A 71237-nucleotide genomic window follows, 5' to 3' on the forward strand; every position below is an offset into this window, starting at 1 on the left:
GGGTACTTCATACCCAGTAGAGAACATCTAATTAGCTGTGTACGAAATGCTAAAGTGTTCTCAAAATTTGATTGTAAGTCTGAATTTTACCAGATTCGAATGAAAGAAGACAGTAAGAAATTCACAGTCTTCTCTACACCACAAGAACATTATATCTGGGAAGTTATGCCTATGGGATTGGCTAATGCACCCCAAATATTTCAAAGAAAAATGGATAATATTTTTAAAGATTATTTCAACTTCGTGTTTGTTTATATTGATGATATTCTTATAGCATCAAAAAACATAGATGAACATGTTAAACATTTAGAGATTTTCTATAAAATTTGTAAACAATAAGGACTGGTTTTATCTGAAAAGAAAGCAGTCATAGCAACAAGAAAAATTGAATTCATTGGAATTTAAATTGATGAAACTGGAATAATTCTACAACCCCATATTTTGGAAAAGGTAAAGAATTTTCCAGATAAACTTAAAGATGTAAAACAACTCCAAAGTTTTCTAGGAGTAGTTAATTTTGCAGGGATGTTCATAAATTATCTGGCAATGTATGGAAAGGTGTTCAGCCCTTTGTTAAAAAAGGATGCAAGGTTTATATGGACCGATGACCATACTAAAGGAGTGAACCAATTAAAGGAAATATATAAGAATCTCCCAAAAATGGCTATACCCGTGGATGAAGATGATATGGTGTTATTTACGGATGCTAGTGACGAATGGTGGACACCAGTGCTTACTAAGATCACTTCGGATGGAGAAATACCATGCAGATACTGTAGCGGTCTTTTTTCAAAATATGAAGCTATCAGATGGAATGTCAACGAGAAGGAATTTAATGCAGTTAAAAGGGCTTTTGAAAAATGGTCATTATTTTTACTTGCTAAAAAATTCACTTTGAAGGTTGATAACACTCAGGTAAAAGCTTTCCTAAGGAATAAGATTGAATCTAAACCTGAGAAAGCTAGGTTATTAAAATGGCAAGCTTTATGTCAAAATTATATTTTTGATATTATTATTATTAAATCTCATGAAAATATTCTTGCAGATTTCTTAACAAGAGATGGAAGGAAGTGACGTAGATTCCATCATGAAAATGCAGAGGTATCTCAGGGAACACCTTAGGCTGCTTCAAACCGAGTTCAACCAGCTTGTCATAAGTGCCGATATGGCGGGCAGGTTAAAACAAACTGATTGGATCAAAGTATCCAATCGAATCACAGGATGTATGCAAGCTCAAACTCAACTATGGGCTGCTATTCAAGGGCCAATTATGCGTGCCACAGAAAAACCACTGGTTTCTCAAAAACAAGAAATGTTAAAACCATTGGTTTTACAAGAACAAGAAATACAGCCACCGGTTGTAAAATAATATGTTGAGGATTCTAATACTCAAGAAACAAGGGTTAATCTATCATCAGCTTTTGATGATCTAGATAAAGCAACAATTTATGATGATAACTCATCAAGTCAACCCTCCGCCTCTGGGGTAAAAGAGAAAGAGATCAATCTTAGGCCCCACACTGACAAGGGCAAATCTAAGATCGATACTAACCCAGCTATCATTTCTCCATTTCATGTTTATCAACAAAGATGGGAGAAATTAAGCACAAAAAGTGAAATCAACCCGATCACTTGCAGGGTTGATGTTGCAGGAATATATCCAAGGGTTTGGCTAAAAAACAATGTCAATCCTAAGGATGTAAAGCTATGGTATGAATTTGGGGCTCTAGCCTCGGTTTATACAACTTCACCAGGCTTTCAGGAAATATCACAACTACCAAAATGGATTCAGGAAGCAGTCCAAGAAAATGGGCAAATAATTTGTCCAGAGGAGATGTGCTCGAGTTATACTTCTTTAGTGCAGCTCCAGAACCAACAGAGAAAGGATCACACGAGCCCTTTAATTTCATCAAGCTAAGGAGACCTGACATGAATAATCAAAGATTTATCAAGGATCCTATATCTGAAGAAATACCATTGGTGTCCACTTTTGGAGAAAATAAAATTTCAACCAGAAGGGCATGGAGTATTTGGGTCAGTCTCACCGAGATGGATAAAGTCAAGTTTTCGTTCAAATTTTATCAAAATTCTGTGAACGGATCATTCCTGTTAAACACAATGACAGGAAAAACTATGGCTTTTGCGGAAGAACTCTTCAAAAAGAAGAGGATTTTTTTGTGGAACAACAAGTTATCGAGAAGTAAAGAAACTCGCCGAAAATTTTGTAACATAACTCATATCGGAAGATGGTCAGAGAATATTTACCCAGAATGTCCAAACCAGAAGGAGCCAGAATTCGGAAAAACCTTCAAACCCCGAACGGATCGAAAAGATTTTTTCGAGACAAGCAAAGGTGGACAGGGACCACCAAAACCGCGTTTTCCCAGGGGCCCACTGCAAAAGCAAAAGATGCCCCGACAACAATAAAGAAGGCATGTGAGGAGAATAAATTCAAAAGAAAAAGTCAAGCATGTGACTCCTCCACTAGTAAAAGATGTCATCGGGCATGTGACTCTCCTACTAGCAAAAGATGACATCAATAATGGCATAAAGAATTCAAGACAACTGTAAGATTTCCTGAAGTTTTTCAGTGAAACGAGTGGAACTTTAGCCATAAATACAGGATTTTGAGGAAGCTGAAGACATCGATCATTTCCTTCAGTTTTCTTACGAAATAAAAATTATTGTAATATTTCTCTTTCTGAGTTTGTGTTAAATTTCTGTTTTATGTATTTCAAGAACAAGGCTACTATGAGTAGCAAAACTAGTTATCTCCTCCTCTTCAAAGGAGGTTGATTTATGTAATAATATGTTGTCTGAATAAATTTCCTAAGTCTCTTGTTCATCCATGCTTATATTTTATAATTAATTTTATATATCATACGCCTTAAGGTAGAAAACAAATTAAGGTTGTGCTGGGTATCGTTGAAGGAGCTTGTGCAAAAACCATCTGTTGCGACTGCATGGTTGAGTGTGAGGAGCACTTCGTAAAACTCGGCAGGTATGACCCGACGACACTATGGTGTCGTCGGGTCAAAGAGGTATTTAATTTTAATTAATCTTACGGAAGCATGATGGGCTTATGCATAATTTTAATAAAATTGGGAAATAAAGGGCAGAATAGGTATTATTTAGTTTCAAGGACATGTTCGAGACACTTTTTAATTGATAAGAGATATTTTCAGGATACAAAAAACAAAAGGGATATAATTGGCTCGATAACGAAACTAGAGTGATATATTTAGGAATTATCCCGCTATTTATCCACTAGGGGTTTTCGAGTTGGAGTAGATAAATGCTTGACCAATATTCAGGAATCCAACCTATCAACATTTTTTCGAACGAATCTGTCATACATAATTTACCAAATATTAATTAATCATGAAATTTACACAATATGAACCTCATAAAAAAATTTAAACTATTTGAATATATATACTAGGTAAAGAGAATGTGTTTCGCACGTAACAACAAATTTCATGCGGTCAATTATCTATTCAATTTTATTTAAGATGTATTCATATTAAGATAGTGTTTGAGATTGATTCTATTAAGCATTTTTTAGGTTTTTCTTTACAATTTCAAAAGTGCTTACTAAGAAGAAATTTCAAACATTACCTAACTAACGAAACTTTTCTAAAAAAAAAAAACGAAACTTTACTAAAACAATACCAACGATATGATTTTAATAATTGATATTAAATATAGTATTATATGAAATGAGTACTTTTCATGATAAATAAATAAATAATAATTGAAAATGCTAAAACCGTTAATTTTTTAATCATATTTATTATTTCATATTTTATTTGAGATTTTCGAACTCTTTAATGATGTATATTATAATATTCTTGTAAATATTTGTTAACCATTAATACGATTCATTTGTAAATATTATTGTTTTGTTCGGATAATTACTTATAAAACGTTTTTATAAAAATATTTTATAACAAAAAAAATTATAAGACCGAGCACTTGTCTTGACCTAAAGTTATAACTTTTGGTAACCGTGCAACTCAAATTTTTTAAACTGTACAGTAGTCCAAGAGTCATGGTTCGATCGCTCTACTAGCAAGGACAATTATTGAATCTCAACAATTTAAAAAGTTGTTTTATTTCAACAAATATTTTATAAAAACGTTTTAACAATTAAAAAATGTTATATTTTTGTTTTTCATCATTGCTTTCAATTATAAACACATTAAAAAATAAATCTCAAATTTTTTTTTCTAAAAACTATACTTGAAATATACTTTTTAAAAAATATTTTCAAATTTTTTTTTACAAAAAAACTTGTCCAAAAATTTCACTTATAAAACACTAAAAATATTTTTAAAGTACTTGTCCTAACGAACCCTACAATTTTAAAAACCTTTCATAGAAATTAATGAAATCATTAATAACATAATATGATCTAAAACTTATTAATATTTTATTCATCACTTTATTTTTTTTAATAATTAGTCAGAGTAGTTAAACAATATTTAATATAATGATTATTAATTTACCACTCTATTCATCTGAACCAAAAATCTTCATAATAAGAAAATTAAATTTTCATATAAACGTAATATTTTAATATATTAAACAACATTTAAAAAGTAAGTACAAGTAATTAATCCACTATAGCACTCATGTAATATATATGTAAAACAAAAAATGTTCTTCAACAAAAAGTTTTCATGATAATATAATGAAATAATAACAAAAATTACTAAACTCACTAACTTTATTGTAATGAATAATTGATTGCACATAAATATGTTGTCATTAGATGTTGGCAACATCTTCAATAACATGCAGCGAAATTTAAGAAAATCGTTATTAAAATAAACAATCAACCAAATAAACAGACTAGCAAGAGTATAAAATTCTCTTGCAACGTCTCAGAGTAAAACTTTCAGTAAAAAACAAATCAAAGAGTTTACAAAACCTAAAACTATTGAATTATTATAAAAATCAATTTTCTCAAAACATATTAGAAAATAAAAAACAAAATAAACCAACTCCTAAAAGTCTACTGAAGGTAGACAAGAAAATCAAGAGAATAGAGTTGGTCCTTAGATGCCAAAATACAAGAGCAACATCATTCAGTCTTCAATACTCTCAACCTCTTCACGACATCTACGGAAAACAACGACCATCAGCTTATGCGAATCCTTCAACTTTTTTATTGTTCTTGAATCTCTCTATGTGTATGCTAAAGTCTCCTTTCGATCTCTCTTGGTCGCCTCTCTGTTTTTTTCGGTCTGCTCCATACACCCTCCTTCATCAAAATATATAGAAAAGAATCATTCCCTTCTTTGTTTCCTACGTGTAAATCTTTAACAAAATAAATATTGATTTTTATTTCCTTCATTCAAACGTGAATTTGCAAAGATAAGGAATACATCATTTAGATATATAATGATAAGTTCACAAAATCTCAAATTTAATAAATAAAAAAATAAATCAATTTAAACATCAAGTCCAACAAAAGCAAAAGACTTAAATAAATCTATTTAAACTTAACGAATTTTTAATATATATATATGACGAACTTGACAAAGATTAACTTGATTTATTAACGTATCATTAAACACAACCTGACAATTAATTAGGGGTTTACATGATTAACTGTTCGGAATTGAAAGAGTTGATTAATATTATTTATTGGCAGGTCCTCTTTTAATGTGAACCACAAAGAAAAAAACATATATCCCATATTGTGACGTATCCAGGCTTGCAAAATCTAATTCAGGTTGGATGATTAAAGTTTGAATTTTTAATCCATGAGGACTGGACAAACAATATGCTCATATATATAAATATAATTAAAAATCTTTAATATCCAATAATATTAACATATGAATTCTTAAAAATTTTCATTACACCCTATTTTAATTAACTGTTGATACCACACTTTCCAACCAAAAAATTAATGAACATATAATATAATATATAATTAGTTGGACATGACAAACAAAAAAAATTATTAACGCAAGATATGGTTAGAGTCGTTTCTAATAATAATTAATGATTATTATTTTGTGTATGAAATACTATATTATAAATTATATCACGTATGCCTTCCCTACGCATGCGTGGAACGCTACTCGAGTTGCTCATTCCCCTTCAAGTAGCTTCACACCTCCCTGAAGAGTTGCCCTTGCCGATTTTTATTTTTTTATTTTCTCATTGAAAAATCGGACCTTAATTCCATCATATTAATAAGGATCATAAATTAAATCAATGATCAATCAGCTATCGGAAGAAAGAAAAAAAAAAGAAAAAAAGAAAAAAGAGAGAGAGAGCGAGAGAGAGAGAGAGAGAAGGTAGCTAGCTAGCTAGCTAGGGAGATGAGAGAGAATAATATTGGCGGTGGTTTGAAGGCGGTGGTGGTGGTGCCGTTGGCCGCCATGGTATTGGTGGAGGGTTGCATTATCGTGTTAACAATCATGGCTAGCAGTGGCATGGCTAGAGGGATGAGCCCTTTTGTGTTTGTTGTGTACACCAATGCTCTGGGATCAATTTTACTTTTTCCCTATTCATACTTTTATGATAGGAGGGATCAAGATCACCATTATAATAGGTACGTACGTAACATATATTTATATATATATTTTTTTTGGAATTACATAAAATTAATTAATTAATTGTTACAGATCCGAAGATCAGCCAATATTCTTCTCTTTACATTTTCTACTGCGAGTCTTCTTACTTGGTTTGCTCGGGTTAGTACTCCGATCCGATCCGATCACTCTATCTAATTTAATTTGAAACTGAACATCGATCAGTATTAATTAATTAATTTGATGAGATTATAATTAATATTAATTATATATATTGGTGCTAGCTGCAGGGTGACGATTGCTCAGAATCTCGCATTTGTTGGTCTAAGTTACAGCTCCCCTATCGTGGCTTGTGGCATGGCTAACCAGATTCCTGCTCTCTCTTTCATTTTAGCAATATTTCTCAGGTTGTTAGTTATAATATTACTATTATTACATTTTCATTAATCCAGCATTTTATAATTAATCACTATATATAATCTTTAACTTTATATATACTCATGATTTGGAGATCAGAAGGAATATTAATAATCATCCCCCTCTTTAATGTAATTATTTCGCTAATTAATTATTAATTGATAGAAATATATATATATCAATTATTACTAGATGGACAAATATGTGGTGGTTGTACGCCATCATGGCAGAACCACATTTCAGGAGCAAATGAATATATGTGTGTGTGGACCCTATGTATATATATATATATATATATTCAATGGTATATATATCGAGGAATCTTGAATACATATAAATTAATAAATATATTATATTGTTTTGTGTTATGTTAACACGCAGATCAAACAACCAGCTAATTATCACATCTCATAAAAAAATCCTTAAAAATCGTGAGCGATAATTGTCAAGGTTGATGTTTAATCCGTTATTCACATATTACACCCTAGCTAGCTACATCTCAACAAAAAATTGGAGTTATAATGGGCATCCAAAGATAAACAAATGCAATATTAATTTATTGAATCCAAAGAAATTACAAAAGTGGTACTATATATATATATATATATATATATATATATATATATATATATGTGTGTGTGTGTGTGTGTGTGTGTGTGTTTGATATAATTGTGATTTTAGTCCTAGATAGCTCTAACTAATTATAATTAATTAGTCTTACTTACTTAAATATTTTGTTTTTTTATTTATTTGGCCAAGAAGTGTTGATATGATATATACCGTATATCGATGAATAACCAAAATGATGATTGAATGGATTATATTTATATATTTGAAACATGCATGCAGGAAAACAAAATTTGATTGGAAAAAGGGTAGTAGCCAAGCGAGACTAATCGGCACCTTAATATCTTTGACGGGTGCGATTTCACTCACTCTCTACAAAGGCCCATCAATCAAGAACCACACAGCCTTAGGGAGTACTACTACTGCGCGCCTCCTCCTCACCTTTTCTTCAACGCATGAAAACTGGCTTCTTGGATGCCTTTTATTTGCATCTGCTTCATTTGTTCTTTGCATATGGAACATTGTACAGGTACGTACACATCGATCTACGTACGTACGTACCTGCAGGTTAATTATATATATATTCTTCTTCTTCTTCTTTTTTTTTTAATCCTACGTACGTACGTACATGCATTTTAAATATTTGATTGATTCATTTGCGGTTCAGGTTGGAACTCTCAAAATGTGCCCAAAAGTGATGAAAATAATCTCTTTTTATACCTTATTTGGGACCATCCAGTCGGCTGTGCTTGCTTTATTTATGGAAAGAGATCTCGATGCATGGAGATTGGGGCTTAATTTTGAATTATTGATTATCATTTTAACAGTAAGATTATTAAGGGAAAATTGCAAATTTAGTCCTGTATGTTTGTCACTTTGCGATTTTGGTCCTTTATGTTTTCACATTTCAGTTTTAGTCCTGTATGTTTCGATTTTTGGCAATTTCGGTCCTTTTTCTTCGAAAATGCTGACGTGGCACTGTACACGTCAGCTCCACATCAGCATTGAATTGGTGCCACGTCAGCGCCACATCGAAAAAAGGACTAAAATTGCCAAAAAAATAAAGATAGCGGACTAAAACTGCAATCTGAAAATATAAAGGACCAAAATCGCAAAGTGACAAATATACAGGACCAAAAAAGCAATTTTCCCGATTATTAATTACAAAGTTTTCACTCCATTTCCGATCCTCATCGTTATAGTACATAATTATAAGATATATATATATGTGCATATGTGATTCTGCTTTCGTTTCTCGGCATTAACTAAATAATGTTTTTTTCTTTTGGAAAAAAAAAAAAAAAACTTAATTACAGGCAATTTTTAGCAGTGTGATTCGTAGTAGCGTTCAAATATGGTGCACACGCATGAGGGGGCCGTATTTTGTCCCCATTTTCAAGCCATTTGGGATTCCATACGCAAGCACTTTCGGTTGTTTACTCTTTGCTGATACTTTCCATTATGGCAGGTAAACACTTTGCATTTTTTTTATATATAGAAAAATGTATGCAATTAATTATATATATATATATGTGCATAAATAAGACTTTAGACAGTTGGAAATTAAACTCTCGAAACTGTGAATTTCAAAGCTATATATATATAATTACGAAAGTAACTATATAAAGTATTATTCTGATCTTGATCATCATCCAAATCTAGCTAATTTGTCTTTAAATGAACACACTCGACGGTCATGACTTTTCGATATTTTAATTTCCTAATTATTTGATGAGATATTTCTCTATTTGCTGAGTCGTCCGGTCCCTTCACTGTACGTACGTGTGACACTAGCTAGTTAATGTCTTTGATGTTCAAAGCATGATGGGAGCATTTATATGTGGAGTTGGCTACTACACTGTGTTATGGGGACAAATTAAAGAGGAAGAGCTACAAAAACTTGAAAGTGGCAAGATTTCTTCAACGGATGAGAAGGTCCCTCTTCTTCAAGATCAACACTCTCAAGTATGAACATATATTAATTGACGATTTTGAAGGACAGAAATTGTGCCTTCTTATTATTTGAGATTTTACCTTTTAAGTGAATGCACCGTTCACAACAAGAGTTTTCTTGTGTATATATGTAGGGAATTGGTTTTTTGGCCCTCCAACTCTTACAAGTTGAACGTAATGATTATTTTCCATGTAAACATATGTACATACTCATATATATGTATGCCAATTAAAGTCGGGATACTGGAGATCTATTGTAACGATGCTTCATATATAAAATGAATTTTAATTTTTTTTTAATAATTAATTATAATGATTGAAAGCCAAAACTTTGATTAAAGTGTTTTAACTAGTATATTTTATAATTTGTTGAAACTTTAGTGTCACATTTTATCAGAATATTTAATTTTTTATCATGTAACTTGCATATTTTTCGTTGCTAATCTTGTATTGGTTAATTTACGGTCTAAGTCCAATAGTTTTTGTATTTTTTCGATTTAAATCTTCTGTCATTGTTACCGTACGTGCTAATTTTGTTACTGGAAATTGATAGCGTGATGAGCATCATTAATTGCTAATGTGTCTATAATGATCTTAATTATATATACCCGGATCTACTACTAATAACTTCTTCTTCTGTTAGAGTACAAATACAATATAGCTTGCTTCACTCGAGAAATTAAATAACTTATTTAAGTATGCAATAATAAATATGATCAGAGAGATCGAGGAAAACGATAAAATGGTAAACCAACTATAAATCCATGCACAGCGAAATAGAATCGGTAACCAAACATGCAAAAATCCAAATAGTTATACATGAAATCGAAATCAGTATCTTAAATCATATATAAAACAAAAATAATAAATAGACCTCCTCCAATCAACACCTATTCCTCGCGCTAAGCTCGACCAAATCCACATGTCTCATGATCTAATTAACTTGAGATCTGTCTCGTGCCTGATGGGAATGGGGGTGCCTAAGATGAAACCAAGGGCGTGGACAATAAATCACCTAGTAAGCAAATATGAGTATACATATCTATATGCACAAGCAATGAACGTGCACTCGAGTCGGGGGTCAAAGTAGGCATCATGCTCGGTCTAGACGCCATGAATGAGTAGAAAAACTACTGTCCCGGCCTTTGTATAGCTCATGTGTATCAAGATCATGGACATAGAATGTCATGGTTGTTAGGGAAAAATCCCTATAAACTTAAACCCAGAATCATCATTGAAACGCCTACTACAAATAAAATGCGGAAAAACTTTTTTTTTTTTTTTACTATATACATATATGTCCATACATATATGTACAACCATAAAAGAGATTTAAAATTTAATAAATAATTATGCAACATAAAAATAGTTACTAAAACGTCTGAATCATGAAATACTTAAAATAATTCAAAACAATTTAATCAACAGTGCATACACTAAAAAGTTGCGTGAAAATAATACTTAAATCTCAACACTGGAATAAAATTTTCAAATAAAATAGTGTTTAAAATATTCATGCATAGAACGCTAGCACGATGCAGACTACGGTCACGGGGCCACTGCAGCTCCGCTCATACGTCCTCACCACCGGTAGGGGTAACCTGCTCCTCTACGTACTCACCTGCACCATATCAGTGTAGTGAGCCTAGAGGCCCAACATGCATACTAACAAGGGTTTAAAATAATTTAATACACTTTCATACATAATACTTAACCTATAAATGCATGTGCATGCCTCAAAAATAATAACATAAATGTTGCTTAAAGAAATCACTGAATTATACGTAACATACATAATATCATACATACTAGAGTTGTTGAGCACTTATTTTCTTAACATCGAATGGTCCTATCCGTAAGTGTGACCCATACTTATAGTGCGACTGATCAGTCTAAGAAACCATCGTACGAGGCTGGTGGCGAACCACCCATACATAAATGGCAGAAACTGCCCATACATAAATGGCAGAAACTGCCCATACATAAATGGCCACACTACTTCAATTTCCACCTAAAATATTTTATTTGCTCAACCATAGAACTTCAATCATAGCATAAAAATTGATTTCATGAATGCATGTACTTAAATAAATTGTGTGTCCTTCATTTATATTTAATTTATTTTCTAATATCATATAAATATTCAAATAACTTTTCATGCATAAAATAATTAAATATAAACTCGGGACACATGCAATTTCTCATGGTTTGATTCAACTGCTGGCCCTAGACATGCAAGCTCATTAACTTAAGACTTGGTCCATTAGTGTACTTAAGCCCATTAACAACTTTTCTAGGCCCAATAAATCAACCAAAGCCCATTAAGACTAAATTAGGCCCAATAACACTGTCCCTGGCCCAATGGGCCCAAAAGCCCAATAACAGGCCCAATAACTTTCATGGCTCCCAAGCCCATAAAAATTTCTGGCCAACTTAAAAATTTAAATAAAAATTAATAAAAGCCCAAAAATAATTAAATTAACCCAAAATAATTTAATGGAGCCCAAATAAATTAAATGGTACTAATTAATTTTTTTGGGAATTTAATTAGTCCATTTAACTCCTAATTAACTTAAAAACTTAAAAAAATAAAATACCCGAGCCCAATTAAAATAACCCGGACCCGGACCCAACTAACTTAACCCATATTATTTTAGACCCGACCCGGACCACATGACCCGACCCGGATCCACCAAAAACCCAAAACCCGAAACCCTAATACTCCCTCTTCCCCCTTGCCGCGGCCGCACGAGCAGCAGGCCCTCACGGCCTGCTGCAGCCCAGCTCCGACCACCGTGGCCGGAGCCCCGCCGGCAGGACCTCCCCAGGGTCCTGCCGGTTCGAACCATGCCCTGGCCCGAACCCCATGCTACCTCCTTCCCCAACACCGAACCCTCTTCCAAGACAACCCTAACCTGCGCGCCCATGGCTTCCCTTCTGAAACTCGATCGGCCGTGACTCCCAGCCCCAACCCAGCCAAAGCCGACCCATCTAGACACTCTAGGGACCCCGTAGGACCTAGCCAGCAGCCCCCTTCAAGCCACGGATAGTAAAAACGTGAGCATGAACATCACAAACCAAAACCGAGTGCATAAGAGAAAGAGTTTGGAAACTTGCTGTCAAAAATGATAGGTCTCGATACTACCCACCCACACACATACATACACTGATATAGGGTTGAAAAGAGAAGAAAATCATGCCTTAACACCGATTTGATAGAGCTAAAACGTGCACGACGGGCTTCGGGACGACGGGGCGACGACGGGATGACTTCGAGCTAGAAAACCCACGGCTAAGGCTCTTGGATGGTGATGGCCGATGGTGAAGAGGCTGAGAAGTAAGGGTGGCGGCTGTGTGTGTGATTTACGTGAGGAAGAGTGTAGAATAGGTTTAGGAATTGATATAATATGATATATATTTAATTAGGGAATAAAAAGGGAATTTAAAGTAAGTAAAATATAACTTAAAAACTCTTATAAACATGATAAAACTGATGGTAAAATTTAAATCTCGAAATTAGTAAAAATAGGAATTTTAAAGGTATTAAAAAGTCCATATTTTGGCTTAAATAGGGTAAAAACAGACTCCTAAAATTATATAAAATTAAATACTTAAAATTTTGAGATAATAAAACTCAAAATAATACTTTAAGGCTCTAAAAAGGCTCATAAAATTATTTGGGTGGAAAGTCGTCATCTCGTCCGTCCACGGTCCCGTCTACGCGATCAAATAATTAAAACACAAGGAATCATAAAAATCACTAATTATGGGTTAAATGCTTAAAAATAAATTAAATCATGCATAAATAATTCACATAATTATTTAACCCATAAATCATAAATTTAAATAATTAAATATCCTAGTTATGCAGGCGGATTACGTAATTAAAAATACCGGGTGTTACAATCATGTTAAATCATTAAGATTAAATACTGTAAACTTAAGCGGAAGCGTACCTTAATTCTTAATAATTGACTGATGTAGATCTGCATGGTTTGGCCTTCCAGATCAACACGATTTGCCTTGAGAGTTCCTTCAGTTCTCTCACGCTCTCTATCTATCGATGAAAATAGAATAGAATGACTGTGTCGATGTAGACGTCGTGTGATCTGGGGACCATAACCCTTTATTTATATTTAGGGCTTCTATTTAAGCCCATCAATCAAATAGAAAAGCCCACTAGTATCTACACATTAAATGCCACACCCTATTAGATACATTAAAGCCCAAATAAACCGAAACTTTATTTAGATCACTTTTATGGGCTAACTTTATTGACAGTCTACAATACATAATTATTTACATATAAGTCCAACGTTGGATTTATGATCCAACAATCTCCCACTGGACTATATGTGAAACTTTATAATTATGTTTTGCAAAATAACCAAATGAGCTCAACTTCGCTGTCATTACCGAAATGTATCTACTGCTAATCCGGTCCATCAATCATACTAACATAGGATCAAAGAGGCTTTTGTCACATTCATCGTAACTCGACCCATCAATGGTCACATATGCCAGAAAACTGAACGACATGGATTATGATGTGGATGTGTAGCATGGAAATTTCATGTAATGTGATCTTAACATGCCTATTTCCAATTGGTCCACCCTTAAACCTTAGTGAGATCAACCAAAACAGAGTCAGAGTGTGAATAAACCAAAATCTTTATTTCTGCAGAAATAACTTTTTCCTTATGTATCCATAAACCAAAAACTGAATCACTGAAATATGTCTATAAAAGCATTTAAAATTACAAACTCTCACTGAAACTGAATATCCTTAATTGACAAAACACCCATATAAATAATGTGCACACAAAACCTTTTGGGTGATAGTCCCTTGGCAAATGGATCCACAAACATGGAGTTTGTACTGAAGTGCTATATAGACAACTATTCACTCTGGACTCTTTCTTCAATAATCATAAACTTGATTGGATGCTTTATAACACACTATAAAATCTACTGTCATTACAAAAGATACTATAACAAGTGACTTTTTAGTACTCTTTTGTGAGATAACACCTTTTGACAGTAGTTTAAATAGTCCAACATAGTTTTCATACTATCTAGACATCCCTTAAATCAGAGTCAGTATACCAAATGATCTCAAACCCATCTGACCTTTGATATGTGAGCATAAAATTCCTTATTTTCTGTAAATTCCATAATACATAATTGATTATTTTTCAATAGTCTATTCCTGAATTATTTAAATATTTGTCCAACATCTCAGTCACGCATAGAAAGACTTTACGTGTATATATCTTAGCAATACATTAGATTCTTCACTGCTAAGTCATAAAGAATCGTTTGTATTTTTTTTCTTTAAATCATTGTTAGGCACTGGTTGAGACTAAATTGTCTCCCTCAATTTAGGGTACCAACTTGTTTACAATCTTGCATCCCATATCGCTTTAAAACTTTCTCGATATAGCTTTTTTGTGATAATCCAAGAATACATCAAGAGTGATCCCAATGTATCTGGATACCCAGTACAAAAGATGCATCACCAAGATCATTCATCTCAAAATTCTTAGCTAGAAATCTCTTGGTGTCATGAAACATATCTATATCGTCACAAGCGAGCAGGCTATCATTACATAGAAAACCAGAAAAATATTTACTCCCACAGACCTTATGATATATACAATCATCGACCAAATTCATCTCAAACCGAACGAGATGATCACATGATGAAATGTAAAAATATCATTTATTAATTAAAATTCAGTACTATGTCAATATATTCCTGAAGAGTCTTTCAAATAAACCAAAGAGAAAAACCTTTACAATTATATCATCTTACTGTGTAAAACCTCATTGATGACAAGACGAGCCTTATATCTTTCCACACTACCTTTTGAGTACTCATGGTTTTAAATATCCATTTAGAACCAATGAATTTCACACTTTAGGCAATGTGTCAAGATATCAAATGTCATTGACTTTCATAGATTTTATCTCTTTATATTGACATCAATCCATTTCGAGATTTAGAATTTTTATAACTTGATAGAAATTGATAAATCATTTTCGATCATGTCATTGTTGACCTTATTCTCTTAGAGAAATACAATCAAATTACCTAAGAATGTATTTCTTCTCTCTCGAGTGGAACTCCATAATGACAAGGTTATTGAGATGTAAGAGTTTGTTCTTTCATAATATTTCTTGAATGAGAGATTTTCCTAAATTGTCTTACCGTATTATGTTTTTGAACAAAGTCAAAAATATAATTTTGATCAATGTCAATAACACCTGTAAGAATATTAAAATATTATTCCTTAAAGACAATTTTCAAACTTTATCACTCCCACAAACTCGACATCCTCAAAAACCAAGCATTTTCCTAACTGAGAATCAAATTAATTGTGGGACCATAAAACTTTTACCCCTTAGATCTTTAAGAATCACTTTATTCAACTTTGTTAAGGATATATGCTGCAGTCATTAGTATTTGTCCATAAATGAGATATAAAAGTCATATCTAAAATAATTATCTATGAACGTTATAAATTATTGTTGGTCATTCCAAAAAGCCATATGGAAGACCCACTAATATCCATATTTATAAGTTCATAGACATCCAAATTCTTGTTGACTTCATATCTTCTTTAATTTGTTTGTTTTTCCTTTATACATTTAACACAAATATCAAAATATGTTAAATTTAAAGGATTGAGAATTTCGTCATACATAAGTTTCTTTATTCTCCATCTGAAGATATAATATAATATCTCATGTTACGATGTAACTGAATTCTCATTTACTGGAATTTTATCTTTGAGACTTTTAAATTTAATTGCAGGGACTCATTAAATGAAACAATTGTATCAACCGAAGAAAGATTATTATAACGAGATGAAAAACCAGAGCCAACCAATTTTGAATCATGAAACAACCTAAATTTCCATTTCCAAATGAGCAAGAGAAACCGAATTTTCCCAAAATAGAAATAAAAATTATTTCGCCTGAAAGTCGGTACAATAAATGTTTCATTCAGATTCAAATAAAACTCAGGTTTTAACAATAATCTAAAATTTTCAATTATTTCAACTTTAACTGTTTTGCCATTGTACACCGATGAATCTTTTATCATCATTTGAACTTTAGCAATAATAATAATAACCCCGCATAGACACACTGATGATAGCACCAAAATCTATACATCATATGTGACATCAAAGATAAATTAACCTTAAAACAAACCAAATTTAGAAACTTTATTTTCTTGAGCCTTTTAACTCTACAGAAGAAACAACTATTATTTTCCGATTAATTCGGTTTTTTTTGTTGTTTTTTTTTTTGAAGTGCTATATCTGCAGCTTACTTTATCCTTAATCATTTATCTTTATACCTCATTGAAAGTGAAGTTGTCAAGAACTTACAAAATTCACAATTTCATTCTTGACAACCATCAATTTCAATATTCTTAAGGTGATTCTTAACTGTAGATATATCTTTTCGACATATTGCCCTAATGATTACTAAATGACTACCGTAATGATCATCAAACATGCAATTTAATTTATCATACCTTTCTATCTCCCTCCTTTCAAAAGAGGTACTCGAGTTCATAAAGGTATACTCGAATCAATCTTTATTGCAATATCTTTGATCATTATTCTAAAAACTATCAAGATGTTTACTTTTCCATAACTTGAAGTAACAAGCATCTTTGAAAGTAAGAATAAATTTGATGTGGACAGTAAAACTAACAGAAATATTCAAATAATAACTGAACAGAAAATTATCAATAAAGTAAATATGCTCACAAAAAATGCCCAAATAAGTAATATTAAATTCAAATAAAGGCAATCCCCATCTCAAGATACCGGACACTCCATTAATATTCCATCTTTGGACAAAATATTAACTTGTAAATGGTATCTTGGTGTAGTAATCAAATACTGATCATAATAACATATCAAATAATAAATCTTTCTTTGGGCCGATTTATTATTCATATGTAAAACCAAATAATAATCACATATTTATTACCACAACTGCAAATGTAATTTTGTTATATAATAACCTTTCTTTGGGCCGATTAATTATTCACATAAGTTACATGTACAAAACTTCTTATATTCCAAAAACAAATTAATTTCCACAATAGAGGTCATTTTGGCGACATGTTGCTTCAATCAATTTATTTCAAAATATATATACCTTAACTATTCCTTTATTCAAATTTAATATCAAAGAAAATTTACCCTTTTCTTAAAAAAAAATAAATTTTAAGTATTTTGGTCAAAATCAATTATTTAACCATTGATCGTAAGATCAATGCCGACTGGCGGGCAAATCAGGCAATTTACTGGTCATGGGTGATCTTTTCGGGTTGAATTCCCGTATATTCAAAAATTAACTGATCCATGTATATTGACCCGATAAACTTAATCCATATAAAATAATTAATTAATTCAAATAATGCAAACCTCATCAGGGATACCGAAAATTGATAGTAAATAACATGTCAAATAATAATCTTTCTTTGGGCCGATTATTATTCACATGAAAACCGAATAACTATCACAATTTTGCCCTTATATAAACACATTTGTAATCATATTAAATATTAATCTTCCTTTGTACCGATTAATACTCATAAAATTACATATACAAAACTTTTTATATTTCAAAATAAATTGATTTTAATCAACTCATTTTAAAATATATAAAATAACCTTATCATTATTTGAATAATTGAAAATTTAAACCTTTAAACCCAAAATAAAGATATTGGGTTTATAACCAAATTAAACTTTATCCAAAAATATGTGATGGGTTAGAAAAAATTTACCAAAAATTTGAATATTTTCGTTTCCTTAATTTAATTTTTTTTTTTTTTTTTTGGGAAATTTCGAAAAATCGAAAATTGCCCAAAATAAAACAAACCCTAACCCATCTCCACGTCGCCACCGTCGCCGCCCATTCCCAACAAAATTCCGACCGGAAACTGGTAGAGCGCAAGGCGGCGACCACGACTGCACCTTCGTCGGTCCTAATCGTAGCTTGATCGGCCGGAATTCGCTCTGAAATTTCGAAGCTCGCGACATTGACTGTCGAAGCTTTGGCTTCGAAATCCGGCGATTATGCGATGGAAACTGGCGAATTAATGGTTCTAAGTGAGGCGCCTGTATGTCTCCTACAAAACGCCTCATCCCCCGCCGCCCGAAAATGGCTGTTGGTTGGCCGTTTTCAGGCGGCTCCAGTAACCCTAATCGGGAAATTTGAATTTTTTTCTTTTTTAAATAAATCCAAAAATTAAAAAAAATATTTTGGACTGAAAAAATTCGAATTTCATTCAAAATCTATAATATTCTGTTTTCGATTAGACCAAATCGAATATAAATCGTATCTCAGTGATTTAAACATGAGTGTCTCTGATACCACTTGTTAGGGAAAAATCCCTATAAACTTAAACCCAGATTCATCATGCTAAATCATTAAGATTAAATACTGTAAATTTAAGCGAAAGCGTACCTTAATTCTTAATAATTGACTGATGTAGATCTGCATGGTTTGGCCTTCCAGATCAACACGATTTGCCTTGAGAGTTCCTTCAGTTCTCTCACGCTCTCTATCTATCGATGGAAATAGAATAGAATGACTGTGTCGATGTAGACGTCGTGTGATCTGGGGACCATAACCCTTTATTTATATTTAGGGCTTCTATTTAAGCCCATCAATCAAATAGAAAAGCCCACTAGTATCTACACATTAAAGGCCACACCCTATTAGATACATTAAAGCCCAAATAAACCGAAACCTTATTTAGATCACTTTTATGGGCTAACTTTATTGACAGTCCACAATACATAATTATTTACATATAAGTCCAACGTTGGATTTATGATCCAACAATGGTCACTGCCATCCTGTTGTACAGTGGCTCCTGATGCCCGATTGTATAATAAATATAGGACCGAACGATCCTACTAGGATGACCATCTCAAATGAGATACATACTCAACAGGATATATGTGTACATAAAACATATACAGTAAGCAAACATGAACATCATGACAAGTAAAATGCAACACCTAAAAATGCAACTCGTTGGATATCTCAATCTTTGTTTACGTACCTTTAAATACTGGTTTAGGGGTCGGTCCTGAGCTAGCTCCAGTCATATATGCAACATTATTAAAATAATGGTATCACTAAATTATATATTGTGCTTCTATCTATCCCCATCTATTACGTACTATGACGTACGGATATACATGCATATGTTGATAGCCTTTTGGAAAGATCACTTCACCAATCGATCTAATATTGTTGCCACTCCAAGTGGCACTTTGAAATTGAACTGATCACCTCAAGTCGTGACTTAGGAATAACCAAAATATGGATTGGAAATGAGAGAATTGTACTAAGAAAATTCTTGCAAAATTATGAAATACGGACCGCATGGTTAATTTATCGGATGATCCAAACGGTGCATGTACTACGTGTCATGCTTGATTTGCCACCTATCTGGACACTTGGCTTCGAAACGTTCGATCTTGGATTTAGAAGATATGTATTTTGTAAATATGTATTTTTAATTCTAACTTTTTATATTAATACCGTAAGTTTTAGTTTTTGATTTTGTTATTTTCAAGATTTATTTATATTTGATTAATTGAAACTCAATTAAAGCCATAAACTAAAATTTATCTTTTACTTTAATATTCTTATAATTTTTTTAATATCAAGGGTTTCATTTATACTCATACATTAATATTTATGAATATTAATATTTACATATAATATAATAGAAATATTTAGTGTAAATAAAAGGACAACATTGTTTACAATGGTAAAACTTTACCCTTTAATTCACACTTTTGGATAGGTAATAGATTTAATTTATACTCCTACATTAATTTCGTAAATATATATTTTTAAATCTAAATTTTAATATTATTACACTAAATTTTTTGTTTTAGTTTTGTTCTTATCAAGATTTATATTTTTATATTTTTTTAATTCTAAAATTTTATATTAATACTGTAAGTTTTAGTTTTTTCTTTTGTTCTTTCAAGATTTATTTATGTATTTGATTAACTAAAACTCAATTAATTATCACAAACTAAAATTTAGCTTATTCTTATATATTTTTATATTTTCTAACATTACATAAAGTATAAAATAAATAAAAACAAATTGTCAAAAATGAAAAAATGGTACTTTTAAAAAAATAATAATTATTAAAAATAAATTGTGTAATGGTGTTAAGGGATGCATTCGTTTCAATTCAATGAATGTCATAAATGTATAATGTATTTATGAATATTATTAATATTTACATATAATAGATAACTTTTAATATTATTAAACTAATTTTTTTTGTTCTTTTCAAGATTTATATTCTTAATTTTTTAATTATAAATTTTTATATTAATACTGTAAATAAAAAAAATTTGTAAAAAATGAAAAAAATGGTTCTTTTCAAAAAATAATAAAAAATAAATAAATTGTGTAATGGTGTTAAGAAATGCATTAGTTGCAATTCAATGAATGTCATAAATGTATAATGTATTTATTAATATTATTACTATTTATATATAATAGATAAATTTTAATATTATTACACTAAATTTTTTGTTTTAGTTTTGTTCTTTTCAAGATTTGTATTCTTAAATTTTTTTAATTCTAAATTTTTATATTAATACAGTAAGTTTTAGTTTTTTTTTTTTGTTCTTTTCAAGATTTATTTATATATTTGATTAACTATAACTCAATTAAGCCACAAACTATAATTTAGCTTATTCTTATATATATTTATATTGCCTAACGTTAACATAAAGTGTAAACTAAATAAAAACAATTTGTGATAAAATAAAAAAATGGTTCGTTTCAAAAAATAATAATTAAAAAATAAATTATGTAATGGTGTTAAGAGATGCATTAGCTGTAATTCAATGAATGTCATAAATGTATAATGTATTTATGAATATTACTATTTACATATAATATAAAAAAAATATTTATTTACCTTTATACCCTAACTAAAATATTCCTTGTACTTTTATATCCTTATATGTTATTATATGACCTTACTTATAGTGTAAATAAAAGGGTAAAGTTGCTATTTCACAATTGTAAAAATTTATCCTTTTATTCACACTTTTAGATAGGTAATGGTATAAAAAAGGGTAAAGTTGATATTTCACAATTGTAAAACTTTACCCTTTTATTCATATTTTTAAATTGGTAATAGATAATAGATAAGATAGATAATATATTTAGGGAGTGTTTGGTAGAGCTTCGACAAAGTGCTTCTTAGTTTCTAGCTGCATAGAAGTGTTTTTGTGAATGTTAAATTATGTTTTAGCTTCTACAACTTTTACCCAAAAGCAAAAAGCTAAAATTTGATATTTTTTTAGCTTTTGCTTTTTGTTTAAGGTAAAAATTATAAGTTGACATATATACTCTTAATAAACTTATCATATTACATATGTTTTTATTATTTTTTTAAAATATTTTTTTAATTTTACATTATTATTGTTTTAAATATTTTTTTTCAAGTATTCATTTTATAAAAAATAAATATTTTTGATATAAAATTCATAATGTAAAATAATATATAAACTCATTTTTTATATTGTGAGTATAAAAAATTAAATAATCAAATAAGAATATGGTTATCATTTAGTTAAAAAATTAAGCTTGATTTATTCTCTAAAAATTAAACTTTAGTTTGTATTAGCTTTCAACTTTTATTTCCCACACTTAACACTTCCTACTTTAGCTTCTCATTAACTTTAAAATAATATGTACTAGAATGACTTTTAAATATGTAAAAGCTCTCCAAAACACTCTCTTATAATGTTTAGGCATAAGTAGTTAACGCATTGAGGTTGCTGTGATCGTTATATGTGAAAATGTGGTTGTGCGTTTGCGGAATATATTTCTGATAAATCCAATTATATATGGTTAATCAATGAGCTAGCATATATTTTAATTTAAAAGAATTCGATGTATATATGTGTCGTTGGATGATATATATATATATATATATATCATATATTTTAATTTAAAAGAATTCGATGTATATATGTGTCGTTGGATGATATATATATATGTATAGTTTTTTTGAGTGCCCACCAATGATGTGACATTATTCTATTAGATGCGATAAATATGTGATAAATTGTAGGTCCAATAGAATAGTGTCACATCATTGGTGGACATGATGGTGGATGATATATATATATATATAGTTTTTTTGAGTGCCCACCAATGATGTGACATTATTCTATTAGATGCGATAAATATGTGATAAATTGTAGGTCCAATAGAATAGTGTCACATCATTGGTGGACATGATGGTGGACATGGTAGGTGGGCACTTGAAAAAAATTCTATATATATATTTATATACTGCCCACCTCGTCTCCGATCACGAAAACACGATACCGAGTTTTAGTTGTTTTTTTTTAATTTTCATATCACTAAAACACGGTACCGGGTTTTAATTGTAAGAGACAAGTTGGATTGGACAGCTAAAAATTTATATATATATATCACGCTTGTTCGAGTTCGTCCAACAACTCACATCCTAATTAAATAAATAATTAATCCTCCAAATTAATTAAGCCAATATATAATTAAACTTTTATTGATTCAGAGAAATTGAACATGGAGCTAGTCGAATTCCGATCCCCCACACGAACATAGATATATATATTATGAGAAATTGGATGGATTAATATATATTTATGCAGCGGACTTGAGAAGATAATCATCCAAATCTTGGAAATTCTTGAGAGCAAAATGTTTGAGCAGATCTGGATCTGGGATCTCTTCGCTCGCCTTGTCGAATTCACACCACCATTTGACCAAACTCCCATCTCCCTTGAGATTCACACTCACACACAGATTGCCTTTGAAATTCTTGTAAAATTTCAAGATATCTCCATCAACCACACTGTAACTCACTGTCTTGTTCACTTCATCCACAGATTCTATCTTTTCTTTGGTGCATGAGATCTCAGATATTCCTATATATATATTAATGCAAATTGATCAATCATATAATATATTGCATGTAAATTAATATAAATATATATTATATCTACCTGGAGCAAACTTAACCAAACGAACAGAGCCTACAGATTTGCCGTCGCCTTCGAGAACCTCGATGCTCTCGTATTGCTGAGGGAAAATCTTGGGGAAGAGAGTGCTCGATTCCCTTATGCATTCCCATAACTTGTCTGCATTTGATTTCAACTCAGCTTCCACTTCAACCTTGGAGCCCATTATATTAATTCTTTTATATATATATATATATTATTCTAGCACCTAGCTAGCTAATTAGTTCCTCTAGTGCTTTATATATATATATATATATATATATATATATATATAGGCCAGCAGCATCCCATTAATTAATTCCCAGTACTATACTAGCTACTCCGATCCAAATGGCAGGTGAAATCATTAATAGTGCATTGATTGTTATGCTACCAACGGCGACCCGTCATACACATTCATTGTTAGTTAGTTGTAAGGAAGACGGTGCATTCAATATTTACTGTAAATTAATAATATTAGCAACTCCAACATAGAATATTCATTGCATGTGTGTATGTAAACGGCACGGTCCTCTTTGTTTAGCGGGCTCATGTTTTAGACCCAATTTGTTAAAGATAACATTGGGCCCAAAACAGTCGGTCCAGGTCCATTATTTTGATTATTATTACTGATAAAAGCATAAGATTCACAGCAGGTCTGGTGAGAGCACAATTAGCGGCCATGGCCATGGAAGCACAGGATCAATCAGAAGAATTCGCTGTGGGTTGTATTCTGTCAATAAAGACAACCTTTGGTGAAGAATTTCAAGCCCAAGTCATCAGCTTTGACGTCCCCTCCAATCTTCTCATCCTTCATATCCTTCCAATTCATTTCAATTTTTGTAGGTTTTTGTTTTTCTTATCTTGTTTTGGTGTTTTCTTTAACCTCTTTGTTCTACAAGAGGGGATGAAATCTGGGGTTGGGTCGAAGAGGAATATAAGGCTGCTTAAAGCTAACTACATCAAAGAATTCTCCTTGTTGGGTCAAGCCCAAGACCCACTTGATGTTAAAAAGTGTTTTCTTGATCTTACTACTCTTCAATCTAGAGAAGAGACTGCTGTTAGGTGATATCAGTCTCTAATTTTACCGGTATGTATATTTGTTAGCGATTTTAATTTCTGGTTATTATTTATATTTTTCAGACAAGCAGAGGCTGAGGCTGAGAGGATAGGAGTTGGTGTTACGACTGAGGCCCAAGCTCTTTTCGATGCATTGTCTAAAACGTAATGTCTTGTCTCATCACTCTATTAAAACCATGGATTCTTTTTTGCATTTTTCTATTTTCTGCGTGTGATTTTTATTTGCACCGAGTTTTTATGATTTTGTACATCTTGTTGCATTACTTACACCAAGCATAAAACTCGCAATATATTTCCATGTAGCAATGTCAACTTGGCTATGCGTCAGAACTAATCTGATGGAAACATTCGGGGTCATTTATTATTTAATTCCTGTGTTCGTCCATGTATCGGTCATTTCTTTGAGTTGACTATCAAAGGCGTCTTTTCTATCCTCTTTAGTTCCAGGTCTGTTTTGTTTTGGTATGCCTCATACACAAATGCAGTTGTATTGCAATGACCTTCCCATATATCCAGTGAAATTCAACCTCAAATGCAGTTTCTGTCCGTTATCCAAGGAGCTTGTAATGTTTTGCCGTAACTATTCACTACTCTTATGTTGAGTGCTGGATAATCGATGTTGTTACACCTGACTGATCTTAATGACACCTTTGGGTACCATATTATTTTGGCCACTGAATCAACCGTGTGCTCTGTGCTGTATTGTAAGCTTTTAATAATGTGGGTTCCAATATTGTTGCCACTGGTTGTACAACCAGGCTTCCTGTTCGATGGGACAAGACGATCATAGTTGTGATGAACGACGTGCGAGTCAGCAGCCCCTACCTTCCTGAATCTGTCACTGGTGGAACTCCAGCTGCCAACGAAAGAGTTCGGAAAGTGGTAAGATAAACAATTAGGTTGTGTTTGGATCCATGAATTTCAAATGTATTCTTGTTGTTCAAAGAAGTAATACTAAACTTCAAATATATCCCTTCCATGCATAGTTGTCAAAAGCGCAAAAAGCGCTCGCTTAAGCGCAAAGTGCAGCGAAGCGCACGGTCTGCGCTTCTGTGCACTCCAAAGCGCACGACTTCCATGAAGCGTGCCCTTTTGTGCGTTTTTTGCGCTTCATAGAAAAACAACTATTTTTGTTTAAATAAATTTTGGCAATGGAGAAATTGCACGTTAAAAGTGTGATTTCTCATGTGTTTATTGAAAAATAGAGCAGAGGAAACTCCAATATCATGTCACCTCTACCTTGCATTGCCTCTGCCTCACATTGCCTCTGTCCTTTGCCTTCGCAATTTAATATTTGATACTTAAAATATAAAAATGATGATGATTTTGATATTTGATATCTCATATTTCATATTTTCAAAAATAAATTGATTTTATTTTTATTTTTTTCGATTTTTTTTTGTTGCGCTTTATTTTTGTGAAACGTGCGCTTCGATTTGCGCTTTGCGCTTTAAGCCCCAGGACACCTGAGCGCTTTAATGCGCCTTGCCCTTTTGACAACTATGCTTCCATGTTTATATGGTTTTTCATTTTAATTAAAATGAATTTCAGGCTTACCCAATTTGGGTGTAACTGGAAATCCTTTCTATTTTTTAAGTAACTTAAAAAATGGATCAAATAAGTTCAGCTTTTTCAAGTGCTTTCATTAAAAAAAAAGCTGAAGCAATTTTGACGTTTAGATAAATGTATAAAAGAGCTTTTATTTTTATTTTTATTTTTAAATGTAGTTAAAAACTAAAGCCAATAAAAATATAGAAATTTTATCTTTTAAAAAAACACTTGTTAAGTGCTTTATTAGAAAAACTTTTGTAGCCAAATGCAATAGTTTTTTTTAAAAAAAAAATAAAATTGTTTTTATCCTTCTGGCTTCTCCAACCAAACACGATCTAAGTAAGATGTGGATCTAAGATTTGATCTATTGTTTCATTCTCTGTGAACAGTAAAAACTATAATCAAAATAGATTTCTATTTCATATCCCCAAGGCCCAAGTGCACCCTGGTAAGAGTTCTTTTCAATAATCTTATATAAAAAAAAGAGTTCTTTTCAATAATATACGCTTCACGTGTTTGTGTTCATGTTCAGCTGGAACTCGAGAGGAAGAGGTTGCAAACTCGTAACCCTTGCCAGTGACAGCTTTGGATAAATCACGCCCTTGGAAGTTGCTGAGGGACAAAGAGCTTCCAAATATGGTTTGCTTAGCGGCTTTGAGTTGTGGGAGGCTTGGTAGAGGTATATTCTATCAATTTGCAAGAAAACTCGTTGGATTTTTTTGTTTTGTTTTTGGGGTCTTGCTGAGCTTCTTCGCCTAAGGAAGATGGCATTTCAATTACTTTGTGCTTGACAACCAAGCCAAGGAACATAATATGATGTTTCATGTGATTTCATTTATGAAGGAAATCCTTTTTCTCGAGAAGTTGACAGAGGTTTACTGGTTACAAATATGTTGTCAAAGTTGTATTGCAGAATGATTACGGTTGAACTCCTTTAATTTTTGAGAAATAAATATAAGACTTACTTGTGGAAGAAAAAACCAACTACTTTTTCAAAGGTATACCCGGTTAGTTGAATAGAAAATATGCAGCCTCTTTAATTCATCCATACATTAAACTTTAAAGATAAAAGGGAAAGTAATTAATCTGTGGACAGCAAATTGGCTATGATTTATAATTTATCCGATAATGAAAGTAATTGTGATACCCCTCCCTCCCCCACATGAGAAAAAAAAAAGGATTTAAAATGAGTTTATAATGGGCTATAATGGACTCAACTTAGGTTAATCATTTTCGTAAAGCGAGGACGAATACGAGCTAGTTGCTATAGGGGCCCATTGTGAGCAGTTGCGCAGACGCTGACCTGGGCCCGAGGCGTGACAAAATCGTATCAGAGACGTGCACCAGCCGACAGACCCCGGGAAGTAAGTGATATGCGGGGCAAAATACTACGTGTATGGGAGCCACCTCTTGAACCTGCGGGGCAAAGTGCTACACGACGGGAGCTACCTCTTGAACCAGCAGGAGTCACCTCTAGATTCCCGATGCACCTCTTGAACCTGTAGGAGCTACCTCTTGATTTTCGGTGCTGGTGGATCGAGAGTATTGTGATACCCCTATCCCACATAAGAAAAATCAAGGATTTAAAATGAGTTTATAATGAATTACAATGAACTTTTATAGCAACTTGGGTTAATCATTTTCATAAAGCGAAGACGAATACGAAATAATTGTTATATGGGCTCATTGTGTGCGGGTCCAGGCCCGAGGCGTGACAGTAATTGATTTGAGTTTGGTTGATACTCATTTTGGTCTCTCTTATTTGCCATTTCTATCAAAATAGTCTTTTTTTGGAGCTGTCAAATTGATCATTAATGTTTTGTAATTATTATCAATTTGGTCATTACCGTCAACTCTGTGTTAAAAAATAATGGAGATCCAGTTTGTCTCCCCCTTAAAGCTTCTGAAATGGGTTAATACAAATTTTGGTTTATTTTATTGGCCGCTTTTTTTCCAAAATGTCCCATCTCATTTTAGGGCCTCTAAAATGATCATCTTTTGTAATTATTCCCAACTCAGTTATTCTCATAATCTACTCGTTAAAATCTAATGAAGATTCAGCTCATCTCCCTTTAAAGCTTTTGAAACAATATTCGAAAACAATTTCCTCCGAATTGAGAACCCTCAGACGGACACACCAAATTGTGAGAATAAAAAAGTTGAAAAACACTCATTCGAAGCATAACAACGATTCATCTAAGGTAAGTCACATGTAATTCACATTAATTTATTCATTTTATAATCGAAATATTGCACCACTGTATATTATAGTAGTCTGATTTTTGTATTTGCGTGTTATTGTTAAATTATAAAATATTTATCTCTGAATAATATTTTTGAACTTTGTTGCATGCAAATCAACTATTTCTTAAACTCAAGAGTTATTTAATTTAAAAGTTAATATTAATAAATAATTTTTTCAAAGGAAATGTTAAAATTTGGGATTTTAATAATGAAAATCCATGACAAATTTGTTTGCATGCCACATATTAGCGTATAAGAAGTTGATATTATTGTTTTCATTTGGTTACTGTGTATCTTTGTTGATGTGATTTTGTAAAATATTTCACGAAAAATTAGTGATCATTTTGATTGCCAAAAAAAACTGAAACTATTTTGTGGGGGAGCTATCAAGAGGGATCAAAATATGTATTTACTCAAAGATTAATTTTTTATCCGTTAGATTTTAACGTTGAGATAACCTCGGATGGATTTTGGAAATATTACAAAATATTAAATACCCCTTTGGCGGTCCAAAAAAAGAATGGTCATTTTGGTAAAAAAAAACGACAAACAAGAGAAACAGAACGTTGGTTTTGACAACTTTTAAAATTTTTGTATTTGGTATAATAATTTCTAAATTTCGGCTATATTTTGATCCATTAGTCGCTGGAATGTTCAATTTTTATTGGAAGGCGCTAAGTACACGGTGGCCAAAAGGGACGAGCCAAGAAATTGGTGTTTTTTTTTTTATTTTTATTTTGGAGGTAAATCAATTTGATTTTGGAACAAATAAGAAGGACCAAGATGTGTATTTATCCTATCCAGAGATGAGTTTTTTATACGTTAGTTTGTAACATTGAGATAACAAAAAGGATGGATTTGAGAAACATTACAAAATATTAGAGACCCATTTGGCTGTCCGAATAGAAGAAGGGTCATTTTGGTAAAAACGACAAATGATAAGGAGCAAGATATGTGTTATCCAGAGTTTTGAGAAAAAGAACTTTGGTTTTGACAACTTTTTTAATTTTTGTATTTGGTAAAATAGTGTCTAAATTTTGGCTATATTTTGATCCATCAATCATTGAATGTTCAATTTTTATCGTAAGACGCTGAGTACACACGGGGGCAAAAGTGACAAGGCAAAAATTTAGTGATTTCTTGATTTTGGAGGGAAATTAATTTGTTTGGAAGCAACCTAACTTAAAAAAAAAAATCAAACAATTATAAGGTTTATGCATTTCATCGAAAAAAGTCAACAATTATGAAACCAAAACGTGAATTAGCCATCACCTAATTAGCGTCTTCTGACGAAAGGTGAATATTTCGTGGTTAAGAATGATCACGGTGCAATTTTGCGGTTTTTTGTAATCGAATTATCTTTTGCGATTCAGTGATGTTTTATTTTTTTAATTGCGATTTTACATATAAAATTGGTTTCGCGATTTTAGACGGTTGCAATCGATTTGTGATTTTTTTTTTTTATGAATGATAAGTAGAATGAAAAATAAAAAAGTACTCAAACAATTTAAAACAATAATATAAAATAATAATCAATTGCGTTTTTAAATATAATTTAACCGCAAATAGTAAAAAATATAATTAGATAAAATAAAAAAAAAACAAGCATAAAAATAAAGTTAAATAGATATAAAAAAAGCATAAAAAAAATTTAAATAGATAAATATGATGCTTTAAATTTCATTTTTATTCATGATCAATGTTCTAAAAAACAGTATACGGTATGCGGACGGTCACCCACCGCCTAGCGCCTAGAGGCCTAGGCGTTTTATTTTATCCTAACTATCTAATTTTTCTAGATGATTTTTAGCCTAATTATCTAATTGCCCTAGACGATTTTTTTTATTTTAAGCTTAAATATCTAATTCTTTTTGTCCATCTTAATATTTCTCCAATAATTCCTGCTTTATCGAATTCAAGCTCAAAATTATCTCATATTCCTCAACTTCATCTGATATACATTGATCGGAGAATCTGTCAAATAATCTTTTTTTAAAAAGTTCAAAATAAAAATATATATTATACATTAATCTAGGCGGCCACCTAGACGGGCTTTTAGCCGCCTAAGCGGCAATTAGATGGTCTAGACGGCCAATTACAGACATAACATCAAGATGCATCAACTATATAAAAATTAGGGCGATGAACAACCACATAGGCGTCGCATATTACTACCTTACTATTCCTTAACAAGAAAAAGGGAATCGCCGAATGCCCGGTTGATTTGTGTTAAGACTTATTTGAAAAGATATTAAATATACCAAAAAAATTAATATTAATTTTTTTTTTACAATGTTTAATAGTGAGAGAGAACATTTACAATAGTTTATTATTATTATTATTATTATTATTAAATAAAAAATCCCCTCATTAGACAAAATAAGATACCATTTTTATTGCCAGAATTACCTTATGTTATATAGATGTTACATTTTTGTTATCTATTTTTTTTCCAGACATTTCAAATTTCAATTTAGTCTCTCGAGAATTTTTACAACTATAATATTACTCCTATTTGAATATAAATCAAATTAATTATAAAAATATTATACAAACACGCAACATGTACGTCAATACGTTAGTATATTTAATAGTTGAGCCCCTTAGTTAAAGGACACCAATTTTTTCCCAAAATTATCCTTATACTAAAAAAATTGTAAAATTTGATTTTATTTGTATATATCGTTCATATTCTTCTCAACCAACAATTTTAGATAAGATAAATGAATTTCAAACTTATTATACTAATTTAGAAATAAAAAATCATAATTAATTTAATGAAAAATAAAATATATTATTTATATATAACATATAATGATAAAATATTATATCATTTATTTTATACACACCAATTGAGTGTGAAAAATTATGCTAGTTATTATAAAAGTTGAGAGGGTTAGAACAACAAACTTGGCGTGTGTCTTGATAAAAAAATATATATATAATTTTCTCAAATTACAAAAACATTATACTTATATTTAGATTTAGTACATATCTTATCTAAAATCATCACATCCTATATGAGATGATACTTTGGAAAAATATAATTTTAAAATAACTTTTTTATTAAAAAATAAATAAATTTCTTAACAACATATTATAAACGGTCAAAGAACAAGAATCCGCGCAACACCGTCGAAAAAGGCACAAATTCCATTTAACATTCCAGTGATACGGAGACCTAAACCCCAAACCACCCCCACGGTATGTATCTATTCGTTAACTTTCGTTCGTTAGGCAACTGCTGATCACTCATTTGGGTATCCATGACTTGGTTTTCACATTCATTTCCTGTTTTGGATATGGGTTCTGGGCAAAAGTAATTGGCTTTTACATTTTAACTAGCTAAAACTTGTTGGAATTTTTGTAGCTTGGTAATGAAGAAAGGAAATTTTTATCATGACTAAATGGAAATAGTTATATTTTAACTTTCAGCAAGGGACAGAGCAGGCATATCAGCGGTATTAAAAATTTAAACCTAAGAATGTCAAGTTTTATAGAAAAAACTGATTTCGTGCCCTTTTTCAATGTCATAGTTTTGAACTGTTAAAAGAATGAATTCAGATGGTTGGTGAAAGTTTAAAATAGTTGTCTGAAAGGATTACCCGAAAAACCTGAGGAGGAGGAGGGAAGGAACTCTGGTATGCTTTGTTTGCTTCATGCATGTTCTCCAACAATATTATCAAGAGTTGGTTGTTTTTGGGTTGAAGCCCCGTTTTGTGGCTTGTGTTCTCCTTCATGGAAAACAGGTTTCCACAATTCATGCTTTGGAACAGTAAATTTGGATTTCCTGTTGGCAAGATTTCAAGTTCAGTGTTATTCGGCAAAGCAGTCTGTTAGAGATAGGAACCTCTCGTGAACGACCCAAAACTATAATGGACGACAGGGAAGCATTTTTTGTTATTCGGGAAGGACAATCTCGTGGGTGTTTACAAAAGCTTAAGTGATTGTCAGTCTCAAGTTGGAACCTCGGTAATTCACTCTTCTCAATTTTGATTAATGAATACATGTTAATATGTTTTTGTGTTGAGTGTTGTGTTTAATGTTCACTTTCATTTCAACCGGCGTAGTTTATCAATCTTCTTTCTGTTAGGAGGGAAGACCTACTAGTACTCAGATGCATCAATTTTTCTCTTATTTTCTGGGGCAGATATGTGACCCTCCCGTCAGTGTGTACAAAGGTTACTCCTAACCGAAGGATGCAGAGAAATATCTTCTCTCTTGTGGACTTGTGAATGCTCTTTATTCCATCAGAGCTTCTGATCTTACTGAAGAACTTTTCGGTACACTTGTGCCATGTCCAATTCAGGTCAGATTATCTCACCACATATGCAATCAAAAATTTGAAACACCTTATTTGATATTATTCTACTTCCCCTCCATTTAATGTGTGTTATTTAGCGTAATAGGACACTTTTTGGAGATGTTCATGGCACTTATGTAAGACCCTATTCGGGAATTACTGGCTCATCCCGTGGAAGGTACCACATTAATATCAGAACCTCGTACGGGATTAGAACTTTATCAGAAGTGAGATGGTAATACGTAAATAATTTATGTCAACATGAACATATTTTATTTATATATTCATGATCACATCACCTAAACCGTTATATAGCAGTGGAAGTCAAACATAACTTAATGCACAACACCACATGTCATCATGATACAAAATAAGACATTAGTAATGTTCACTTGAGTCCTAATGGTAGCTTATCGACCTTAGATAATATATTGTTGCTCACATTCTGGTGTCTCTATACTTGGAAAAATTACATCATATGCAAGAAAATGAGGTTTTAAGTCTTTGAAGAGGCAGGTTTAGAATTGGAGAGACCCTTTTCAGAGGATGAGATTAAAGCGGCAATTTTTGATAGTGATGGACCAAAGGCTCCGGGACCGGACGTATTTTCAATGGCTTTCTACTAGAAGTGTTGGGATATTGTTAAAGGGGATTTGATGAGGGTTTTTGAAGAATTTTATGAGGGGGAATTATCAACGCCATCACCAATGAAACATACATATGTTTGATTAGAGGTGTAAACGAGTCGAGCTACTCGTGAGTAGCTCGGTCAAAACTCGACTCGAGTTCGATTTGACCGAGCTCGAGAACATACAATCGAGCTCGAGCTCGAACTCGAAATATATGTGTTCGAGTAGCTCGCGAGCTACTCGATGACATATATAAATATTAAATATAATATAAATATATATATAAATATAATGTATATAATATTTTATTTATTTATTTATTCATATAATTTTTTATTTATATATATTTATATATAATTTTCGAGCTCGAGTACGAAATTAATTACTCGATCGAGCTCGAGGTCGAGCTCGAGTAGTTAAATATGAGTCGAGCTCGAGTACTGTGCTACTCGACTCGGCTCGACTCGATTACACCCCTATGTTTGATCCCGAAGAAACAGAACTCGAACAAGGCTAGAGATTTCAGACCGATCAGTTTGACAACAAGCCTTTATAAGATTATTGTTAAAGCCTTGGCGATTAGATTGAAGAAAGTTTTGGATTCCACGGTATCAGCAGTGTTCTAAATGGCGGTCGAGGCGGCCGCCTAGGCACCAGCGGCCCTCGACCGCCACGCCTCGGCATGAGGCGGTCGTTTCAGGCGGCCCAAGTTGCGAGGCGGGCGAGGCGTGTGCTCGAGCGGTTGAAGCGGTTAAGGCGGCCAAGGCTTTTTAAATTGAGTCAAGGTCCATAATCAATTAATTTTAAATTCTGTCAAAAGTCAATACATTTTAAAATCCTAGTCAAAGTTTATCTATTTTAAAACCCTAGATCTTGACTCATTTCAAAAACACTAGCCACTTTTTTTTTCATTTTTGCTCTTCCACCCTCCACCACACACCTCAGCCGCCCGCCGCCCATAAAAATGCTTTAAAAAAATTCAAGCCTAGGCGGCCGAGGCGGTAGGCGGTCACGGACCGCACCGCCACCGCCTCCCGCCATTTACAACACTGGGTATCAGAAAATCAAAGTGCATTCATTGAAGGCAGATAGATCTTAGATTGTTGTCTCATAGCTAGTGAAGTGGTCGAGGAGATGAGAGTTTAAAATAAGAAAGGGTGGGTGTTTAAAGTGGACTTCGAGAATGCATACAACAATGCTGATTGGAGATTCTTGGACCTTGTGTTACTTAAGAAGGGTTTTGGGGCAAGGTGGAGAAAATGGATTCAGGGTTGTGTCTCAAACGTTTCATTCTCGGTTTTTATAAATGGAAGACCTCGTGGAAAGTTTAAAGGTGAAAAGGGGCTCAGGCAAGGCGTTGTCACCCTTTTTATGGGCAGGTTGGTAGATAAGACGAAGTTTCGGAGCTCATCGGGGAGTGCACATTGGTAGAGAGAGGGTGGAGATTTCTCACATTCAATTTGCGGATGATACACTGTTTTTTGTTTAGGAAGCTGAACATTTGTGTTTTTTGATGGAAATGCTGAAATCATTTTGTCAAATGTCAGGACTAAAGATTAATTTAGAGAAAGTGACTTGATTGGGGTTGTGAAGAAGAAGAGTTGGTTGACTTGGTGGTAGAAATCGGTTGTGAGAGAGATTCTCAGCCTATTAAATACTTGGGGATTCCGTTGTGAGGTAATTCAATGATATTATCGGGAACCAATTTTGTCTAAGATGTCAAAGAAATTATCAAGTTGGAAAAAGACATTTTTGTCCAAAAGGGGTAGATTAACATTAATTTTAGCAGTGTTGAATGCTTTGCCGATGTATTTCATGTCTCTCTTTAGAGTACCGAAAGATGTAGCGGATGTTATGGAAAAGATTATGAGAGATTTCCTTTGGGAAGGAACTGACGGGGATTCACATGGTCATTGTGTGGCTTGGGATAAGGTCTGAACACCGAAGGAAAAAAGGCGCTCTGGGTATTGGGAATTGTGGGGATGACTAGCATCGTCACATTTAGAAGCCCTTGGAAGTGTATCTCCAGAGTTTACCCGATTTTTATACAGTCGGTGAGCAGTGCTCAAAGGGGGTAATATTTTAAGATTTTGGGAAGATGTGTTGGGGGGATTCCGCTTTCAAGGGTCTTATCTCTCTCTCTTCCAGTTATCTTCGGTTCATAATTCTTTGATTTCTCGTTTTGCTCAGTTGGAAGTCATCCCCTAGATTCGGTTCTCTTAGAATTTTCATTTTAGGTGGGTTTTGATGGATGTGGAAGTGGATGAGTCGAGCCTTTTGTTAGAATCTTTATCAGCTGGTAAGACCTATTTGTTTATACCCATGACAAAGGACGTATGGGAGGCAGTCAAAGAAACCTACTCTTATCAAAAAATTCATCACATATTTTTGAGTTGAAGATCAAACTGTTATACAAACAAGGTGAGAAGGGAGTAGTTCAATATTACAACCATATGATAACAATGTGGTAAGAGTTAGACCTCTGCTATGAAGAATCATGGGAATAGAAGCCTGGCAGTGTCAAATTCAATAAATGCGTGAAGAATGACAGAGTGTACAAGTTCTTGGCGGGGTTAAACAATGAATCGAATGAAGTCAGAGGACGTATCTTAGATAGAAATCCTCTACCATCTCTGAGCAAAGTATTCACAGAAGTAAATTGAGAAGAAGGGATGAGGAAAGTAATGTTGAACAATAAAAAGGAAGAACTTGGGTACGACTATTGTAAACAAACTATAGCATACCGAGTGAATTGTTGGGAATGGTAAGCCTCCCAACTGGAATCCGAAGAATTTTAAACGGAAGGGATGCAGTTGTTCAAAAGCTTATCTGACCGGTAAAGAATAACAGAATAACATAGACATGTCGTCTGGGGCACCAACTTTTAATAAGGAACGATTGGATCACCTTCATAAATTGTTTCAATCCTCATACCATTCATACTCCATTTTTGCACCAACATCTTGTTCCCTAGCGCAAGGTAATTATTTACAATATGTTTATCATGTGTCTACGTAATTCTCTCACCCCTTGGATACTAAACTCATTCTCTCACCCTTCAATAATAGATTCAGGTGTTACTAACCGTATGACCGGATTTTCCAAATTCTTATGTTCTTATTCCCCTTGTGCAGGAGATCAGAAAATAAAAATAACCGACAGTTTCATTTTCAATGTGATATTTGTCAATTTGCAAAACATCATCGTGCATCTTACCTATTCAACAATGTTTATCATTTGGCACTTGTCAATTTTAATTGCAGTATGACCCCTAACTATCTTTTATAATTATGAAATTACCCTCATTCTAATATAAATCAAATTAACTAAAAAAAACTGTACAAGCATGCAACATGTGTGTCAGAGCGATAGTAATTATTAACATTAATTTGATGTATAATATAGATTTTAATTTACTATAGTAATTTCTCTATAACATGTGCAGCTTAACTTTCTTTTGGGTCATCACAACTTACGTACTTCGTATTCTGGTGTCCCTTGATGTAAAAATGTTATTGTGGGGTAAGACAAGTGAAAACTACAATTATTGTAAAAATAAAGAATTCGGTGCTAGCAACACGCTCTTTGATGTGCATTGTGCTATGAGACGACAAACTTCTGACTTGTGTTATCCTGTCTATTCATCGATTACTAGAAGGGCAATACTATCAAGTCCTTACTTTTGTCAGTTTGTGTTACTTCCAATACTTAGATTTATTATGAGCATCCAAGTTTCCTATTGCAGCCAACTTCTATAGGTGAAACAACTAATGACTCATTGACAAAGAAGAGATCACAAAAAGCTCCGTGGTCAACTTACGGAGTAAGTGAGAACTTTATCTGGTCTCCTTGAAGATATGAGGAAAAGGAAAAAAAAAACATGGATCTATAAAATTTAGCTTACAGGTCTGTGGAATATAAGCACTTCTATGCTTTTCAGGAAGCAGTTGGACCAATGCTGACTTCAAATGATTCCTCAAGAGAGCATTTAAAATTGATTCCAGACTGATTGCCAGGAACTAAGCTTCACGTCTTAAACTTCAGTTTCTCTGAACAAATTTGGAAGTATGGTACTCAGAACTTGTATATCGAACTCAGATGTACATCCACCCATAGTGGTCTCAAACTTGATTTATGAATGCAAAAAACAGTAGAGTGTCACTGTACTCACAAAATAATCAAGGCGTTCGCACAAAATTTACTAGCCTGATCGATACAACTTCATACAAGCTTGGATTTCACGGAAGTTTTTCGACGTCTTATTCTTCTAGGAACTCAATATGGACTTGCATGCAGTGAAATGCTCGAGACAACTTATTACCCAAAATCACAAACAAGAATGATTTCGCACAGAACGGAGAAATTTACTCCAAATTCAACACAAATAACATGAGATCTAATGGTTGCATACATTTTCACAACGGTGAACACACCTATTATCCATTGGCGAATGAGAGGTACCGTGATTGTAGGATGAACATTGAATTCTTACAACAATAGCACTCTAGCTCGGGTTGGCCTTTTGAGCATGTTGCGAAAGCGAATCTGTGGATGCATTCCTTCTAATACATCTAATAGTTTACATTAGAATTTCCTGTGGAATGAATGATGCACCATCCAGTCTATTTATACCTGCACATTATGCTGCATTATATTATTTTAAACAATTCATCTCAACGTTTGTCGCCTCAGAGGAGTATCCCAGTTTACCTCTCTTCTTAAGCTTGTTTCGGAAACTCCTTTTTCTGCTAAATGCCTTTTCCTGAAGTAAAATTATTGCATGCTAAAGATTGTTCCATTCGAGCCAAAAATATAATTGTTAGTCTTTAGCCAAAATATTACCAGAGACAAATTCAGTTCGTCGGCATGGCGAACAGCAGCAACAAGATCTCGATTTGATTTTGTAAAAAGACTTGTGACGAGGCCATCTTCACCTGCTCTGGCTGTCCGACCGACTCTATGTAAAAAGTCTACAGCTGAAGTCGCAAATTCCGCCTGCCAGGAAACCAACTTGTCAGATTTTACAGAAACATGAATCAAGGGGACGATGTGTTTTTAGAAGGGGTGGCATAGGAAGTAAAACTAACCCCATTCTCCAGTCATGTCGAATTTCTACTACATGTGGGTATTTGCCATTTATTAATCACATACTTGAGTAATAACTGAATTTTGAATAATAGGAATGTCGAGGAAACATAAACCATATTAAGCATCGGTTTTCAACCATCAAAACCGTCATCCAAGACAATATACAGTTTTCTTAATGTAGAATACTTAATACACAATTTTACCCCCTCTGATTAGGGATTTTATGCTTGATTTTCAAAAACACGGGGCCTAAATGCTACTAACTCGTCCTAAATATATAGATTTGTTGTTTTTTCACATAAATTAAAAAAATATTTGGAAAAACAAAGTTCAAAAACAAATTTTCTATTTTTTGTCCTCGTTTATTATTCAAAAATTAATTGTATGTTTTCCAAAATGATAACAACATTTTTAGTCATGTTATTTGCATTTTTTTCACCTTTTGGTCGTATTAATAGTGAATTTGTATTTTCAGTCCTGTAACTTACATTTTGTTTTCATTTTTAGTGTTGTTATGATGAATTTTCATTTATAGTCCTATAACTTGTATATTATTTTCATTTTTTATCCTGTATTTTCTTTTATTTTCAGTCTTTTAATGACCGATACAAAAATCGAAAATAAAAATAACTAAAATTTAAAGGACTGAAAATGAAAACAATATACAAGATACAAGACTAAAAATGAAAATTCACCGTAACAGGATAAAAAATGAAAAAACATGCAAGTTACGGGACTGAAAATAAAATCAAATTGAAGAAAGTGCAAAGAACATAACCAAAAATGTAGTTCTCCCGTTTTGCAAAACTCAGTGGACAAGGTATATTATATTAGTAAAAATAATAATAAGGAAAAAAATGCTACAAAATGTAAAAATCGGACTACATATTTAAGACAACTGAAAAAGAAAATGAAATTTATATATAATTGAGATGGAGAAAATATTAGTTTTAAATATGGTGTTTTTGTTTTATGTTTTATTTTTTATAGGGATGTTGATGCAATTAATATAGCATGTGTATAACATTGCACAATTAATAGTAGGAGAGATGAAAATTTGTAGGTATAGGGGTAAGTAGGAAAAGTTATGGGAGGAAAATTATTACACACATTTAATTGTTCAAATGAATTTTAAATAAATAATTATTAAAATTTTAAGTTGGAAGATTGATTTTCCATATATCTCTAAATCAAAGAAAGAAATTTACGAAATATCAGATCGATGTCTTATGATTTACACATATGAGGGTTAGTTTTGCCATTCACAATGGAAAATATTATCCTTCATCCACACTTCTACAGGGACTAACAAGAAGCATGTGATGCACGTGAATGGCGTATTAGATAGAATATAAAATAAAGAAATAACTTTAAATTTACTCACATTTATAATACAAATACAATAAACAATGATTGAAATTTCAAATAAACTATTTGTTTTATTTATTTGTTTTTTTAGATCTATTACCTTCTTAAAATGATAGTTAAAGGTCATTCGTAGTGCGGATTACAATTTGAGTTTTAATCTTCAACGACTATCTTTGACTTATTTATATTGATGAATTCAATTCTTAATATCTACTTTTATTGTATAATAATTTAATTTTTACTTATAATTTATTTTATTGTAACAAGTAAAAGTATAAATAAAAACGATGGATAATTTTGTTATTAATGTAATGCATTAATCACCATTATGTCACTACATTCAAGTGCATTGGTCCGTTTTTTTGTTTCCATTTCATTTACATGTAGTCTATATAGATTTTGATTATGAAAATACCAAAGAGAATCTTGACTTAAATAAACTTTTTTCTCTTTTTTTAGGCTATTATATTATATTTTAAAAGGTTCTATTTTATATTAATTAATAGTTTACATGTCTTCATCATCAACAAACGTTTTCTTAATCATTATTATATATTAATTATAGTTTCACACAGCACTATTTAACGTTAATTAATTATTTTAATTATTGTTTTAATTCTCATTCTAAAATTTATCATATCATATTAAATTAAATAAGCATTTTGTTTTCTTCCTTTTCTTTTGCCAACTGAAAATTAAACATATAAAGTGTAATACCGATTACTTATATAAACATTTCATTATTACTTACAACTCTCTATTTTTTTCATTTTAAATCACTTTTTAAGTTATAAACTTAAATATGATCATAAATTGCACATCCTAATTACTAATTAATATTTAGTAATAGTTGAAGTAGTAAAAAAATTCAATAAAATACTAATACTGAAAAAAATATACATAATGAAATGCATTAAAACTCAACAAAAAATCAGCATAATGTCAACTGTTTTTCATTAACCATTGTGTTGGTTTTGTGACGAGGTATTTTATTTTTCTTTTCTTTCTGATACATTGTGTTATCAGTATATTAAATCATGAAAATTATTCCCAATCAGATATATGGTGATCAATATTTTAGTATGATAATTTTTTATTTCAAATATTTTGTTTCTCTTTATAAATATCTTATTATTATATCATCATCATCACAAGATTTTTTTATGTCTCTTAATTTATCTCATATCTCTACATTTTTCGAGAAAAAAATAATCTCCAATAATCCTCATAATAATAATTAAAAATGAGAACTATCCATTTAGAAGATTCTACTATCAACAATAATTTATAAGAAAAAAATAGATGGTAGATATTATATATATATATATATATATATCTCTTCTCATTATTTATTCTCTTTATAATAATTTAGGGTTGATTAACGACACTTAATAGCACAACTACATCCAAATAATTTTACTTCTTTCATTGCTATTCTCCTTTTCTTGTAACAAAAATAGATAGATACAGATAAAACTAGACTAAAATAGATAGATACAGATAAAACTAGACTTCGATTATTATAATACTATATTTTTATTAAACGATAAATAATAAACAACATATTTTATAATCTCAAGGATATTGACGTACCTGAATAACATGTGAAACCTTCTGTATGTCAAGCCCTCGAGCAGCAGCATCAGTGCACACAAAAACACCACCTTTCAGCTGGAAGTAAACCAGATTCTCCGTCCGCTCTTCTAAAGAGATGCTACTATGGTACCGTAAACATTTGATATTCGCTCCCATCAAAATCTTGGCAACAGCTTCAGCAGCCTCAACAGTATTTGCAAACACCATGGTTCGAATTATTCCAGAGCTGGAACCTACCTTAGTGTTAAGTCCACTGTTGACAGCATTTATTAGTGCATCTACTTCTGTATCATTTGTGACTTCTACCCACTTTTGCTCCAACCTGGTGCAGCACACAAATCAAATACTGTAATAGCATTTTTTGATGATCATCTTTCATGATAAGAAAAACATTTTCTTTCTTTGAAAAAGGGAATTAATTAACGACGGTATTGGCGTGGCCATAGATGAACGGAGGGACCTTGGATTATGACAATGGAGATAGCTTCCACTGACCCAACTGGCATCAGGAAACATCCGTTTCAAAATCCCTCCGGCAGTTTGCTTTCCATTCAGAGGAAGAGTGGCTGCAACAAAAATGTACTGCTTACTGCGATCATATAATTTTCTGACACGCCTCCAGTCCTGTTTTATCCTCATCTCGGATTTGAGTTTGGAGTCCTCTATAGCAGATGTAATATCTGAATCTTCATCTTCCTCATCTAAATCTGCAAAGATTTCCTCGACCTCTGTTTCAGAGGATTTTAGGGGAAATGAGTCATATTCCTGTGCCACAGGATCTGGGTTTTTCAGTCGAGACAACTGCTTCTCATCAAAACGAAGCATGTTTATAAGACGGATTACTTGGTTCTGGAAACTCCCACAGAGCAGCAGGTCTGCTTCATCAAAAACCTACAGGATTGATTGACATAGACTACAACCAGTGAATGACGATTTATTAACAAATAGCAAAGCATGGTCACATATACAAAAAATTACCACATATTTCACACGGCGTAAATGATCAACACGCCTGCGTTTTTCTGGGTCAATTGCATAAAGAAAGTTCAGAAGTGCAACTGGAGTTGATACTATTATATCCGGTTCTTTGATTGACAAGCCCTGTAAAAAAATGGTGATGTCTCATGTATAAGAAATTTACACTGAAAGTTCTGCAAGTATGATATTTGTTCTGTATCGGATCCACAATAATACTAAATAGTGAGGTAACACATAAACTGGAGCCACTCTCCAACCTAATCTACTAGTTCTTTGGGTTTGAGCTTTATTTTTGGACTTAAAGCATAAAATTGATATTCTCGCTGAAAATCAATGCAACAGATAGGGCAACTTGGAGAAGGGATCATGTTGATAATGTGGCTCATGCTCGAACGATAAGTGCAACTGATGTACATTAATCATAGTCGATGAAAGACATCTACAGTAGATCATTGTAAGGATTTGTCAAGGCATAGTAATCTACCATTGGACACATTAGCTTCAGGGATATACAAGCTTGAAGATTTTCCCACCTAATATTCTAGTTATTTTAGATCAGAACTTTGCTTTTCGGCCTACAGCTTACAATCAACCAACAATATGTTTTAAAACAAAACAATGTCGTACCTGCCGGCCACAAATGGCAGCAGCTGTAAGAAATGGCATGCCGTTATCATCTATGAGGGAGTTTGCCATGCGGGCAACTTGTTCACACAGCATCACATTAGGACAGAGAACAAGAGAAATGTGGTGGTTCTTGTGCCATTTCTGATCATCCACAGCACATTTTGACATATCCATATTTCTGCATAACCTGTCAATGAGAGGAACTAAGTATCCATGGGTTTTGCCACTTCCAGTCTCTGCTGCAACCACTACATCAGCCCCTGCAAGAATGGTTGGTATACAGGCTGCCTGAATTGAGATTTTAGTAAGTTCCACCATTAACTATATTCTCTTTGTTTATTAAAAACAAATAAAGAGATATTCCAAACATTTTGAACTACTATTTAGGAATATAAGCTATCATAAAAGAAAGTGAGATTTAATAATCACAAATGACGAATTCAATTTTGCACTTCCTGATTCTGCACCGTTTAAATAGTTTTTACTTTCAGAATTCAGATATTATTAAAGTATTTTATTTGCATTAGGACTCTTGGTATTTCAGTTGTATCAGGACTAATATTTTTAAATATAATAGAACCTCAGGAAAGTATTATAATAAGATATAATTAGTACTTTATATTAACTTATTCCCCGCATTTAAACATTCATTTAGCTTTAACTAGTAAGAAACACGTGCGCACGTGGAGTATGATGTTGATTTATCAAATTATTTCTATATTTGGCCTATAAATTAGTGGGCAATTCTCTCCCTATATAGAACTCATAATTTTTTTTATTTTAGAACCAAGGACTCCTAAATTTTTATGTAGACAGAGACTTATTGTAATATGACGATTTTTTTATATAAAATGGCTAGAAGTTCTAGATTTCATTGCTCTCATAAGTTCAATTCTATTTAGCAACCACATTGATTTATTTTGAAAATTAAGTTCAATTTATTCACCTAATTAATATTATGTTTCATATTTGTTTTAAATTTTAACACTTTACATTCGTTAAAATTTCTGCATTTATATATAATAATGCATGAGTGTGTCTTCTATTTATTTTTAAGCAGTTGTATTGTCTCTTGTTTGTGCGCAGCTTCATTAGTTCTTCCGCTTCCTAGTTACTATGAGTTGATTCTTCATCTTTTTTCTGCTAGTACGTATTGTATTGCCTTTTATTTATGCAGCTCATTAGTTCTTCCGCTTCCTTGTTAATTTGAGTTGATTCTTCATCTTGTTCTTTTTTTTTTCCTCCCCTTTTTAAAAGAACAAGAACCAACAAGTCCTTCATTCCAATTTCCAACTTTCCCAAATAAAAACCATGACTTTACACATCTAATCTGAACACAAAAATTGCTGGAAAAAATGAACTTAAGGAAACAAAAAATAAAGGGAACCTGAACCCAAGAAGGTCTATGCAGGCCAAGATTAATGAGGGCGCGGGCGATGCCATCCGAAACCCCTAGAGAAGCCCACGAAACATGTTCTTCAGCTAAAAAGGTATCCGCTTCAGCTCTATTTCTGGACGCGGCGGTTGCGAGAACCCGGACTCTGAGGGCCTTGACTGCGCTAAAATTGTTGAGAACGGGAAAAGATAATCTTGCCAGGGATATGAATGAGTGTATGTGTTTGGGGAATCTGGGTGGAGGCGAAGTTGCGCAGCCGTAGAGCATTGAAAGGGAACGCTGGGTAACCATGTTTTCGCAACGAATGCAAAGCGCAAGAGATTTTAAATAAAAAAAAAAAAAAAAAAAAAACTCGTCATAAATAAATAAATAATGGAACAAATTTTAATTTTAAAAATAAAAATAAAAAACACATATACTACAGCATAATAATGATTTAAAAAATAAATAATTTTACAAAACAATTAAGGTAGTGTTTGCAACCAAAATATAAGTGATTATGGATTTTTTTTTTTCACAAATTTGTTAACAAAAAATTCATAATCACTTATTTTTAGAGGTTGCAAACACTAATACGACAATCGATCATGTAAAATTTTACTGAGTTCGTTTTAAATTTAACTTATCATGTTGGTCGATGAGAATACTATTTGACTTTATTTTTTAAAAAAGAATTATAGATAAACTAAATACTTACGGAGCATTAATAAAGATTATATCTCTTTTATATCCATAATGTTCATATAGTTTTTTTAAAAAAAAATTATAGCTGAACCTTCTTCATGCCAACAACTTGGTAACGCACGATTTAATTCGTTGATTCATTATTTTGATTTGCCTTTTAAAAATAATTAATCCTAATAATGTCAAATAAATGGTATTTAACATACATCATGTTCTTATACAAAATTAGTTTTGTAAGAAAAATAAAACTTTTCACTTTATCTACAAGAAATTAAAATAAAAAAATTTTAACATTTCAATTTTTTATAAATTAAAATTAAGATTTTTTGTGTAAAATCAACCAATAAATTTTGGAACTTCAATATTCTCAAATTAAGATAAGATTTTCCAAAAAAAAAATGAAAAAAAACTGTTCAATTCATTTATAAACAAATAAAAACTAAAATAATTTTGGAGTTTTACTTTTTTGAAAACTAAATTTTTATATAGCACACATGTAGTTTGATAAATTTGACATTATTATTAATAGGTTCATAATATTTATGTTTTTAGTATCATATTTTTTGAGTTTTTATCTTTTTCATATTTTCATTGGTGTGTGTTTCCTTTATTTTGTAGTTGGAGGACATTTTATGAGTTTGAAGGGAAGTTGAGCTAAAAAGGTGATTTTTGTCGCATGTCAAGATGAAATTTTGAGAAATTGAATTTTAGACCTTAGAGACAGATGATTTTTTTTCTTCTTTCTTCTTCATATTTTATAGGTTTGATCTTTTGTATTTTTAGGAATTATGGAGCCAATTATGCTTGGCTAAGGTTTTAGTTCTGATTCAATGGATATTTTCTTGTATTTCAATTTATCACTGTGATGTTTTGAAATTAAATTGCTATTTTTGTTTGTTTTCAGTATTTGTTGATTTATTATTTATTTTCATGAAAGTTGTAGGTCGATTAATCTGACAAATTTTTTTGATTTACGTCTTTTGAATGATATTCATGAATTCAGTGATCCGTAATTGTCATGAATGATAGGTACTGAGTAGCGATAGATTATGTGTGTTGTGCTATCATATCATATTTAATCTAAATAAATCAATGAAAATAGATTTAACACTTGTAGTTATCTCGATTGTTAGATTTTAGGATTAACTGTTTTCACAAATCGAAAAGCTATTTTTAGTCAATATGAAACACTATCGTACCCAGTTGATTAATGATAAGTTTTGACTGTATGCTGAGTTTGGTCAATTAAAGTAGGAAAACACAAAAATCTTAGTGGCTATCCATATGATTTTAAGGTTAATTGCTAAAAATTGCACGAATAAAATATTTGTTAGCCGGTGACCAGTGATATAATTAGAATACAAAAACCCCTTGAATCATAGTATGGTAATTATTGATTTCAACATTTAATTATTTGCTCTTCTCATTTATTAAATTCTCACATTATTTTTTATTTTTTATTTTTATTCAAAACCAAAAACCCCACTTTAGTTACATTCAATTGAAAGAAATAAATACTCATTCCATGTGGATTCAACTATGCTCATTACTATACTCATTTTGTTAAGGAGTAGATATTTTAGATTTGTTGATTGATAACAGGCCTATCAATCATAATAACTGATTTTATAAAAAACATCTTCACCAAATTTCTAAAATGTATAAACGAATGACAAAGTTGACAATACAAAATGTAAAACTTTGACATAACTTTGACATTAGTTCACGCGTATTTCAATATTCAATAATTAAGATTAAGATTTTTGTGGAAAATTCAAAAATTAAGATAAGATTTTTGTGGGAAAAAACTGGTCAATTCATTCACAAACAAATAAAAACAAAATTCTTTGGAGTATCAATTTTCTTGAAAACTGGACGTATCCAGCATACGTATAGTTTGATAATTTTAATTTTATCATAATACTTGATTTTACAAAAACATCCTATCTAAACACATTTTAAGTTTTGGCTAAAAATTTTCGTGTTATCTTCCTTTTAAAGAAAGCCTATTCCAAATTATCACATCAAATAGACATTTTCACTATCCATTTGAACACGATTAGACGAGTATCATAATGTAGTACGTACAATAATTCCGGAGAACATGCATAAAAAATCAATGTCCAAGAAATACATAAAATTCTTAATTAATAGCAAGTAAATAGCCCATAACAACGAAACATAAAACTACCTAGCCGGTAACAAGGGTTTAAGGGATCATCTAGATGCCAAAATTTCGATATTCCTCTCGATTCAAATAATATCTCAATCAGCTAAATCCTATAAAATGAGCATAATTTCTCAACTCATTGGAAACCCTTGATCCTCTAACCTATATATTAACCAACACGGACAAAATTTATTGTTAATGAGATTATCTTCCTCTAAAAAACAACCGTAAGCTCCTTCTCGGTCATCTCGTATACATGGTCCCTTGCATCAGCAATCGCACTCTGCACGTTTACAGCTGAAAATTACTCATAAATGTATTCTAAGTAGGACAATTTATAGGGTCTTCTGAAGGCTTTCGTTCATGCTTGCCACTTTTTTTTTATGACGTGGGAACTCGCATCCGCTATCTTTTGGTGCGCACTGGGTAAACCCTCGAACTAACGCAATAGCTTGCAAACTACGCTAGTCAGATAAACCGCATTAGACAAACCATGTGCGACAAACCATGTGCGACAGACTAGTCTCAGAAGGTGTTGGTGGGAGGATCGAACTCCTGACCTCTGATCAAGTGTTCATAAGTTCATCTACTCCACCAACTTGGACACTTCCTTAGGAGTTGTTTGTCACTATTGTTCGCATACTACATCCTTGTAAAAATAGACAGGAATAGGAAGTAAACAAATCTTATGTAATAAGATAAAGAAAGAGAATAATAACCTGTCCCAGTTTGGTGAGGAAGTTGTTCATTAAGTTTAACGATGTGAGCCCCACATCTTCGTTGGCTTTGAGCGCTTGAGCAATGGAAAAAGCCCCTTCATCCTGCGTTTAATTCAACAAAACATTGATACTAGAAGCTAATATTTACAGATCTGCAAACTTATACTGATTAGATTACACACCCGTATTTCGTTGAACCCTAGATTGAGTGATGTTAAAGCCTCGTTGACCACTTTCAAGCTGCGAGCCAGGCACACGGCACCCTGCAAACAAAGCATGCATCATTGGAAAGAGATCAAAGGATTGATCGACCGATCCATATGATGTAGAAATTACACCATAAGACACTGAAAAATAAATTAACCTCATCTCGAAGTCCATTGGCTCGTAAATCCAGGCTTCCTATGGTACTGTTGTATTTCAACATATCTGCAATATGCTCTGCACCATTGGCTCCTATCTGTAAAATATAGGCAAATAAAAAGGTCAAACAATGTTTTGAGGAGAAAGGGTTGAGAAAAGATTGATGGGGATGTATTTACTTTCTTACCTGACACCAACCAAGCATGAGGTTAGTTATGTTCCCGTTGAATTTTAGGACGTCTGCTAAAGCCTTTGCGCCATCAGACCCGATGGGATTATAACCAAGTTCTAACTGGGAAAGACACGGAGAAATTAAGGCTCCAACACCGTAAAATAATTAGAAATGACAGATAGGTGGGGAGCACTCACAGCTGTAATGATGGAGTTATCTTTCAATACTTGTGCTATTGCACTGATACCTTTGGCATGAATGTCATTTCCACCCTGCCAATAATGGGGATAACACCGTTAACAATCATATTGACTCCAGAGAAAGATTGGTACAAATTCATTTACTCACTAGATCAACATTCGTAACTGAACGATTCTGCTTTAAAGCCTCTGCCATTCTTTCAGCTCCCTGAAATAAGTACCAGGAACAGAAGAAGTCAGTACACTACCACGCAACAGCAAGAGATTACCTGCCAGATCAGCCTCATAAAGCCAGATGGTATATTAACCTTCAACTATGGCAGGACAAACGCTAAAAACGGAGAGGAAAAAACGGTTCTAGGCAAACTTAAGTATCATGACCCAACCAAAAATACCAAGAGGTATGAAAAGCCAAAAAGGGTAGAACACAAACTACTTAACCAGTAATATTTTATGCTTTTGGCAGACATTAGAATCATGAAATTTAAGATACTTAGACATTCAGAACTCAAGGAGCCTGGTGAAATCTGAATGCCACTGCCTAAGGACATCACCCCTCCATAAACCCCACCTCCATTTGCAGGGTGGGGTTTAAATTTTCTTTTTTTTATAAACCAGATCCAAGATTTTGGCACCGGTTTAATTTTTTTTATTCATTGTTAGCCACGAGAAGGGGAGTGCAGCTTATTGGGACGCACACGCGAGCTTCGGGCAGCAGGCAGCGGGGGCCGGGGAGCCCACTGCCTGCTGCTGCTGCTGCTTTTAATTTTTTGATTTTTAGATTTAAATTTCATTTTTTATTACCTGATTTTTGTTTCATTTTTAATAAACCTCAACGTATACTTTTTTTCTATTTGTATCTGAAAATCAAACAGCTATCTATATATTTGCCGATAAATACATCTCTCAGTTCTCAGTTACTTTAATCACTTTTCGTTATCTCTACCTACATTTTCTTTCATTCTAATCATATCTTCATAATTATCGATGAAAATTACAATAGCGTTTTTATGAAATTTTTTTAACTCTTCGATACTGAAAGAAATCCATCTTCTCGAAATTCCACCGTTCATCCGGTAAAATACTCTCAAAATTTCTCAATATTCATCATTATTTTTAGATTCCTCCAAATTTTCCAATCAATAATAATAATGTCCCTTGAGCTCCTATTATTTAATGTGTATCCTCCTCAATAATTTTTTATTTTTTTACGGTGAGCAATCAATTTTTCATATCATCACTTCCTCCTTGTGAATTTCATCTTCCATAAGCATCCACATTCCCTTCAAACGCATCAAGAAGGGCCAGTTTAGATTTTGTTGGCATAGAAGAGGAGTTTGCAACACCGTCTTCTGTACTAGTCTCAATTTTCGCCACCTTCGTTGTCATTTGGGCTTGATAACATTACACTGGATAGGATTACTGAGATGGGCCATGAAGAAGAGGATCAAAAGAAGAAGAAAACTGTTTGGTCACTGGAAGCAGAGAAGGTACTTGCAAGGTCATAGATCTCTGTGAGCACCAATCCAGTGCTTGGCGATGCACAAAAAAAGAGAGCATTTTAGAAACGTATTATAGAGTAGTATGACGAACATCGGCCTGTTGGAACTGTGGAAAGACAATTGGAGCAAGCAAAATCACATTTCTTTAACATTCAAAAGTTGGTGAGCGAGTTTAGTAGAATATATAATAAGTGGCATAACAACCATGCAAGTGGTTGGAGTGACGATGATATGCAACCAAGGCACGTGAAGAGTTGATGAGTAATAAATAAAAACTAGCATTTCAAGTACGAACATGTTTGGAGAATTCTCAGAGAATGCGAGAAGTACGCACAAAATCAGGAGAGGGCATCAGAATCAAGAGCACACAAATCATCTTCTAATCCTGACACAAATGTTGATGTGGACGACTACGAAGTCCGCACTCGTCCAATTGGCCAAAAGACAACAAAGAGAAAGGGTAAATATCCAAATTTACAATATTGGAATATGATGCCCTTAAAAATATCGGGTCTGGTCTAACCTGAGCCCATGGCTTAAGGAAGATTCAAACCCATTACCTTTAACGGCCTCGAGGAGGACCTATCTCGTAAAGGCCGAAGCCTCATATTGGTCCTAAGAAAATCCAAGTCCATAAAGATGAATCTGGAAGCTGATCCCATGTAGCTGAACCTATTTGGCCGAGCCCATAATAACCAAGCTTGCCTAGCCCAAGTTAGGGGGCGACCCCCGAAATCAAGGTGGAGCCCTTGAGCAAGGATTCCTGGCCAAGCACGGGATGTTAAAGATCCGAACCGAGCACAACTTTAGACTTGTTACATCTCGTAGACATGGAAAACAATTGGGAATTATTAGTGATAACGAAGGAATCTCGATAAATCAACCAGACAAACTCGAGGTAAAATTTTGATTACATCAGAATAAATAAAAGAAACTATGGAGAAAGTATTGGAAAGATTTACAGAGCACACTCACTGCAAATTAGATAAATTGAAGGGTTTGAATGTTGGCATGTTGCTAATGCAAACATGAAATATGAAGCTTTCTAAAATAAGTATGGCATCCTCGTTACGAAATATACCATAGAAATTATAGAAGACAACTTCATGTGCATCTCCATGCTATCGTGCAATGAAACCCGAATATCTCCACAATGGTATAGTATTGTCCACTTTGGATATAAACCGTCATGGTGTTGTTTTTGGACTTCACACAAAAGACGACATTCCGATGGAGATATCTTCACAACTTACCCATGATCTTTTCCACGTAATTTCAATATGTGATTTTGGTTAAATTCTCAACAATCCTTTCCTCAAACGCAGGACCACCATTATTCTCATGGTTCAACCCTCCTCTCAAGCCTCTCTGTCCTCCAATCGAGGCCACTCATCTTCCCAGTGCACGCCTCATGTAAAATACTTGGAAAACCACCTGCCTCGAGAGTTCATCGCGGATCTTACGGGGAGCCCTCACCTCATTCGTTCAAGTATCCGAGGATTCCACCCACGACTCGATCTAGACCATGGCTCTGATACCACTTGTCGTGCAATGGAACCTGAAGATCTCCACAATGGTATGATATTGTCAACTTTGGGCATTAACCTTCATGATTTTGTTTTGAACTTCGCCCAAAAGATCTAATATCAATGGAGATATCTTTCCATCTTATTAACCCATGATTTCTCCGTGTATTTTCAATGTGGGGCTTTGGTTTCCTAACACACGCTTGTGAAATGATTAAAAAGAAATAGGGTATGGAATATATTTGTATTTGCATTTGTTTTGTACTAGTATTTTCGAGTTTTTGTATGTTTTTTTTTAATTTCATCATTTTATGTAATGTTATTTTCCCAATTTATGTAGTTTATTTTTCATTAACTTCACTATCAAATTATCGGAACTAGCCGGTATGTCTAATTTTATAGTTTTTTAGTTATTTCATTCAAGTTATTAATTTTAAAAAAAAATAATGCAATAAAATTTAAAACACTAAAAAATATTAATCAATAATATAAATGGGTAAATGAAATTATAAATAAAGATAAGTGAAATTATAAATAAAAATAAGTGCATTGACGGTGGCACCCATAAAAAGTTGTTGTAGAGGTGTTTTTGATAAGGGAAAGAAGTTTTAAAAGCAGTGAGGTTTTTAATTTTTGATGTATCAGTAATGTGGGACAGCATAAATCCCTTGGAGGGGTTTACTGCTGCAGATTCCCTAACCATATATATATAAATCCAAATCAGGAGCAATTCAAAAACCTAAGCAGATTTATTTTCAATTATCAACAGTCGCATATTTGAACTAAATCTTCAGATTCCACTTCCAAGTTCTGGAGCAATTCATAAACTCTCAAACTCAAATGCTTTATATTTATAATTTAATTACATAGATAAAAAGTTTGTACCTCATCTTTAATGTCGTTCATGTAAAGATTTATCCACAACAAAGTCTTGCTTTTCTTGATATATTCAGCAACATAATAGGCGCCTTGTGCAGTAATTGAATTGTTTGCGAGATCCAAGGCTGTAAGCCTTCCTACAATAACAATGTGAAAATCAGTCTGCTGTGTTATAAGGAATAAGATATCATACCAGAAAGTATGGAAGTGGCAGAAACCTTTATGCAAAGATAAGCCAATCATCAGAGCACGAACTCCTTCATCTCCAATAGAGTTTCCTTGCAAATATAGTTCCTACGTGAAATAAGACATACATAAGACAGTTCCGCAAGGTAACTATGGAACTAAAGATGGTGTTCGACTTATTCGCATAAAAAGAAGATGACTGTTACTGGAGCTTCCTTCACCCGTGACATCTCTATGAATTCAGACATATCTCAACATTATAATTTTAGAATGGTTAGTCTTCCAGAGAAAAATCAAAGACATTGGTATATCCTCTAGCAATTTCATTACAGAAGGACCTTGGTATTCTCAAGTTATATCATTAGAATAGGTGTGGTTGGATAATGGAACAAACTGACATTTTGAGGTGATGATTATCTTCCAAACCAAATCCTAAATCAAGAAAGACTGATACCCGCAAGGACTTATTCCCTTCCAGCCCTTTTGCCAGCGCAGCTGCACCAAGGGCACCACCATAATTGCCACTGGATAATCCAAACATGCATAAATAAGAAGAAGATAATGTTTTGGAGAAGTCACGATTTCACTCTTGGGGTAGCAGAAGATTACTTGAGGTATAGTGACAGTATGCTTTTATTCTCGATAAGTGCTTCAGCAAGGCCTGAAAATCCCTACCTCCATTTCGAAAACATACACAGAAGCAGAATAGATGGGCAACTCAGATAACTGTCACATCCTATAAAAAAGATTAGCAAGTACAAGAATTAGTATCCATACAGAGTAGTCGATCAAATTGTTGCTGAGTTCAATCACGCGCAAACTTGAATTTTTCTTCAACAATTCAGCAATAGCTTTTGCTCCCTGTTACGGGAAAAAACAAGATATTAAACTAGGCATTTTTCCAAGGAACCTTTTCATGAATATTGTAAAGTGTATGACAAGTCCACATATTAACAATATTTTCAACTTCAAAAGTTAGCTAACCTCGTCCCCGAATGCACTACTGCTTAGCTGTAGCTTCTGAATACTGTCATTATTCACCAGAATGTCACATAGTAACTGTAATATTGCAAAAACAAGAATAGAGGATGTCTAAACAGCAGATTTATGGGGCGGAAAAAAACACTGTCCATCATTATAACATTTCCATCATTATAAAAATACATTTGTACAAAAAAGAGTAATATCCTCTGATGATTGAACTAGACATGGAAGAATTGCTGATACATCTTATAAATCCATACATTGAAGAGTATATCTCACAAAGTTGTAGATGCATAATATCATTTTCAACATGAACATAGAAACATCTTGGTCACGCATAAGTAAGATGGAAACAAATGAACCCACAGCTCCGCTTTCCAGAGGTCATATATTTTTATGCACAGGATAAAAAATAGAGAGATCGATTTAGAATAGAAACTAGCAAACTAGGACAAACTACTCAAGCAAGGAGCATAGCTTCTGATCATATGACTGCATCAGCTACATCGCAAGGGGATAAAATTGTAGAACATTATCATATTTGAGCCTTACCTTCACCCCTTCATCCCCAATTGAATTTCCAGATAAATTAAGAGACTTTAGTGCGATGTTAGATTGCAAAATCCCATCAAATGCTTTTATTCCATCGGCAGTAATCCCATTTGCAGCAAAATTTACTTCCTCGGCAACCTGAAAATAAGAAAATGTGGAGTTAAAGGACAGCGGAATAGGAAGTTTGTGAATTATGAGCTCAAATTTAAAAGGAAAAAATGATTATTAAAAACACTACCTGATTGTAAGCTAAGCTCTCAGCTAGAAAGAATAATCCTTCATCTCCCAAGTTGCGACCTACAACACCTTGTGCAGTTAGACAATTGAACACCAAGTTTCAAAGATGTCAAGAAAAGAAAAGGTAAGGTCTTTTTGTGCGTTGCCTTTATAAGAGAAAAAATGATTACTCAACGTGTTTTAGTAAACAGAAAATTTCCACGGTAAGATGATGAAATGAATTAGGAAATAAAAAATAGTGCCAAAATAATTATTTTATTATTCTTGATAGGTTCAATTCGATATAAATTTGATAACCTTGGCTTATAACATCAGTAAAGCAACCAGATAAGAATTAAAATGTTCGTGAACCTGACATATCAACGCTCGTGAATGATCTAATCTCTTTGGCAAAATCATTTAACCTTAGCTTGGATTCTCTCCCAAACTTTGCTCCAGAAGGTGCTGGTAAATTTGTCCCAGGGGCATAGGTCCACTTCAAACCTAGAGTGGGTTTATTTTCTTCTGTTACAGGCCTAACAGGTTTTGGAATAAGGATTTTCTCCACCATTTTCCACAAAACTGTGAGCTGGAAGACAGATTAGTTACCAATAGAGAAATGCTCTCATAACATAAATTATTTGGAATATGCAATAACTGCAGGAGCCAAAATTGACAGCCTGAAGGTGGCAAGGCCGTGGTGGTAAAATTTAATTCGATAACATAAAATAAGTGCATGCTAACTCCTTCACCACCACAGACCACAACAACCATACACAACCAGAGATACAGAAATATAGCAGGTGATTTATCCAGTAACAGAATGTCAGCATCTATTTGTTTAACATGCCAAAAAATAACGACAGAATAATCAGACAATATAAGAAATATGTAGTAGCATGACAGTTTATATACCATTTTTAAAGAAAGATAAGCATAGGGCTATCAAAACAACTAAACAAGGAGAGACATTGATCAACAAATAATTGCAGGTGATTGCTAATAATCAAATTAGGTTCCTAAAGAATTGTCATAAGACAGATTTTAAGTAATATGTAGTTGCATGACAGTTTATATACTTTAGAATCGTTCTATCATGAAGAACTCCACAAAAAAATTCAAAACAATTTGTTCTACTTGTTCTGTTTGATGACCTAACACATGAAGTAAATTAAAAAGAAGCTTCGAGCATCATCCTTTCAAGTCAATTGCCAGGATGAACCCCTAAATCGTACCCATCCTCTCTAAATCAACATATTCAAAGAAAGAAGACATAAATCATTCCTAACACAACTGGAAAACAAACCATCGAATATTTAAAGCAAGTCAAACCTTCAAAAACACACCCTAAAGTACCTTCAAAACATACAAATATTCATGAAATGCATACCGAATGTGACAACAGCAAATGCGCCAACGGGGAGAATAGAGGAAGCCATTTCTTTCACCATAGCAACGGGGGCTTGTGCTTGAGACTGATTGTAAACTCTGCGAGAGCTCGAGCTACGACTGGAATTGCCGCGTCCGGAAGAGGCGGAAGCTTTAATGCTCAATCTATTGATTTTGGAAGCAATGGTCGCATTTGTGTGTACAAGGGCAAAGAAGCACAGCGAGCCATGCTTGATGGTGGCAGTCTCTCTTCCATGTTTACCGCGAAATCCGAAACTAACCTAAGACAAGGGGGGAGAAAAGTTCAACAAAGATAATACAAAGTAATTAAACGTAACGTAAATTTACAACCTTCGGATGAAAACACAAAGAAAGCGTTGAAGTGGACGCCATTAGTATGAGATTCTTTGGATTGTTTGGGCGTATGTGTATGTATCAGTGTTGCGTTGAAGAGAAGGGGTTAGATAGAGCGGCGATGCCCCAATGATATTTACACTTTACTACCCTTCTCTCTTCATATTTACATTCAAGACCCCTCAACTTTTTCTAGATAAGGTTGTAGTCATTACTTTATGCTTCAATTTATAAAGGGTAATTAAATAGCTTCAAATCATATACAAGAATTTTCAAGTATTTCCCATTTCAAAATCATTGAAGAAACGGTAAAGATTGCTATATAATTACCAACTTATTATAATTTTTGTTTTTTTATCACAAATATCATTTTTCGGTATGCACTGAATAAACTCTCGAGCTAATTTAATAGCCTGAAAATTAGGTTAGCCAAGTAAACTATGTCGGAGAAGTTCGTTTAACAAGCTTGTCTTCATCTACTCTACCAACTCGAACACTCCATTGACAAAATATATTTTTTTTAAGATAAGCGAATAGTTTTATTTACTAAATGCATTCAATAATTTTTTTTCATGTATACCGATTATCCCAAAAGTTTCTTAGGAAGTGTTTGCAATCACTAAAAAAAATGATTATTAGCTTTTGGCTTAAAAATTACTTTTGTGTGTTTCTTAAACCCAAATTACGTGTTAGTTTATGCTTAACTTATTTGAAATGCAAAAACTAGTCATATGATGATTATAATTCTCCAAAAGTGATTCTAATAAAAAGGTCAATATTAAAATCAATCTAATCACTTATTTATCAAACACTACCCAACTTTGATTTTTAGATTTTCACATTTGTTTCCAAACAATACCAACTTTGATTTTTCTTAACTTTTTTATAATCTATAAATATTTTTTGATTTTCATATTTGTTTCCAAACACTACCAATGTAACGCCCAGAAATTCGTCACGTAAATTCGCATGCATAACTAGGGGATTTTATAATTTTATAATAATGTGAAAATGTGTTAAATTATTTTTATGAGTGATTATTTAAATTAATTGATTTATTTGCATGTTTTAAATATTATTTCGGTATTTAAATCTATATGATGTGATTTATGAATTTATTTGATAAAGTTTATTTTATGATCGCGTGGGCAGGACCGTGGACGGACGAGATGTTGTTTTCATCCAAAATATTTTATGAGATTTTTAAGAGCCTTAAAATATTATTTTAAGGTATAATTTGAAGAAAATTATGGTATTTATATATATATTTATTTATGTGCTAGTTTTTACCCAAAATAAGTTATTTTAATTACTTTTATTAACCTTTAAAAATCTTCTATTTTATTATTTCGAGATTATTAAGTTTTTAGCAAATTATCATGTATTTATTTTAAGTTTAAATTATAGTATTTATCTATCCTAATTATTTATTAACTAATTAACCTAGTATATATATCCTAAGTATCTACCCAAAATCCCTCCCAAACCTACGATCGTATCCCCTAGCCGCCTCCATCACCCTCTTCTCCACCATCTTCATTGTTCCATCAGATATTTCTTAGCCCCATAGCCGAGCGTTAAAAGTTTTTGGGTTATTTAGAAGATTCGTTCATCTCGGCGAGCCCGATACGCGTCGTTTACGTCATTTCGTCTAAATAATTCTCAAGGCACGTTTGATTCCCTTTCTGAACACCATTTACATCATATTATACTGATTTTATGCATACAAGATCTGATATTGCATGTGTATGTGGTTTAGAATGATAAACTTCATGGATTTTGCATGTTACTCACGTTGTTTGCAAATATGGCACAGTTTTGAGTTGTTTCTGGCCATGCAATGTTCGAACCTGCTGTACCTTGGTTAGGGGTCTGATCTAGGGTCCATTAGGGTCAGTTTACATGAGTGGTTAGGGCCTGGAAGTGGCTGGTTGAAGGCTGGGTTTGGGAAGGGCAGAAGCTGTCGCGCAGAATTTAAGGGGGGAGAAGATGAGTTCATTCGAAACATTTAGCCGCTGGTTCGAGCTGGGGTTAGGCCTCTTAGGATCGGCAGGACCTTGGGGTGGTCCTGCCGGCGGTGCTCCGGCTAGGGGTGGTCGGAGCTAGGCGGTCGAATGGCCAACTTGGGACTGCTCACGTGAGGGATAAGAGGAGAGGCTATGTTTTTGGCAGATGTGGGTGGGTTCCTGGTCGAGAGGGGTGGATTCCTGATCGGGCCGGGTCTTGGGCCCGGGTCGGGTCTAAAGTGTTGGGTCAAATAATGTTAGTCCGGGTTTAGATTTTTATTAATTAGGCTTGGATATTTTATTTTAATTAATTAAGAGTTTAAGTTACTAAATTAATGGGTTGGGCTTGATTAAATTAATTAACTAGACTAATTTAATGGGCTTTAATAATTATGGAAGTGAGCCATTAATTTTTCATGGGTCGTGTGATCCATGAGAATTATTGGGCCAAGTTGTGTTGGGTTTAGTAATTTTATCAGTCTAAATTATAAGTTACCAGTTAGTTAATAACTTTATTAATTTAATTTTAAGTTAATTAGTTAATGGGCTTAAATTATATTTTAGTGAGTCCATTAGTTTTCCATGGGCTTGGGGGCTCATGAAACTTAATGGTCAGGTCAGGTTGGGCTTTTTGGTGTTTGAGTCAGTCTAGGAATTTATAGGTTTAAGTTAAGTGGTCAGCAGCTCGAACAAGTCATTGGCAAAATAAACGTCCGTAAATATATATTTAACTCATGCATGCATTTTTATTAGATATATTAGTATGATTTTTAAGAAATAAATTAAATATATATTTACGGGCAAATTTTCATGAAATAAAAATAATAAATGGGAATTTTTAAGTTCGTGCATCATGTAAGAATTTTTATGATAATTTTAAATGTATGTTAAGAAAAATATATTTTAATGGAAGTTGAAGTGAAGGTGGAAAGTGATGTGGTTGGAGGCCGGGATACCTGGGCCCGGTGACCTTCCTAATGATGTATAAGTATGATGAGCTTATGAATCCAGCTGAGAGGGCTGGTGAAGTGGCAGCACAGAGGTGGAAACCCCACCGCCATGTACGTTGGTTTATAGATTGATCAATCATTTAGTATGATGCCACCGACATGGATACGACCTGTTGAGAACTAAGAAATCATGATAAGTTATTTTATGAGATTTATCGAGTATGATGATATATATTTAGCATGATGATGAAGCAGTATGATTATTTATTTATGTTTATATGCATATAATTTTAAGATCATGCACGTATAATTATTATTCACGTATTTTATATGATGTGTGCTTGTGTGTGGTTTCATTTTGTTATGTAAGGATAGAACGTGCTGAGCCTCTAGGCTCACTAGATTTAAATGGTGCAGGTGAGCAAAATGTCAATAAGGATAATGTGTTCCCGACTGGCGGCGAGGCGTATGAGTATCCAGGCAGCTAGTACCCGTGACCATCGCTCTATTATGAATTTTATGTTGAGACTAGAACATTTATTTCCGCATAGGTTTAATTATTATAGATTTTTAGTATATGCATAGATGTTAGATTTAAGTATTTATTTTCTAAGTTTTCCTGAATTTTTGTGAAAGAAATATTATTTAGGAATTTTATTATGGCATTCTTATAAATTATTATTTAGTAATTAATTTTAAGTATTTAATTGCATGCGTGTACTTTTATTGTATCTTTTGTGTATTTGTATTTTAAATTAAGTAAAGTTATTTTTATGTATGATATATATATGTATGGGCATATATATATTTATATTTATTATTTTATTATCAGAGTTTTGTTAAAAAAAAAAAATCAGTAGGAGTTTTAGGATGTTTCAACCAATTTTTGATTTTTCTTAATTTTTTATAATCTATAAATTTAATCACTTCTACAAAAGTATAAATTTAGGGAGTGTTTTGGAGAGCTTTTTTTTTATTTAAAAGTGATTTTTGTAGAGATTATTTTGAAGTTGGTGATAAGCTAAAGTAAGGAGAGTTTGGAAATAGAAGTTTAAAGATGATAAAAGCTAAAAAAATATATAGTGTTTGGAAAGATAATTACTTCCAAACTTAAATTTTTAGTTAAATGATAATCATATCATTATTTAATTATTTAATTTTTGATAATCACATCTTATGAAAAATGTGTTTATATATTATTATTAATATGAATTTTGTATCAAAAATATTTTATTTTTTTATAACATTATAAGATTAATAAAAACAAAATTATAAAAAAATGACAAAATTTGTAAAATTATACAAGATATGTACAAAATAATTTATGAAAATGCAATATATATTTTTTAAAAATAAATACTCATAATAAAATATGATTGAAATTTTATAAATTCTATTAGAAATAATTAAAACTTATATATAAATAAAATTTAACAATGTATAAAAATAAGGTTAAAAGAAGTTAGGGTAATTACTTAATATGATAAATTTATTAAGGGTATAAATCTCAACTTGTAATTTTAGACCTTAAACAAAAAAGCAGAAGAAAAAAAAAACATCAAATTATTGTTTCTTGCTTTTGGGTAAATGTTGTAGAAGTTAAAGCAGAATTTAACATTTACAAACACTCAAAAACACTTTCATGAACCTAGAAGCTAAAAAATATTGTGTAGAAGCTCTACCAAACTGTGACACCCGGAGCCAAAAAGTCCTAGGGCGGTACATGGTCCGCAATATGGGTGGTTAATACCTGAAAGATGGAAACCCCACCAAAGAATGGGCGACGGGTGACATGAATGAACCGATCCCACACCAGAATGAGAGGTACAAAAGATTTGATATGTACAACTCATATCAAGAAGGTGCATCTTCTTTTCGGAAGCTCATCACATAAGAACTTCACAGTTAAGCGTGCTTGACTTTGGGCAATTATAGGATGGGTGATCCCCTGGGAAGTTTCTCAAGGTGCGTGTGAGTGAGGACATAAGCACGCTGAAAAGACCCGTCTTGATACAGTAAGGCGTTACAAATGGTATCAGAGCCTGGCCTCTCCCAGTACGGTGTGGTTCGGGGACGAACCAAGCGGAAGCTGGTGGGCATGTGACACCCGGAGCCAAAAAGTTCTAGGGCGGTACATGGTCCGCAATATGGGTGGTTAATACCTGAAAGATGGAAACCCCACCAAAGAATGGGCGACGGGTGACATGAATGAACCGATCCCACACCAGAATGAGAGGTACAAAAGATTTGATATGTACAACTCATATCAAGAAGGTGCATCTTCTTTTCGGAAGCTCATCACATAAGAACTTCACAGTTAAGCGTGCTTGACTTGGGGTAATTATAGGATGGGTGACCCCCTGGGAAGTTTCTCAAGGTGCGTGTGAGTGAGGACATAAGCACGCTGAAAAGACCCGTCTTGATACAGTGAGGCGTTACACAAACCCTCCCTTATTTGATGTAAATAATATCTTTTATGATACATATATACTATTGATATAACAAAAGCTTATAATAGCAACCGTTTATTTTTTTGACGAAACTCTCAATCTCAAAATCATACCTCACACATTTTAACTTTGTTATTAAACTTGACTTTAAAAGAAAAGGAAATTTTATTTTTCTTAATTTGTATAGAGTGTACATGATTTTTTATATTTATAATTATAAAAAAAATGATTTTAATAAATCTCATATAATATTTAATTTATTTTTTAAAGTTAAATTAAGAACGTTAAAAACAAAATATAGAAAATACATGATTCGACGTGAGGGGGAAAAGTAGCTGTGCAATCGATATTAATTTCCTTAAGCTGTTACCAAATATTATTAATCTCGATATAACTTATCTTATTCAATCTCGTGTTCTTCTTGACATATAATTTATCCATTTCTTAGTTATTTATTTTACATCAATCAAATCATTAATTATTTATCTTACATCTATCAAATCATTAAATTCAAATTACTATATTACTTCTTATAAATAATATTATTTATATTTTATTTATTGTTAAAAATACAAAATGATAATTTATCATTTTTATATAAAATTTAATCAATCAAATCAAAAAACTATAATCTATCAATCAAATCAAATACAATATTAACTATTATTTCTTATTTATTTTTTATTCCATTCCATTACTTATCTATATATTATCAATCCTATTACTCGAATCAAATTGAGAACAAAACCAGACTAGACTAATTGAATCAGACAACACCAACTTTAATAAGACCATTTCATCCAAGGAACACACCCACAGAAACCAGATAACTTAAACCAGAGCCGTAGATAGTAAAAAGTAAAATCCAATAATTATGAGCCTGGATTCACCTCAAGTATAAAACTGCAAAAATCAAACCTTGTCCACCAAAAGTATCCTCTAAATTACAAAAACAACATTTGTTTTGACATGTAAGGCTCATACTGCTACATCATACCGATCAAATTCAATCAAAGACAAGTTGTTGCTTTCTTCGACCATGAAACTCGCCGGTTCCCCAGCTTCAACTCGCCCAGATCTATCCACTGCAAGCCTCATTGATCCTTTAAACATGTCAATCTTCGCATTTGAGAGAACAAGAGTGTTACCATCCTTGGCCAGATCCACTGAAAATATTCAAATGTATAGATGCAATAGAATTAAAAACTTCACAAGTATGGGCAAACAACATGTGAAGTTTAATCACGTTGTGATGCATGTGCCAAAAAAATTGTTCTCCAGGCTATAATGGAATTTCTGAAAACACATCAATGATCCCCATTGTATAGTCCACAAACTGCATGTACCCATGGATCATATCATTCAAGTAAGCTGTCCGCGGATACATAAATAAAAATATAAAAACAATTATGTGCATACAATCTTGGGACAGCAGTGATTAGTTCATAAGCATGAATCCTACAACGGATTTAAAACTTTATTTTGTCGTATTCGTTCGTCATATTTTTATTATTTGTAGGTTTGACTAAAAGTTGGAGAAATTTTGAAAATGAAAAAAAAAATAATAATAACAAACTCAAACTTCCGGAAAATGAGGAAAAATCATAAATAAGGCAAAGGAATTTTCGGAAATAAGTGACCAGACCTGTGTCAAGTCTGGAACAGCATCCGTGTACTTTCATAATAAAGAAGTTGGAAATGCTGAAAATAGATAGGCACGGACCCCTGACCGGACCCATGTGCACCTTGTCCCCTTTCGTGGAAAATTTCCACATTTCGTGCAGAATTTCGGAAATTAAGAAAACTTTTGATTGGACTCGGTTTTAAGATTTCTTGGGCACAAATTAATGAGGGAAAATATGGCTATTGATAGAAAGATATAAAAGAAAACCTTGACACAACTTAGGAGGACTTTTGGATAATTTTTCAAGAGCCAGGGCTTGGGGTGAATAGAAGACGACACACTTGCAGGAGCAAGATTCACGCGCCATCGCTGCGATTTTCCTCTCCTTTATTTCATTATGTTAATGAATTCAGATATTAGATTTTTTTCTGGTTCTGAAATTATGGATTAGCCGTCTTTTAACTGGGGCCACGATAGGGTCAAACCATTGATTTTTGCTCATGTATTGTATTATTTCATGTTTTAATATATTTTATGTTCTTGATTGACATTTTCGTAGATTTCTTGCATTTAATCTTAACAATTATTTGCATGTTCGTTGTTTGATCTTGATTCGAAAGAGAATAGATTAAAAATAGCTTCAAAAACATCAATTAGCACATGGTTAAACTGACCAAAAATAGTATTCGATTTCGATGTGCGATTCAAGGCGAAAGCTGATGTTTCATAGTTGTGAATGTGTTTTTATTGGATTGAATTCAACTAGAAATAGTTGGACTATTAAAAAAAATAAGTTTATTATTAATAATTAAGATAGGGAATTTCATCGTGACTTTAAATAATTCTTAAATCCGATACGGGGCAATAATTGATTTTTGATATCGTTGTGTATTCCCGGTCATTTTATTTGAATTTCTCCTAAGCTTAATCCGTCATTTAGTTTAATCGGGTTATTTATTTTAGAATAATTTAGTTTATTTTAATAAGTTTAATTTTTTTTTTGATAAGAAACTTTATATAATATATCATAATGTAATAAGTTACAAGAAAAGTGCGGACAAGACATCCGCGAATAGTGAAAGAGCCAAACAAAACTTATAACATCAACAGAAAATAAACGACCAATCCCTTAATTAGTCACAAAGATCACTTCTTTGGTTTAGTTTAGATTACCAACATTCACGTATCTAATGAATCATAAGAAACTTTGATGGGAAAACGATTTTACGGAGAAAAAGTGGACAGAAAATCGAATCCACGGGCAGGTGTCACCCCGAGGAGTGAGGTCTAAGGATTCGTTAAAACATAGACATAACACCTTTGAAATCAAAAGAATCTCATTACATGGATTAAACCTGCGGCTGTAAAATGCCAAAACCATAAATTAACTTATTTTAAGATTCCGGAAAATCAGGCACATATAATCAAGATTTAGAAAAGACGAATATTTGTGAGAGAGATAAAGAGATGACCAAATCATTAGTTACTGGAACAAACCAATGAAAAGTAACACCTTTTCCATTTTCCATATTGCATTTATATCAAACGTGATTGCATTGTTGCCATTCTAAAGCATTAAACCAATCTTCACAGGCAGTCAACAAAGGAAGCAGAGCAAGAGAAAAAAGGTAGAAAAACTCATCAAACCGAATCCACAATTCACAAGTAACAGAAATCGCGAAAGTTGATTAGTTTTCTAGAACATGTAAGAAGCTATAAGCCTATACAGGGATTCCACTTTTAGGAGAAAATACGGACCTTGATCGTTCCTCGCAGCAAAAATAATCATTCCTGTCTCATCTCCCACCAAGCATTCAGAAAAACGACCTTGAGCACGACCTCTCAGAGCCAAAACCTTTGCACTGACAACCTTTACAATCAAAGTGACCCCGGTATCTAACGGGCGTAGCTGGTTAACCTTGGTGATCTGCTTCTTCTGGTCAGCCATATTTTACTGTCTACTCTGCAGTTCAACTTATACACATATATCAAAATATTCTCAGCGTAGCAGGAAAGATCATCTCGTTAAAGATTACACCATGAAAAAAAAATAGATTTTTACCCCGACAAATAAAGAGCTATAGATGAATCGGGAGAACTTAATTCCGCAACTAATTTCAGATAAATTATATAATTCCGCTCATATATTCAAGGAAACAGATCTTTAATCGCAATTCAATTCCAGATAAATCAAAATCCCTAAAATAAGAAAATAGATAAAAACTCCGATACAGATCTATGATGGGTGCGACAAAGAAGAAAAACTAATCAAATCAAAGATCAATGATTTCACCGATAACATGTAATGTAAAAGAAACAACGAGAATTCATTGAGGGCACGAACAAACTCATATCTTTCTTCGATTTGAATACGACTGAGAGAAGCAATGGGTTTCGAGCAGATCAATTGGTGCCACTCACGCAGATCAAGTCAAGAGATTGACAAAATAAACCCTTGAATTAGCAAATGAAGATGTATGTAGGTACAAATTAGAGCCAACCCACCTGAACTTTTGCAAAGACTAATCAACGGAGATTTGGGGATTTCAAGAAGTTGAACTTCGGTGAGGTGAGGTGCGCGAAAATGGAAAATTGCAATTTAGTTTCATATGTTAATGTTTTCTTCCGGCTGATTTTGGTAATTTACATTTTTGCAATTTTCATTTTTTTTTATGGCAAATTGATAAACGATAATAAATTTCCTTTAAATCTCTGAACATAATCTCAAATTTGCATTCAGTTCTTGAAAGAATTGTAAGGCGCGAAAATATTAAGTTTTTAATTACGGGATTTACGATTTAAATTTTGAATAAGAGAGAAAAGATGAATTTAAGAATGTATGGAAATTAGAGATTTCAATTTCGGGTCAGAAATATTTAATTTGAGAATTTTTTGGATTTTAAGATTTTAATATCCGAAATTCTTAAATTAAAAGATTAAAAATATTTGCAATTGATATTTATGGAATTTAAGATGTAATTCCAAGAGTATAAATATCAAGGATTGAATTTGAGGATGAAATCCGAGCAAGGAACCATTTGCAAATATTGAGTAGTTCAAGGACTAAAATGCAATAAGGTCCAAAATGATTTAATTTTAATCCGAGAATATTTAATTTGAGAATATTTAGAGTTTAGAATTAAATTCTCATATTCTTAAATTATTTAGAATTGAAATTGAATTAAATCGCTTGTCCGGGGACTGAATTGCAATTAGGCCAAAGTTCAGGGACCAAAATGCAATTCCCTTGCAACTTGGTCATTAAAAACGTGAAAAGGGATCAGATTCCCAGCCAAGAACGAGAGAAGAGGGCAGAAAGGGTTCCAAGCCAATTTTGCTCTTTCAAGTCCCGATAAAAATTGATCCGCCCGGTAGAATTTTCGATTGATCGTATATGCGGATCACAGCTCCGAGTGCTACGTTTTGACATAAGTTTTATGAAGTTATACCATGTTTGAATTTTATGATGTTGTTAGAATTAATATTTGATTGTATAAACATGTTCTAGCATATACGACGATAGCATATCTAAGACGGATCGAGAAAAGATCGTCGTTTGGACATGTTTTGAAATATTGAAAGAATTTTCGAAAATCTGATTTTTTAGGGGTTGCATATTTCAAAAATTCAGCTGAAGAATTGATGATGTTATATTGTTAAGATGGTGATGATATTGATGTTAATGTATTCGAAATTACCGATTTCGAACCGTTACGCCGCCGGGTTGCAATTCAATCCGATATCAACTATAGATTGAACTTAGCACTAAATATCAGATTTGATAATGATATTGAGCATGGTTTATACTTCATTTCAGTTGGGAATGGAAGTTATCGAAGTCGAATCGACGAGTTCGAGTTCTAATGACTTGAAGTGTTTAAGATTGAATCAAGAACACCTTCAATTAGCACTGATTAAAATGAGCGGGGTAGATTGAGTCGCATGCATTTATAGTATTGCATGAGTATGCTTTACTTGTTTTACAGAATTGTATGCGACAATGAGTATTGATTGCCACTACTTGCTTTACTGATAGAATTACATGCTTATATGCTGATATGTATGCTTGAGTTTTTGAATTCATTAGAATAAGTGAATTCGTTGTCAAGCCTCAAGATAATCAACAAGCACAAAAATGAGGCTCAAGTTGTATCAGATAAGAATATTACAGGTAAGTGAGTTAATTCTAGTTAACCGCTTATATATTGATTGCAAAGCATACATTCATAGATCGGTGATTTGTTATGCTATAATCCGTATCTGATGAGCCTTTATTCATCGTATTTGCTGAGATTTTGCCTTTGAGTAGATGGAACACATTTGTAAGATTCTATGAAATACAGAATTGAGGAAATAAGATTGAATGTGCGGATATCAGGTGTGAGATATTAAGCTAGAATGCATTATAGATAGTAATGCAATAACTGAGTACCAGTTAACAGCTGATTAAATCCGTGCACTGATAAAGCAATAGAAATTAATAGAAATTTATGATATGAGTTTCAGAAATTAGATTTTGTTATTTCAGTACTGGTCATATCACGATGACTGTGGAGGAATGTCAGTAGAAGTCTAGTCGATATATTGAACTAGTATAGAATTAACCTAGAATTGACAGCTATGTCAGTGGTTAGAATGTACAGAAATAGTTCAATGACATATTTCGACCTTTCTACGACATGAATGCAGTTCTATATAGAGTGGTGTTTAGTACGAAGGTATTATGGCAACTCGTATAGAAGAGCATTACTTGAACTGAAGAACTCCAGAAACAGCTAGACGATTGAGTAGAAAAGAGTTCTTGAGTACCGAAATGATGATTAATTCTATGACAAGAAGTAAAGTCGAAAAGATTATATTCGACTATTGTAATGCAGAAATTTAGAGATAAACTCATATCAATAGAGTATAAGAAAAAAATCAGTTACAGTTGAGCTTTCTCTTCAATTTTGCTGAAGCTATTACATCATAGAAATCATGATTCTTGAATTTCTTGCTATCGATTCTGAGGTTTTTGTATTCGACCTCGATCGAGTTTGATGGACTCTTATTCCTTTGCTATGGTCTGTTTTGATTCATTTGCGTTGAGTTTTGAAATACAAGTGAGTTGTTTTACTTAGCAGATTTTGTCATTCAGAATAGTTGATTTTGGATGACTTTGAATTGAGCGAGTTCCTTTGATATGAAATTTGAGAATTATTGATTATTTGATATGTTTATTCAGTATATCTTGATGTATTTGGCTCGTAACTGATAGAAATTCAGATTCAGATCATCAGTAAGATTTATGGGTTTTAGCTAATTGCTGGATTTATTGAGTACAAATATATACTTGTTGAATGTTTATGCTTGACAGATAATCAAACGATCAGAATTGTTGCGATCCAAGCTAAACTCGAATTGGTTTGGAAAGATAAAAGCAACATATTGCTTGAGAACGCTAGATTAAGATAAGAGATAAGACAGCAGAGCAGAACAGATGAATTTTTGCGGTGAATAATCATTTGATTATGCCAGATATTCTAGATATGGAATATCAGATTCTGAAAGAGGCATATGACAACAGATTTAATATCCATTTAGTTGTCTAAACATGTATGACTTACACGTAGTCAGTACTTGGAAATTAGTATTGGAAGAAGAACTGAAAACAGATACGACAGAATTGACAGTACCAATACTAAAATTCCAGTAAAAGAAGCAGAAAAGAAGAACGCAAGTGGTTTATGTAACAGATTAGTTACATAAAAGTTGAAAACAGATCAACTTTGTGAACGACTTTAGTTTGAATCTACACGAATCGTCATGATTTTGCGGTTTAGAGTGTAGTAGATTTCGACAGATTTATGAATATGTTGTATTAGATATGATACAAACATAAAAGATACTTGTCATGCATTTAGCAAGATGATCAGATTACAGGAATTATGGAAATCTATTGTCAAGATAGAGACTTTAGATTTGTTTTCTAGATTGTGGCATTGATTGTCAGATGTTCTGAGTGTTTGGTTGTATGAGATTTCATTATACCATCCTCTGATTAGTGGACTATCAGATGTGATTATCCAGATTTCCGAGGATATGCTCAAAACTATAGTACTAGATTCGGTACTAGTTGCTTGATTATTTGCCACGTGATTACTATGATTCCTGTGACAGCTATTTGATAGATATAAAGACAATATTTTGATGATTGATTGATCAAAAACACAGAATTGTATTTATATTGAAACAATCTTACAGAAATATCAGCTATCAGACCAGATATGAGTCAAGAAACGATAGAGAATATGAAGATTGCTTCGAACAGAATAAGAATAGAGCAGCATTAACAGAGCTAGTAGATGAGTAACAGATAGAGATTGTTGGAAAACTGGCGGTCAGATCAATCACGATTGATACCCGGTGCAGCGGAAGTTTAAAAATTTTATCATGGAACAATTCCATGGTGTGGGTATCAACCATTCAACGATTAAATTATTGTGTGTGTGTAAAATTCAAATAACAATTAATTAAATTTTACCTTCAATCTCGAAGCGAGATTATTGGACACCAACAGATTTAATCTGCTCTTGTTGTCTCTCCCTGGAACCGATGAACTCCTTCAATCAGGTCCACGAATGAGGTTTAAATCCCTCTGACAGATTGCACTAGAAAATCTGTCAGAAGTTTTTCTGCGAAGAGATTAAACGAATCTGATTCGTTATTCCTGACTGCGATTCAAAATCACAGACCGAAATTTTCTCTGACAGAGTGAAAGGGGGGCGACCGAAATATGTTTGAGAGAGAGGCTAGGGTTTCGAAATTCTGCTCTCAAAATAATGACTTGTTGTGTCTAATTTCTGTACTGCAATAACTTATTTATAATGCAGGCCACTAACACCTTAGGGCCCATTAGTCATAAGTTAGGGCCCGACAAGCAAAGCCCGCTCGTTCAGAAATTAATATAAAATTCATCGTGACTCCGATTGATGAACCGATTTCACCAATGTGCACAGAAACCATTTCTGCACTTTTTAAAGTCAAAATAAATTTTCCTGAATCCGAATTCAGTGGTTTCCAAAAATGTCCATCCCTATGTCATTTTAGGAAATCCTACTCCCTTACTCTTATTTAAGAAGTCCAACTCCTTAGTTCATTAAATTTAACTCTTTAAATTTAACTATCTCAACGGGGATTAAAACTCCATTACACTGTGTGACCCTCAATGGTTCAGAGATACAGCTAGCCGTGGGCTCACAACTCCTTGTGACTCGGAACAACACTTTTCCGACTTGCCCAACGAATCATGGTAAAGCGCCTAGCAACATCGCCCCATGATTCCCTAGGTATCACTGATAGTGCCTACAAGAACCAGTAGATTTTGGTTAGCGTACAGTACGGTCCCTTCATCCAAATATCCCGATCGAATCAACAACTGGTATATCGAGAGTCGCTCAAGATTCGATAACTATGCAATACATCTTGAAGATCAAATTAGTGACATCGCATGTGATACTAAGAAACCATTTCTTAAATCACATCAAGTACTCTGGCCAGAGATTTGTCACACTAATATCTCCTCAGATCGCATAGGATATCCACACTCGCAAGTATGTGGTGAATCCTTGACAACAATGCATCGACTCCTATATGTGTCGTAACTGTACCCAATCCCGACACCTGATGACCCCCATAGAGTCGGTAAACGAGTCAAAGCACAGCACTAGCATATAGAGTCTCCATGATGTTTCAAGTCGTAAGGACTAATGGTGTACAACCAAAACCACGGACTTCATCCACTCGATAAGTGATAACCACTTGGAAAGTCCGAATAGGGTAGTTCGATTATTCATCCTATGAATATCCATTTGCATGCTTCGAACATCTCCATGTTCCCTACCAA

General features: G+C 32.9%; 6 protein-coding genes across 15 annotated transcripts; 2 read left to right on the forward strand and 4 right to left on the reverse strand.

Annotated features, from left to right (window-relative positions):
- The first annotated feature begins 6288 nt into the window (after window positions 1-6288).
- Window positions 6289-9581, forward strand: LOC140884945 (WAT1-related protein At1g70260-like). Of its 2 annotated transcripts, none has more exons than XM_073291854.1 (7): window positions 6289-6571; window positions 6645-6713; window positions 6836-6958; window positions 7818-8064; window positions 8203-8361; window positions 8852-9003; window positions 9356-9581. In XM_073291854.1, exons 1-7 carry the CDS (start codon window positions 6339-6341, stop codon window positions 9504-9506), a joined length of 1134 nt encoding a protein of 377 aa, XP_073147955.1. In that variant the 5' UTR covers window positions 6289-6338; the 3' UTR covers window positions 9507-9581. The 2 variants fall into 2 exon arrangements, with proteins under 2 accessions (XP_073147955.1, XP_073147956.1); XM_073291855.1 differs by having other exon boundaries at window positions 6842-6958.
- Window positions 9582-23096: 13515 nt separating this feature from the next.
- On the reverse strand, window positions 23097-23804 carry LOC140884734 (MLP-like protein 423). Its single transcript, XM_073291582.1, has 2 exons — window positions 23573-23804; window positions 23097-23494 (listed from the first exon to the last, which is right to left on the reverse strand). Exons 1-2 carry the CDS (start codon window positions 23751-23753, stop codon window positions 23211-23213), a joined length of 465 nt encoding a protein of 154 aa, XP_073147683.1. The 5' UTR covers window positions 23754-23804; the 3' UTR covers window positions 23097-23210.
- Window positions 23805-24225: 421 nt separating this feature from the next.
- LOC140881931 (uncharacterized) lies at window positions 24226-27935 on the forward strand. Of its 3 annotated transcripts, none has more exons than XR_012150087.1 (5): window positions 24226-24631; window positions 24710-24790; window positions 25405-25528; window positions 26730-26876; window positions 27420-27935. XR_012150087.1 is itself a non-coding variant. In XM_073287611.1 (5 exons), the coding sequence occupies exons 1-5, from the start codon at window positions 24249-24251 to the stop codon at window positions 26775-26777; spliced, it is 552 nt and encodes a 183-aa protein (XP_073143712.1). In that variant the 5' UTR covers window positions 24226-24248; the 3' UTR covers window positions 26778-27060. The 3 variants fall into 3 exon arrangements, 2 of the variants coding, with proteins under 2 accessions (XP_073143712.1, XP_073143713.1); XM_073287611.1 differs by lacking the exon at window positions 27420-27935 and having other exon boundaries at window positions 24226-24380; window positions 24465-24631; window positions 26730-27060; XM_073287612.1 differs by lacking the exon at window positions 27420-27935 and having other exon boundaries at window positions 24246-24631; window positions 26730-27060.
- A 9171-nt stretch (window positions 27936-37106) lies between these two features.
- LOC140880888 (DEAD-box ATP-dependent RNA helicase 22) lies at window positions 37107-44745 on the reverse strand. Of its 3 annotated transcripts, none has more exons than XR_012149732.1 (8): window positions 44418-44744; window positions 43031-43318; window positions 42404-42526; window positions 41886-42316; window positions 41423-41747; window positions 38216-38368; window positions 37807-38135; window positions 37107-37422 (listed from the first exon to the last, which is right to left on the reverse strand). XR_012149732.1 is itself a non-coding variant. In XM_073285743.1 (8 exons), the coding sequence occupies exons 1-8, from the start codon at window positions 44715-44717 to the stop codon at window positions 37953-37955; spliced, it is 1725 nt and encodes a 574-aa protein (XP_073141844.1). In that variant the 5' UTR covers window positions 44718-44745; the 3' UTR covers window positions 37764-37952. The 3 variants fall into 3 exon arrangements, 2 of the variants coding, with proteins under 2 accessions (XP_073141844.1, XP_073141843.1); XM_073285743.1 differs by lacking the exon at window positions 37107-37422 and having other exon boundaries at window positions 37764-38005; window positions 38084-38135; window positions 44418-44745; XM_073285742.1 differs by lacking the exon at window positions 37107-37422 and having other exon boundaries at window positions 37764-38135.
- Window positions 44746-47222: 2477 nt separating this feature from the next.
- On the reverse strand, window positions 47223-56443 carry LOC140881540 (uncharacterized). Of its 3 annotated transcripts, none has more exons than XM_073286929.1 (18): window positions 56320-56443; window positions 55970-56249; window positions 54952-55161; window positions 54602-54660; window positions 54364-54501; window positions 53812-53886; window positions 53605-53688; window positions 53437-53498; window positions 53282-53351; window positions 52860-52935; window positions 52648-52778; window positions 48883-48942; window positions 48732-48806; window positions 48550-48654; window positions 48364-48459; window positions 48182-48262; window positions 48000-48101; window positions 47223-47563 (listed from the first exon to the last, which is right to left on the reverse strand). In XM_073286929.1, exons 1-18 carry the CDS (start codon window positions 56359-56361, stop codon window positions 47495-47497), a joined length of 1815 nt encoding a protein of 604 aa, XP_073143030.1. In that variant the 5' UTR covers window positions 56362-56443; the 3' UTR covers window positions 47223-47494. The 3 variants fall into 3 exon arrangements, with proteins under 3 accessions (XP_073143030.1, XP_073143031.1, XP_073143032.1); XM_073286930.1 differs by having other exon boundaries at window positions 55970-56244; window positions 56320-56409; XM_073286931.1 differs by lacking the exon at window positions 56320-56443 and having other exon boundaries at window positions 54952-55168; window positions 55970-56107.
- Window positions 56444-62508: 6065 nt separating this feature from the next.
- Window positions 62509-65975, reverse strand: LOC140881673 (uncharacterized protein At4g28440-like). Of its 3 annotated transcripts, none has more exons than XM_073287165.1 (3): window positions 65858-65975; window positions 65111-65315; window positions 62509-62894 (listed from the first exon to the last, which is right to left on the reverse strand). In XM_073287165.1, the coding sequence occupies exons 2-3, from the start codon at window positions 65298-65300 to the stop codon at window positions 62707-62709; spliced, it is 378 nt and encodes a 125-aa protein (XP_073143266.1). In that variant the 5' UTR covers window positions 65301-65315; window positions 65858-65975; the 3' UTR covers window positions 62509-62706. The 3 variants fall into 3 exon arrangements, with proteins under 3 accessions (XP_073143266.1, XP_073143268.1, XP_073143267.1); XM_073287167.1 differs by having other exon boundaries at window positions 65111-65310; window positions 65858-65929; XM_073287166.1 differs by lacking the exon at window positions 65858-65975 and adding an exon at window positions 65697-65846.
- Window positions 65976-71237: the final 5262 nt, after the last annotated feature.

The sequence above is a fragment of the Henckelia pumila genome, chromosome 2, assembly GCF_033568475.1.
Source record: "Henckelia pumila isolate YLH828 chromosome 2, ASM3356847v2, whole genome shotgun sequence".
NCBI classification, from domain to species: Eukaryota; Viridiplantae; Streptophyta; class Magnoliopsida; order Lamiales; family Gesneriaceae; genus Henckelia; species Henckelia pumila.

What these genes read in the sequence shown, in the direction of transcription:
- LOC140884945 (XM_073291854.1), top strand. Translation starts at nt 6,339, where the DNA reads ATGAGAGAGAATAATATTGGCGGTGGTTTGAAGGCGGTGGTGGTGGTG. An exon ending in TTCTTACTTGGTTTGCTCGG is followed by an intron (nt 6,714 to 6,835) that starts GTTAGTACTCCG and finishes TATTGGTGCTAG; the next exon opens with CTGCAGGGTGACGATTGCTC. An exon ending in ATTTTAGCAATATTTCTCAG is followed by an intron (nt 6,959 to 7,817) that starts GTTGTTAGTTAT and finishes ACATGCATGCAG; the next exon opens with GAAAACAAAATTTGATTGGA.
- LOC140884734 (XM_073291582.1), bottom strand. Translation starts at nt 23,753, where the DNA reads ATGGGCTCCAAGGTTGAAGTGGAAGCTGAGTTGAAATCAAATGCAGAC. An exon ending in TTTGGTTAAGTTTGCTCCAG is followed by an intron (nt 23,495 to 23,572) that starts GTAGATATAATA and finishes ATATATATATAG; the next exon opens with GAATATCTGAGATCTCATGC.
- LOC140881931 (XM_073287612.1), top strand. Translation starts at nt 24,249, where the DNA reads ATGGCCATGGAAGCACAGGATCAATCAGAAGAATTCGCTGTGGGTTGT. An exon ending in TTCGATGCATTGTCTAAAAC is followed by an intron (nt 24,791 to 25,404) that starts GTAATGTCTTGT and finishes TTGTACAACCAG; the next exon opens with GCTTCCTGTTCGATGGGACA. An exon ending in ACGAAAGAGTTCGGAAAGTG is followed by an intron (nt 25,529 to 26,729) that starts GTAAGATAAACA and finishes GTTCATGTTCAG; the next exon opens with CTGGAACTCGAGAGGAAGAG.
- LOC140880888 (XM_073285742.1), bottom strand. Translation starts at nt 44,717, where the DNA reads ATGGTTACCCAGCGTTCCCTTTCAATGCTCTACGGCTGCGCAACTTCG. An exon ending in ATAGACCTTCTTGGGTTCAG is followed by an intron (nt 43,319 to 44,417) that starts GTTCCCTTTATT and finishes ATCTCAATTCAG; the next exon opens with GCAGCCTGTATACCAACCAT. An exon ending in ACGAACTGAATTTGTCTCTG is followed by an intron (nt 38,136 to 38,215) that starts GTAATATTTTGG and finishes ATTTTACTTCAG; the next exon opens with GAAAAGGCATTTAGCAGAAA.
- LOC140881540 (XM_073286929.1), bottom strand. Translation starts at nt 56,361, where the DNA reads ATGGCGTCCACTTCAACGCTTTCTTTGTGTTTTCATCCGAAG. An exon ending in ATTTGCTGTTGTCACATTCG is followed by an intron (nt 55,162 to 55,969) that starts GTATGCATTTCA and finishes TCCAGCTCACAG; the next exon opens with TTTTGTGGAAAATGGTGGAG. An exon ending in ACAATTTGATCGACTACTCT is followed by an intron (nt 53,499 to 53,604) that starts GTATGGATACTA and finishes AAATGGAGGTAG; the next exon opens with GGATTTTCAGGCCTTGCTGA.
- LOC140881673 (XM_073287165.1), bottom strand. Translation starts at nt 65,300, where the DNA reads ATGGCTGACCAGAAGAAGCAGATCACCAAGGTTAACCAGCTACGCCCG. An exon ending in TGCTGCGAGGAACGATCAAG is followed by an intron (nt 62,895 to 65,110) that starts GTCCGTATTTTC and finishes GAATATTTTCAG; the next exon opens with TGGATCTGGCCAAGGATGGT.